Source organism: Triticum urartu, chromosome 1A (genome assembly GCF_056163025.1).
Source record: "Triticum urartu cultivar PI428250 chromosome 1A, HENAU_Tu73, whole genome shotgun sequence".
Lineage (NCBI taxonomy): Eukaryota > Viridiplantae > Streptophyta > Magnoliopsida > Poales > Poaceae > Triticum > Triticum urartu.
In genome coordinates, this window is record NC_141873.1 from 240,384,168 (window position 1) to 240,456,256 (window position 72,089).

Here is a 72,089-nt window from a genome sequence, read left to right on the forward strand (position 1 = left end):
CGATCAGGACTAGCCTTTCTTGATTCGGTTACCGTGTAGCATACATCTACAAAAAATATACTTGCCAATCTAAGTACGTAGAAAACCTAGGCCATATCCACGTACATGCACTCTTGTATATATGAATAAAGTATTCCGGCCACGTCGCTATCACACTAAATATAGTGGCTAAGCATATGTATAAATACCTTGAGCCCACAAAAATATTTTAATATTCCGGCAACGTCACAACTCAAACTGGATAATGGCCATCAGGACTAAGAAGACTTCTTCATATACCTTGATATATATCACTTGCATGCATCACGCCCATGGTCCAGTATAGCATATGATTCTTCTTACGACTTGTATCTTCACCTGCCATGAAATTTCCTGTGGCAATACTTCAACAATGCATTAACCGATCAGCTTGATAAATCTTTGATTTATTTTGGCTCATCACATACTAAGTAGCCAAATTATACCATAAACACTTTCATTGAGAGTTCCACTATGTCGTCAGCAGAAGGTTCGATCGCTAGTTCGATCATCAACAACGATGATGTTTCCGAGGAAACTTTTCTCCCTGGTCAACTTTTTGTGTTTGGCGGCTTCGCTTTGTGAGCCAATTCAATTGGTCACCTCGAACAAATCGATAGCTATGCCCCTGGTCATCAGACCAGGTTCGGAAACCTAAATTACGTCGTCGATATCCGAGGAGACTTGATCTTCGAAGGGTTCATGGCCTCGACCGCTATTCCTTGTCTTCAAGAAGGAAACCCGTCAGATCCATCATTAGGTACCGCTCAAGGACCAACTATCATCCCTGCCCTGGCTTAGATCCAGTGGAGACCACCTCATCCTAAGATGGGAGTTTGAAACCCATCGGATTCTCTCCTACTACTGAGCTCTCTGCCGGAGACCTAGAGGCGACTGTATTTTCGGCAAACCTAGAATCAAACAGGACTATCCCTATCATCGGAGAGCTGAATTCACCTCTGGACGTCAACTCCGAACTCGAGGTCTGTGTCCAGCGAGCACGGCCAGGTAGAGTCTACCAGGCCCATCTCCGCAGGCCCCCAGTTCCCCGTCTAGCCTTCGCTCCTAAACGAGGCCCTGGACTTAATGCGATCTCTCGCCATTACGGAAGTATCACCTCCGAACCACGCCTAGCATGGACTAGGGGCTAAGAGTGGGGAATTTTATGTCCCACCCAACATCCACTTAATAGCCACTATCGAAGATGACCGACATGCTAGATTACACCTCCGAAGACATTGATGGTATGGATGACGATGCCGGAGACGAACCCGGCCAGAATCCGCCTATCACCGGGCGTTGGACGACCACCTCCACATACGATGTGTACATGGTGTATACACCTAAAAAGGACGATGACGATGGCAGGAAGGATCCGATTGAGGATAAGCCCGTTGAGGCACCATCAAAACGTCGACGTCAGCGGCGCCGCTCAAAATCGCGTCGCGAAAGGGAAATCAGTACCGGCACCGGAGACAACAGCACTCCTGATGATGCCAAAGATCCCGAAGACCCCACCGAGCCTGCATCCGAGCAGGAAGAGTGGGAGGAGGGACAAGTTAACCCTGACAATCCTGTCGGGAATGAGGATTCAGAGGATAGTAACTATCTACCGGTCTCTGAGGAGGATGTCAGCCTCGGCAACGAAGACTTCATCATGCCATAGGAACCCCTCGAGCAGGAGCGCTTTAACCGACACCTAATCCCAACTGCGAGGAGCCTAAAAAAGAAACAACAATAGCTTCAAGCCGAACAGGATACGCTCAACAACAGATGGATCCAGGTCCTAGCTGCCGAGGAATACGACCTCGAGCGTCGAACAAAGAGTTATTCGAAGCCTCGGCTACTGCCACAATTCGATGACGAGGCCCTTGAGCCAATACCGTCAAGATATAATCATGCTGACGAACCAGACCGACCACCACGTGGACGAGACAAAGTGGCTGCTCATGCCGAACACCAGCCCGTGCCACCTCGCTGTCGAGGCAAAGAGGTAGCGGCTCCGGACTACACCTATGCCTTATGTCAGGACCTGGACAATAGAGCCGGTCAGACTAGATCAATCTATGGATCAAGGGGGCGTGCTCCAGTGTGAGATGATGGCCATCAAGCTTGGTGCGATAAGCATAACCTCACTCAGGCTGAAAACTGAACACAGATGTCATCTGAACTCCGCCGTGACGTTGACCGATATGGAGGCGCCGCACACCCCTTATGCTTTAACGATGAGGTAATGCAGCACCAGTTTCCAGAAGGGTTTAAACCCGTAAACATTGAAGCATACGATGGAACGACAGATCCTGCGGTATGGATTGAAGATTTCCTTCTCCATATTCACATGGCTCACGGTGACGATCTCCACACCATTAAATACCTCCCCTAAATTTAAAGGGACAAGCACGACACTGTCTAAACAGCCTCCCAGAGAACCCTATTGGGAGCTGGGAAGATTTGCAGGATGCATTTCGAGACAACTTACAAGGTACTTATGTCCGACCACCGGACGCCGATGACCTTAGTCACATAGTCCAGCAACCCGGAGAGTCAGCGTGCAAACTCTGCACCCGGTTCTTACTTAAAAAGAACTAAATCATCGACTGTCCAGACGCCGAAGCCCTAGCGGCCTTTAAACATAGCGTCCGCGACGAATGGCTTGCCCGACATCTCAGCCAAGAAAAGCCAAAGTCTATGGCCGCTCTTACCACACTCATGACCCGCTTCTGCGCGGGGGAAGATAGATGGTTAGCTCATAGAAGCAACAGTACCAGCGACCCCGACACCTCCGAAGCCAGGGACGGCAATGGACGGCCACGACGTAGAAAACACAAGCTTCGGAACAGCAACAAAGAAACCGAAGATACAACAGTCAACACCAGATTCAGCGGCTCTAAACCCAGTCAATGGAAGAACCCATTCAAAGGTAACAGGGACGGCCCATCTTGATGCGGAGCATCCTATGGACATCACCATGTCAAGAGTCCATTTGGCGAGTTACACATGCAACATCTCCTTCACATACACAAAGGCTCATAGAAGCTATTGTCGAAGCTTCACGAATGTCCAGGAGGAGTGCAAGCGCCAAGGAACAAGTACACCATCCGCAAGGGAAGCGTGTAAGAGAAGGAAGAAGAAGCATGGACAAGCTTCTGGAAAGCCCAGAACTTCTGGCCTCTGCCCGGAACTTCCGGCCCCCGGACCATCCGGCCTACCCGGAACCTCCGGCCCCCGGAGTCCAGACCAGTCCCGAGCTCGCCAACTCTCTGGATAGCCGGAGCCTAGCCGGAACCTTCCCGGAACTACCGGCCCTGCCGACGCGCAGACACTCGGGTCGAAGCCCATGTACCCTTTCGCCCCTCACTTACCCCTTCGTGGCCCTATACTATATACACTCCTCCACCTCCTCCATTCTAGGGTTAGCAAAGTGATAGCTCATTTGTATGTGAGCTTTGCTCCTACCTTCTCCTCCTGAGAGAGAGAGACTACTCCATTGGAGGCCAAGACCTCCTCGGAGAAGATCCCGAGGGATATTAAGACCCCTTTGGGGAAGGATCTATCTAGATCATCAAGCCCCCATCTCCTTTGGGTTTGGGATGAACTCTACCTTGTATCTTTCCCTTTGTTGTTCATGTACCTTGTCGATCTTGTGTGTTTGATTGTCTAGTGGATGTGTGATTAGACTTGTTCTTGAGTGTTTCCCCTTGTGATTTCTCCCCATTCTTCCCTATCTTCTTCGAGGGAATCCACTCCAATCGTGAAAGATTGGCCTACACCGGGTTAGCCCCGTATCATATGGTATCATGAGCCACGTTGATCATGATTTCGGAGCCTCCCTCTTTGTTTTCTAGCCTTGTTTTGCTTGATTTCGTCCTAAATTTAAAAATCCCCACCAAAAATAGCCCCCAATTTCTTTTTGTGATTTGTTGGTTTGGATGATGTTTTGTTGATTTTGAGCCATGGATTTGCTTTGTTACGAGTGGATCTAGCCTTCCCCATCTTTTCCCCCATTTCCATCCACAAAATCTTCCCAATTTTGACCCTGAAACTCGAGTTTTTCCGCCACCATTCTCAGATCCAGAATTTATGGTTCGTCCCGGAAGAAATTCCACAACCCCTGGAACTTCCGGACTCCCCCGGAACTTCCATCCCTCGGAACTTCCGTCCTTACCCCGGAACTTCCGGGATAAACATAAAGTTTACCCCAAAAATCCTCAGACTCCCCACACTTTTTCCGCGACCCCCGGAACTTCCGGCCACCCCTCGTAACTTCCGGAGCCCGGAACTTCCGGCCCTAGGCTCGGTACTTCCGGCCTAACCAGAGAGTTTCACCGAAATTTCAGCATCAGCCTTCTTCATTGTTTTCATCATAACTTTTCGCTCCGAACTCCGATTTGAGTGTTCTTTGGCTCATTTTGAAGCTATCGACGTGCCCGAGGACCTCACCTTGGTTTCACCACCTTTTTGACACCATCAAATGTTTGGCACTTTGGCATCTTTGCCTAGGCCTTCCACCATAGCATCCGCATAACCACCATAGCCTTCCTCAACCTAACCAATTTTTGTTCCCATTAGCATTTGAGATTGTTTGAGTTGTGACTCAAGTCTCCTAAGGTGTTTCAGATACTTAGGGACGGTTACTTATTCATCAACCCTCCACCATAACTTCCGCATAACCTTGCCCACCATACATTTCCACCACCCAAACTTAACCCAATTTTGTTTGTGTTGTGGTTTGTCTCTCCTAAGGTGTTTCGGCTACTTAGGGACGGTGACTTAAACTCCGACACCGTGTATAGTCCACTACCATAACCTCCGCATTGCGTACACCGAAACCCACCATTGCATTTCCGCAATCCCAATGAGCTTCTGAAACAACCACCGCTTTCTGCTACCACCATTTGACATTTGACATTTGAGACTTTGAGTTCGCGGTTTTTTCCGTTTTCTAAGGTGTTTCAGCTAATTAGGGATGGTTCGACATCGTGAACACTGCCACTCATCATCGCCATGAGGTCGTCATCGTAAAAAAGATGGTAACCTCGACGACACCATTGTATATTCCCCTTGCAATTGCATTGATAACCCCTAGCCCATTTTGCGCCACTTGCCTATCGAGACTAGCCATTTGAGTATTTTCTGCAATGCTACTTGTGCACATTAGTGATCGTCGATCTACACCTTCCATTGCATACATACCATATCATATTGGTATCATCTTGGTCTCATATTATCTCTTGTGTCACAAGATTGTTCCTGCATATACACAATTGCTATCTTGGTTTGTGCATTTCGCATAGTGGCTATCCAAAAATAAATAAAGAAAGAATAAGCTTTTAAGCAAAAGCGAAAGAGCAAAGAAGCTTGTAAGCAAGAGCCATAGCATCGTATCATAGTGCATCACTATATATCATATGGTATCATACTCGATCATCTTGGATCATCTTGTGCTAAAGCACCGGAACATACATACATAGCATACTTGGGATAGAAAGTTTATCCATTTTGCATCTTATAGGTTGTGCACAAGTGTCGTGTCCGCCTATTGAGCAATCGTGTTAGCGTCTCTCTTGAGTTGTGCAACACGAGCGTTTTCTGTGGACTCCACATTTTGTGCTCATTCCTTGGTTGCACGAACCCATTTATCTATCCGTGTGTGTGTTTCCGTGTGCCATTATTTGCTATTGGTCTACTTGTTGCACTTGTGAATTTGTGAATCTCTTTCAACATTATTGACTCTTGCTAACATTTTGCATCAAATTTTTTGTGCCACTATCCTCACCAAGCCACTCCATAAGCTTTACTTGATAGGTGTGAGTGAACAAGTCCAATACCAATTCCGCCATTCTTTCATTTCACATTGAGTGAAACGGGATACATTCTCAACTTTGGGAAAAGGTAACTTGGTATTGTTTATCTCATTTCCTACTCACCTCTACTTGAGTCTTGTGATGGATAGGCAAGGCATTTCACCTTCGGTCTACAACAACAACAACGAGTTTGGTGCCACGAAAAACAACTTGGACGCCAAGATGGATGCTCAAATGGGGGAGATCAAAGCCCTCATCAAGTACTACAAGCGATCATCCTCATCTTCGGGAAGAAACTCAGGAGCACATGCCTCCGAGCTACCATCTTCCGCAAGATCATATCGGCATCGACACCACCACCGACAAGAACATGAAGTTCAAGAGCTCAACACCAACTACCGCTCAATAACTTCACCATCTCCATTGGCATCTTCTCCAAACGACTTCAAGGCATCTTCGCCTACAGACATACGACATCTTCGCCAACAAGCATCTCAAGACTACGCTCAAGAGAAGCTCCCCAATCTCAAGTCCATGACTTCCATGAGCTACTACGACCTCGACACCAACCACAAGATTCATTTCTATGGGACTCAAGAACCCGAGGAGTATCTCGAGTGGGAGAACCTAATGGACGACTACCTCAAGTTACATCAAGTTCCTCCCAAAGATCAAGTCAAGTGCGCCACAATGAACTTCCACGACTATGCATCGGCATGGTGGCTTCACACACCTTTGGAAAGCTACGACATGAGTTGGCCCGAGATGAAAAGAGCTTTGCAGTGAGAGTTCGTGCCTGCAACCTACACGGAACAACTTCTACCCCAATTGGAGAACACCATCCAAGGAACCAAGTCCATCGACGAGTACTTCAAAGAGATAAAGAAAGCCTTGCGACGAGCCGGCATGGACGACCCCATTTCAATGAAGTTCCACTTCATGATGGGATTACACAACGACATCTCCAAGAATATCTTCCTCGAGAACTACAAGTCCCTCGACGACTACTACATTGGTGCTCTCAAGGCGGAACAAGAACTCATGAAGGCCAAGGCTTCTCGACTCCAAGCACACTTCTCGAATACCAAGCTCCAAGACGGGGATCATGAGGCTAGTACCACCAAGATGTCCATGTCCGATGAGCTCCAAGACGATGCTCCCAAGTTCGACTTCACCGCCATCCCACTTTCTGGCATTGATGATGCCGAGTCCTCCACGACTCTTTTTCAAGATGGTGCGGCGACGACTACGACTATGGAGACCATCAGGGACCAAGCTTTGGAGGCGAGCGACACAGTGATGAGCAAGGATGATGCTTCCATCTTAGGAGGCGAGAGTGATGATGTGCCATCTTCGGCCTTCATCCACGGCGATGGTGATGAGATGATCGAGCATAGGATTTTCCCTTCGGTCATGGAGGATAGTGATGATGTGCCATCTTTGGCCTTCATCCACGGCAACGGCGATGAGATGGTTGAGTATTTCACCTTGACCACGGCAACATATAATGACTTGAGTGACTTTTGCCACCATATTGAGAGTGAGAGTGTCTTCACTACTAGCCCCATATATGACGTGTTTCCCCAATTCCCATGTGAGGAAAGCCACAACGCCCACCACTTGAGTGAGATGCGTGACTCCACCATATGTGAGTTTGAGTACACCTATTTTGAGGGAGTGAGTGAACCACCACATAGAGAGAGTGAGGTAGTTGATAGGGCATGTGAGGCCACTTCGATTTCTAATGACTTAACCTCTACCTCTATTGTGTCTTCTCATTTGGTTCTAGGTCCCATATATGATGATGCACCGATACTCAATGTCTTCGTCCTTCCTTTGGACAAGATGATGTTCGTGGTGGAATATGATGCACCCCTACATGGTTCCATCAATATGAAGATGACCACCATTTGGTCTTTGCCACCTCACCTACACCACATGAGTGGAATGATAACGGCTGCATAGGTGAAGGTGATGCTCTTGTCCCACTAGTGGACTATCATGACATTGATTGCTTGCATGATGTTGATCCCCCTATTGCCATGATTCATGCTAGTATGATTTCCCCATGCAATGATTTACCCATTTATGATGGGTTTGATGATTTCCATGTGGAGTCTTTTAGTTGTGATGCCATGTTGCATAGGATCACTTGTGATAATTCTCCTAGTCACATCATGTTTGACAATCCGCTTGACTTGTCATATGCTATGCATGAGATCAACCATATGTCATATTTGCAATCTCATCGTAGTGACTATGCATATGCCATTAAGATTAACCCAATTTGCACTTCTGGCATAGATGACAAGCCCATGGTTATTGGCATTTGTTTTCCTTGTGATGATCTTGATATGCTCCCTTTGCATCATTTATCTCATATGCCATGCCATGACCACCTAGCTTCGGATATGCATTGTTTTGGATGTTGTCCATTTTCTCCATATGATGTTTCCAATATTGCTCATGAGGAGACCCCCATAGTTTCCTCATACATGTTAGGAGATTTTGATCCATCCCATCCATTGCATGATCCTAATACTTGTGTGCACAATATGCTTCCCATGAATAAACATGCTATTGATGTGCCATATACTTGCATTCTCAATTTGTGTCCCCATCGTGTTGTACACAATAGCTATTCTTTCATGACGGATGACATGTTCTTATAGCATGCATCAAATTTCTTTGAGCGATGGTTATCTTGTGCTAACTCTCATGTGCACATACACATCATGACGGATGATGTGTACATTTACCACACACACCATTTCTTTGGTTTGTGTCTCTTTCGTGTAGGTACCCATGAATACTTGTCAACCTCAGTGTCGGTGTCAAAACCAACCGATCTCGGGTAGGGGATCCCGAACTGTGCGTCTAAGGATCGAAGGTAACAGGAGGCAAGGGACACGATGTTTACCCAGGTTCGGGCCCTCTTGATGGAGGTAATACCCTACTTCCTGCTTGATTGACTTTGATGAGTATAGGGGTTACAAGAGTTGATCTACTCGAGATCGTAATGGCTAAACCCTAGATGTCTAGCCTGTATGATTATGATCGTCTCCACGGACTAAACCCTCCGGTTTATATAGACACTGGAGGGGCCTAGGGTTGTACAGAGTCAGTTTACAGAGAAAGGAATCTTCACATCCGAACGCCAAGCTTGCCATCCATGCAAAGGAGAGTCCCATCCGGACACGGGGGGAGGCCTTTTGTCTCATATCTTCATGGCCCATCAGTCCAGCCAAGGTCGCATAGCCCGACCATCCGAGGACCCCTCAATCCAGGACTCCCTCAGTAGCCCCCGAACTTTCCTTCAATGATGATGTAGTATCTGGCTTTATGTCTTCGGCTTTGTAATGCGGGTTCTCCATTATACTTCGGATTGACGATAGTTCGACTCCATATTAAATATCATGTTTTTTACCGTCGTCGCCCCAGCTTCCATGTGTCTGATGAATGCGAACGGTTCAGGTATCTTTTACAAATAACCCCTCGACCATGCAGGGATGGAGTCTATTTAAGGGGATTGGATCTCAGATGATAGAGGCTAAGGTGTCCCGATGTTTCGATGAGATGGTAGCTATCGTTTTCTGTGGGAGTCGACCTTGACGATCCGACTATGAACGTGCGAGACTTCGTGCCTTAGCAATCGCTAAACCAACTTCCAAGGGTTATTGACCACGCCGGAGCACGATCAACCTGACCACGAGGGTCTGTTTCCTGCGAACAAACGAAGAACAAGCAAGAAACTGAGATTGCAATCGGGATATTGCGAATATAAGATGAAAGCTTTATTGATCAAGGTGGGGTTCTGTGACGTCTTGGTCTGGTCGTTGGACACAAACGAAGTACGCGAAGTTGCAGCTATGGCGAACTTTTAATCTAAACTAAACCCAAAGTCTAAACGATGCCCTAAGGGCTGTATATATGGAGGAAGAGGGGGGAATTTCGTGGCCCTTGAGGGTGGGGTCCGAAACCAACCCTAACTCTTGTTTCCCCACACATACGGACTCTAAAAATAGCCTATACTTAAGTATTTCGAAATTACATGGGCATGGCCCATTAATAAGGTGACGCAGCACCTAGAATAGGCTATGGACGAATATTATGAAGTGGCATCTTGTATATTTCGTCCAAGGCTTCATGCACTCCTTATGGCGGCTTCAAAGTCCTGAAATCATCACTTATAACTCCATTCTTGATCCCCTTGCGCATGCCATAAACTCCATGCGTGTTCTTGCTCCAATGTTCATCCTTCTCCAAGCTAGGCCCTTCATTTGTAAGCAAAACAAATGTATCCAATTTAGGCAGCATCATAATCTCATGAACATTAGAATCATTACCAAGAAACGAAAGTACCTGGTAATTTAATTGGCGTGCGTGAGCTCTAGTAATTGGTCCAGTATATGTAACAGTAGGGGTTGTGGGTGTAACAATGGTATTGATGTCCTCATCATCCTCCCCTTCTTGAAATGAAGTCGTCCTCGACGGAAGCGCATCTTCCTCACCCAAATAAGGCTTCAAATCTGCAACGTTAAAAGTGGGACTAACCCCAAAATCTACAGGTAGCTCAAGTTTATATGCATTATCATTTATTTTCTCTACACCTTAAAAGGACCATCAGCACATGGCATTAGCTTTGATTTGCGCAGATTAGGAAATCTATCTTTACGCAAATGTAACCAAACAAGATCTCCAGGCGCAAACACAACATGTTTTCTACCCTTATCTCCGGCAAGTTTATATTTAGCATTCATACGCTCAATGTTTTCCTTAGTTAACTCATGCATTTTTAAAATCAATTCATCACGTTGTTTAGCATCAAAATTAACCTTCTCTAAAGATGGAAGAGGCAACAAATCAATAGGTGCACGAGGTAGGAAACCATACACAACTTCAAAAGGGCACATCTTAGTAGTAGAATGCAATGAACGATTATAAGCAAATTCAATATGAGGCAAGCATTCTTCCCACATTTTCTTGTTATTCTTCAAAACAGCCCTAAGCATAGTAGACAATGTTCTATTGACTACTTCAGTTTGTCCATCAGTTTGGGGGTGACAAGTAGTACTAAAAAGCAGCTTAGTCCCCAACTTAGCCCATAAACATCTCCAAAAGTGGCTAAGAAATTTAGTATCACGATCTGAAACAATAGTATTTGGCACACCATGTAAGCGAATAATTTCACGAAAGAACAATTCAGCAACATTAACAGCACCATCGCTTTTATGACATGGTATAAAGTGTGCCATTTTGGAGAACCTATCCACGACAACAAATATGCTATCCCTCCCCTTCTTTGTTCGAGGTAAACCTAAAACAAAGTCCATAGATATATCCTCCCAAGGAACACTAGGTATAGGCAAAGGCATATATAAACCATGAGGATTGAGTCGTGACTTAGCTCTTTGACATGTAGTGCAGCGAGCAACAAAACGCTCAACATCCTGTCTCATCTTTGGCCAAAAGAAATGTGTAGCAAGTATATCCTCCGTCTTCTTGACGCCAAAGTGTCCCATTAATCCTCCTCCATGCGCCTCCTGCAACAACAAAAGACGAACGGAGCTAGCTGGAATGCATAGCTTGTTAGCACGAAACACAAATCCATCGTTAAGAACGAACTTGTTCCAAGTTCTCCCTTCCTTACAATTCTGCAATACATCTTTAAATTCAGCATCATGAACATATTGATCTTTGATGGTCTCCAAACCAAATATTTTAAAGTCAAGTTGTGAAAGCATAGTATAACGACGAGACAAGGCATCAGCAATAACATTTTCTTTACCCTTCTTGTGTTTAATGACATAAGGGAAAGTCTCAATGAATTCAACCCATTTAGCATGTCTACGGTTCAGTTTTGCTTGACTTTTAATGTGTTTCAAAGATTCATGATCAGAATGTATAACAAATTCCTTGGGCCATAAATAATGTTGCCATGTTTCTAAGGTCCGAACAAGAGCATATAATTCTTTATCATAAGTAGAATAGTTCAGACTAGGCCCACTCAATTTTTCAGAAAAGTATGCAACAGGTTTTCCATCTTGTAATAACACACCTCCTAATCCAATTCCACTAGCATCACATTCAAGCTCAAAAGTCTTATTGAAATTAGGAAGTTGGAGTAAAGGAGCATGTGTCAACTTATCTTTCAATACCGTGAAGGCTTCTTCTTGTGCGGTACCCCAAACAAAAGGCACATCCTTATTTGTAAGCTCGTTGAGAGGTGCAGCAATGGTGCTGAAATCTCTCACAAAACGCCTATAGAAACCAGCGAGGCCAAGGAAACTCCTCACTTGTGTGACCGTTTTGGGCTGCGGCCAACTCTCAATAGCTTCAACCTTGGCTTTATCAACTTCAATTCCCTGTGGAGTAACAACATAGCCAAGAAAAGATACTCGGTCGGTGCAAAAGGTGCACTTTCCAAGGTTTCCAAACAAACGTGCATCACGTAGAGCAATAAAAACAGCACGTAAATGTTCCAAATGTTCCTCCAAAGATTTGCTATAAATCAATATGTCATCAAAGTAAACTACCACAAATCGTACAATGAAAGCACGTAAAACTTCGTTCATTAACCTCATGAAAGTACTAGGTGCATTAGTTAACCCAAAAGGCATGACTAACCACTCATATAATCCAAACTTAGTTTTAAATGTTGTTTTCCATTCATCTCCCAATTTCATACGAATTTGATGGTATCCACTACGCAAATCAACTTTGGAGAATATTGTAGAGCCACTCAATTCATCAAGCATATCATCTAACCTAGGAATAGGATGACGATAACGAATAGTAATATTATTAATGCCTCTACAATCAACGCACATACGTGACGTACCATCCTTTTTCGGCACTAAAATGATAGGAACGGCACAAGGACTAAGGGATTCGCGTATATAACCTTTGTCAAACAGTTCTTGTACTTGACGCATAATCTCCTTCGTCTCCTCTGGATTGGTACGGTATGGTGCACGGTTGGGTAGCGAAGCACCGGGAATTAAGTCAATTTGATGCTCAATCCCTCGAATAGGTGGTAATCCCGGTGGCACGTCTTGTGGAAAGACGTCAGCGAACTCCTGCAAAATGTTAGTGACAGCAGGGGGCAAAGAGGAAGGCACGTCCTCGAATGAAAATAATGCCTCTTTGCACACAAAAGCATAGCAAACATATTTGCTAAAATCTAGCTCATCAATATCAGATTTGGTGGCAAGTAAACATGCACTTTTCAATATAATTTCAGAAACAACAGTAGATGGTTTATTATTATGCTTCATTTGGTGCTCAAATTCTTTTGCCACAATCTGATTTTCACTCTTATTTGTCTCCTGTTTTGCTTTATTAGCTCTATTAATATCATCTTTCAAAATGGAATCAGGAGTCATAGGAAGCAAAGTAATATTTTTATCGTTATGAACAAGAGTATACTGATTGTTTCTACCATGGTGTACAGAATTTTTATCAAATTGCCATGGTCTACCAAGTAATAAGGAACATGCTTGCATGGGTACCACATCACAATCAACATAATCAGCATATGTAGAGATACTAAAATGCACACGAACAGTACGTGTTACCTTAATCTTGCCGCTGTTGTTGAACCATTGGATGTAGTAAGGATGTGGATGTGGTCTTGTGGTGAGAGATAGCTTCTCCACCATCTCCATGCTAGCCAAGTTATTGCAGCTCCCTCCATCTATGATCACACGAACAGAACGTTCCTTCACAACTCCCTTTGTATGGAACAAATTGTGCCTCTGATTTTGCTCAGCTTGTGTAACCTGCACACTCAAAACACGTTGAGCAACTAAACATTCATACCTGTCAGCATCTTCAGGAGCCATGTATTGCGTCTCATGATCAGAATCGTCTCCACCGTGTTCGTCACGTGTAATAAGAGCCAAAGTCTCCTCATCATAGTCACTAGCGGACTCATACCCACCATCCTTAGTAACAATCATCACACGCTTAGATGGGCATTCTCTCGCATAATGACCTCCACCCTTGCAACGTCGAAAAATAATATCATGTGTTTGCCCTGTTGATGCCATGGATGAAGAAGAGCTCTTTGCAGGCCCAGAAGGTGTGCTCTTGGCAGATAATGGTGATTGTGCCTGCTTTATTGTATCACGGTTGGAGGTGGCAGCCGACGGAGGCGCCGGTGTAGCAGAACATGTGGAAGTAGATGATGCACGTGGTGTCCATGATGAAGGTCGACCTGCAGAAAAGTTAGTCCGCGCCAATGCCTGTCGATCCTACACTTCACGTTCAGCTTTACAAGCAAGATGGAATAAACGAGTGATATTAGTATACTCCTTATACTCTAGAATCGTCTGAATCTCTCTATTTAATCCACCCATAAAACGTGCAAGCATAGCTTCATTCTCCTCAACAATACCACATCTAATCATGCCAGTTTGTAATTCCTGATAATATTCTTCTACAGAATTTTTTCCCTGTCTTAAGCGCTGCAATTTTTGAAGTAATTCACGTTGATAATATGGTGGAACCCAACGAGTACGCATAGCAGTTTTCAAAGCAGCCCAAGTAGCCGGAAGAGGATATAATCTACAATGCTCAGACCACCAAACACATGCAAAACTAGTGAAAGCACAAACAGCAGCAGGAACACGTCTCTCCTCGGGATATTGTAAACATGTAAATCATTGTTCAGTTTCTAACTCCCAAGTAAGATATATATCAGGAACATATCTACCCTCAAATGGTGGAGTATTCAATTTTAGTTTAGGGAGATGGTCATGATCTCGTACCTGAGCGTGAGCCCTACCATTGCCATTATTTGCATGTGGACGACCTGGTGGTTGCTGTGCTGGTGGTGGCACGTAGTTCTGATTTTGATCAACCTCATCCTCATAATCTCCCACATAATCATCCTCCTCCACATCAGCAGTAGGAGCCACAGAAGTATCAACAGCAGCACCAGCAGTTTGGCCCGACTGAAGAGGGACACGGCTCGCTCGGTGGAGGGCTGCTTCCCGACATGGAGGTAGTCGGTGTTGTTGCTGTTGTTGCAGAGGTGCGGCAATTCAGCAAACTTGTTATCGAGCTTTGTTTCAAACGTCTTCTCCATGCCATCTATCTTCTCCATGGCCTCTTCAAATCTGTTTATCACATCTTGTACCTGTCCACTCATCATTTGCTGAAACGTATCATGAAGCTCCTTGTTCATCAAGTTCTCCCAGTCAGTCTCGTCGGCTTGTGATCCTGGCATGGTTAGCAGCAATAGAAACACACAAGAATATGATCCTACAGACTACTAACAAGTGGTGGTGGTGGCGGGTGTCACAAATCCGTCAAGCAAATCTCAAATTCTTACCAGTTCTTACCCAGCAGCAGGCGGTGATCGGCAACCGTTGTAGTCAAAACTCTCAAAAGCTTGGATAGAGCGATTGCCAGGGAGAGTCAAATGCACGTCGTAGATGTATGTGGAGCTGGGAAGGCTTATAGTATGGTAGAAAAAAGGGTCAGCAATAATCAATTCAGAGATGCAAAGTTGAATAAACGCTCAACGACGGTACTGTGCTGGTCCTAGGCTAGACCGTGCTAGAGACGCGAGCCTAGAACACTAACAAAATCACGGCGCTGCACGTAAATAAGGGAAAAGCACACTCTGGAACTCTCTTTTTTTTGCTCTTTTTTTGCGCTCCTTTTTTTTGCGAAAAATCACTATAATGGTGAGTGTCTCAAAACTCTTCCCTCGTCAAACTGATAGGATGTGCACGAAATTTTTTTTCACTTTTTTTTCGGAAATCAGGGCAGCGACGACGAAAAAGTGCGACAAAAAATCACTATGATGGCACGTGGCTCAAAAGACTCAGAAAAGCCTAAAAATAGGATAGGGAAAAAAATTTGCCCGTGAAAATTTTGGCCTAAAAACTGCCCGGGGGTCTCCAGACTCTTTTCTTTTCGAGACCTACGCAGGCAAGGAAACACGACTCGGAATTTAGATTGATCTCAAGAACAAACCTAATATGAGAAGAACTCGGATTGGTGGTGGATATATGGTTACAGATTGGTGGTGGTATATGGATACAGATTGGTGGTGGTATATGGATACGGATTGGTGGTGGTATATGGATACGGATTCAGAACGGTGGCGGATAAGCAATGGTGGTAGATGGGCGATGATGATGGTGCGGCGGCGGCGTGACAACTTATGACCAGAACTCGAAACTCTAAAAGACTAGACTCTAAGACCAGCAACTTGACACGACGATGCAACCACAAATTCAACAAAGCAAAAACCCTAAAAAGATTATGCAAAGGCTCAGATTGGTTCGGATATGATGAACTAACCCTAATTTTTTTGTGTGGCTTTTTCGTGGACTGTAGGTATGAAGAACAGACTCGATCTAATCTACAAAAAACTGTAAAATCTCACCGAGCAACCTGGAAATCTGATACCACTTAATAGAGGCTAAGGTGTCCCGATGTTTCGATGAGATGGTGGCTATCGGTTTCTGTGGGAGTCGACCTTGACGATCCGACTACGAACGTGCGAGATGTCGCGCCTTAGCAATCGCTAAACCAACTTCCGAGGGTTATTGACCATGCCGGAGCACGATCAACCTGACCACGAGGGTCTGTTTCCTGCGAACAAACGAAGAAAAAGCAAGAAACTGAGATTGCAATCGGGATATTGCGAATATAAGATGAAAGCTTTATTGATCAAGGTGGGGTTCTGTGACGTCTTGGTCTGGTCGTTGGACACAAACGAAGTACGCGAAGTTGCAGCTATGGCGAACTTTTAATCTAAACAAAACCCAAAGTCTAAACGATGCCCTAAGGGCTGTATATATGGAGGAAGAGGGGGGAATTTCGTGGCCCTTGAGGGTGGGGTCCGAAACCAACCCTAACTCTTGTTTCCCCACACATACGGACTCTAAAAATAGCCTATACTTAAGTATTTCGAAATTACATGGGCCTGGCCCATTAATAAGGTGACGCAGCACCTAGAATAGCCTATGGACGAATATTATGAAGTGGCATCTTGTATATTTCGTCCAAGGCTTCATGCACTCCTTATGGCGGCTTCAAAGTCCTGAAATCATCACTTGTAACTCCGTTCTTGATCCCCTTGCGCATGCCATCAACTCCATGCGTGTTCTTGCTCCAATGTTCATCCTTCTCCAAGCTAGGCCCTTCATTTGTAAGCAAAACAAATGTATCCAATTTAGGCAGCATCATAATCTCATGAACATTAGAATCATTACCAAGAAACGAAAGTACCTGGTAATTTATTGGCGTGCGCGAGCTCTAGTAATTGGTCTAGTATATGTAACAGTAGGGGCTGTGGGTGTAACAATGGTATTGATGTCCTCATCATCAGATGCCATTCCACACCATGCGGAAATCCTTAGAACTTGCCAGAGGAAATCGTCCAAACATGGCCGGCACTCCTAGCTCCTCCTCACGCCCCTACGCCCCTCAAAAAGGCGACTGGGAAAGCTGATCGATGTCACACGCCCATCTGAATGAACTTCGGAGGCAGGGATATCTTCCTCTCACGGATCTAGTCTCCGTTCGGGCTAGGTTAACTTCCCTCAATGGCAAAGCCCTGGCGGAAAATTTCCCCAATCCTTCTAAAGAGGAGCGGGTGTGCTTCATTTCTTTCCTTCTGAGAGGCGTAGGATTCCCTATCCACCCTTTCCTCAGAGGTCTCCTGGAGTATTATGGCCTCCAACTGCACAATCTGACGCTAGGCTCCATCTTGCATATCGCGGGCTTCGTTTCTCTTTGCGAGCTGTTCCTAGGCTTTGAGGCTCATTAAGAGTTATGTCGGAAATTCTCTGCCTCAATCCCCGCTCCCAAAAGGGATCTATATTCAAGGTGGGTGGCGCCGAAGTATGGCGCATAGCCGAGACAGGATACCTGTCCGGCTCTCTGAAGAAGGCATCCGAAGAGTGGCCCTCGAAATGGTTTTATATCGAAGACATCGTTCTTCCGAACCCAATCAGGCGCGACCTTCCCGAATTCTCCAGTGCTCCTTTAAAGAAGCACGCCAGCTGGCGTAACCGAAGCCTCGAGGAAGGGGACAGTGCGGAGGTCGAGAGGTTGGAAAGCAAAATCAGAGTACTTGCCAACTCCGGGCTATTAATAATTGAGGTAATCGCAATCTCAATAACGTGATGCGTTCAACCGCTCCAATCTAGGGGTTTTCCCATGTGGCATTACAATAGGGAGGACGATGCATCTCGTTGTTTATGCAAGGGTCCGAATAACTTTGCTGCCCTGGCCACCATCTTAGCTGATCTTTTCAAAGGGGAGAAGGAAGACTTCACTCGCTTGAAATGCCGAGAAGGTTTTTCCATGTACAACCCCATCAACTGGGTAAGTTTTTGACGATTGGCTTTTCTCAATCCTTTTGCAGAGTTATGCTAGTTGGTTCTAATTCGTACGCTTCTAATAGGAATGGAGAAAGATCGTCGAGGGGATCTACAACCCCGCTCTGTAGCCAAAGGACCATAATCGGGATCTAGATCCCGGATATGAAGAAGATCCAGACATATTTATAGAGCTGAAGAAGGGAATATTTTATCAGGCGACCTACGACACCACGGAAGTGGCTATTATAGCCGATTTTCCCGGCCTTCTCCCCTCCTCCTATGTAAGTACCCAGGAGATGACTCCTCCGAAAGAGTTTTTTCGTCGTACCTCACCCGCCGCACTGTCTCATGCTCCGAAGGGCCGACGCTTGTCTCGCCAAGCTATATCGAAGGTGTCTTCTAGGAAGGCGACACCTGCGCGGGGTGAGTCCTTAAAAATAAAGGACAATAGTGATACTACCGCACCCCCGCCTTCACCAAAGAGGTATAATTCTTAATATGCACCCGGTGGACAGACCGAATTGTGACATTTTTTGTTGGGCCATCTTGCAGGAAGATCATACTGTCAGTGTCAAAACCAGCGGATCTCGGGTAGGGGGTCCCGAACTGTGCGTCTGAGGACGATGGTAACAGGAGACAAGGGACATGATGTTTACCCAGGTTCGGGCCCTCTCTTTGGAGGTAATACCCTACATCCTGCTTGATTAATATTGATGAATACAAGTATTACAAGAGTTGATCTACCTCGGGATCGTAATGGCTAAACCCTAGAGGTCTAGCTTGTATGGCTGTGATAATAAATATCTTCTCCTCCAGACTAAGTCCTCCGGTTTATATAGGAACTGGGAGGATCTAGGGTTACACAAGGTCGGTTACAAAGAAAGGAATCTACATATCCGGTAGCCAAGCTTGCCTTCCACGCCAAGGAGAGTCCCATCCGGACACAGGTGCAATCTTTGGTCTTCGTATCTTCACAGCCCATCAGTCCGGCCCATGGCTAACAGGCCGGAAGCCCGAGGACCCCTTAGTCCAGGACTCCCTCAGTAGCCCCTGAACCTGGCTTCAATGACAAGGTATTCAGCGCATAGATCTGTCTTCGGCAGTACAAGGCGGGTTCCTCCTTCTGAACTCCAAAACAGTCTTTGGATGTACCGATGTGTCCAGGCCTATAACTCACACCACACACAACCGTAGAGAGAATATAATATTTCACAAATCCAGTCTGCTGACAACTTTTTTATAACATGACATCACGTCTGCCCGGTCACTATATCGAACCGTTTTGTCCGCCATCCCATGTTTCGAGATGCGGTTTCCATTGGCACGTCTTGTCAAAGCAGAGATCGTGTCCCCTTATTGCGGGATTCTCATCAATACGGGCGTGGGTAACCCAACCGTGCCGTTTACACAGCCCTTGGGAGCAGGCGAATTTTGAGGCGTGTCGGGAGGCGTTCAATATTTACTGCCTTTATAAGGAGACAAGAATCCCTTTTCTCCACCCACGCCTTCTCTCTTCCTCTGCCCTTCCACTCTTGAGCTCCAGCACCCAAGTTCTCATCTTCTTCGTCTCGAGCAAGCACTCAACCATGTCCGGATCTGGATGTCAAGGCAAGTGGATGGCCTCCTCCATCCAGGAGGAGGACATCGCCGAGCTTCGGGCGGCCGGGTACCTGGCGAAGGGAATCGCCCACCGCCTTCCAACCCAGGGACAAATCATTCCCACACCGAAGCCCAACGAGAGGGTAGTATTCATCCCCCATTTCCTCCGCAGGTTAGGATTTCCACTGCACCCCTTTGTCCGCGGGCTGATGTTCTACTATAGGATAGACTTCCATGATCTATCCCCAAACTCCCTCGGCGTTCATCGTTGTGTGTGAGGCCTTCCTTCGCATCCAACCCCACTTTGGGTTGTGGCTCAAGGTCTTCAACATGAAGCCAAAGGTGGTGGATGGCCAACACGCGGAGTGCGGAGGCGCCATGGTTAGCAAGCTGGCCAATGTCTCCTGGTCGAAAGGCACTTTCGTGGAGACTGTAAAGGAATGGCAGAAACATTGGCTCTATATCACAAAGCCCCGCGGCACCACCTGGGCCGCAACTGCTGAATTCAACTCTGGCGCTCCCATGCAACTCACCTCCTGGGTCGAGAAGGGCCCGAACTGGTGTTCGTCAGACGAGCTGACGACGTTGCAGACGTGCATTCAAAGCATGGTGGATAGAGATATCAAACTCGTCGATATAATCCAGGTGATGCTAGTTCACTGGATTCTTCCATGCCAAAGCCGAAGCCGCCCTCTCTGGGAGTTCAATCCGAAGAAGCACCATACCCTGAAGAGGCTCTTCGAAACCACTCACGAAGATGCCTGGAGGTTGCTTTTTAAGGGCAACGAAACTCCGCCGGCCACAGACTCGGATCGTGGGCATGACATCAACCACCTCGCCAACGAGGTATATTATTCTTACTGCATCCCTTGTTATCATGGCTTCTTTAGGAGTGGACGGAGAAGGCGAAGTTGATCCAATGTCCGGCTGCGCTACCATAAGAACCAGTCATCTCGCGTTTAGCGAAGATGCTGGTGCTGGCGCCCTATAAGGCGCCAGAGAAGAAGGCCATCGAGAAGGCCAAGGGGGTCCGGAGTGGCCCCCGCCGCTGGGGCGCTTCGGACGCGACGTCCGAAGATAAGACCCGCTCCTCCGCCGCCAAATACGGCGATGATGAAGAGGAGGAGGAGAACAACCCTCCCCCTGATGAGGGAACAAAGAAGAGGGCGGCCTCGGCGAATCTGGAGGCGGAGACGTCCAAGAAAGGGAAGAGCTCCGTTGCAGATAACACCGCATGGGACGCCGACAGTAGTCCGGAGAGACGCCCCTGCACTAAGCCTCGGGCCGCATCGTAAGTGCTAAAACCCATATCCGCCCATAAACCAAGTCTTTCCTCTGTGTTATATTGATATAATCAGTTATGCTATTGCAGTCTAGCCCACGACAGTTCCCAGCGATCCTCATAATGAGGTTTGCTGGACTCAAAGGCGATGGCCAGCGATTCACCGCCGGCCGATCACTCCCCCAAGGCCAAGGACGATGCAGAGGTGCTATCCCGAAGGACTGTTCCAGGCGGGGGAGAGGATCAGGAGGCTCCAGAAGGCAAAACCCCGTCGCCAGACACCAGGGGGAGTCAATCCCCATGGAGACTGGCGAGGAGGGCTGTATTCAGTTCGGACCTCAGCCGGATTCGATTCTGGAGTCCGATGCGGCTCCAGAATCCGGCACGCAACCTCCTTCGAAGGAAGGGGGATGCCTATTCCCCCGATGACCCCTGTCCAACTAGGGGCACTGGATAATCTGCTGGAAGCGCTGCGAGGCGCTTCCATTGTGGATGAGCACCGTGTCCTTATGGGCATGGTAATTGAAAGGGTTCAATCTGCCAAGAACGGACTAACCGAAGCCTGCAGCAGCCTGTTGACAGGTTTTGAGGTAAGCGACACGAAAAGGAGAAAATCACAATATAGACAGTAGCACCTGAGACACTGCCCGGTGTTCGGAAAGAAAAAACCGGACAGAGGATCAATCTCCTATTGTAGGAAACTAACTAAATTTGTCTGAAATGTATGCACAGGCGTCGCTGCTGGGCGCGGCCTCGCAAACTGCCGAAGTCTCCGGACTGAAGCAGAAACTGGCGGAGGTCGAGGAGGAGCTGGGCCAGGTGAAGAGGCAGCTCCAGGAAAAACAAGGTAAGTAATAACCTGTTATGTATTCAAAAAAGGGAAAATGATATGTAATGACCGAAATACCATGATGTGAATAGAGGCAATGACCGAGATCGAAGCCTTGAAGGCGGCCCTGGTTGAAGCCGAGGGGAAGGCTGTCAAGGAGTAGGCCGCCCGTAAGAGGCTCAAGGCCCGGGTCAAGAATGTCCAACAGGAGCATTAGGACGCAGTGAGGAAGTGCGAGACCTTGGAGCACAATGCGTCGGCTCAAGAGGCCGAACTCGCCAAGGCTCGTAAGAGTGCGGAGACGGCACAGAGTGAAGCCCAGGGCGCCCTCCAGGAGATCCAGGAGGCCAGGAAGATCGCGGCCGGTAAGGCATTCAATATGCAAAGCAAGAATGTGAAGAGGAAATATCTTTTACTGACCCAGATTCAGAATTCTCCAGGGGCTTTTGTTGATCTGTCATGCAGTATGACTGCCGCCCCGAATTCTTCCGAGCCAAAGAAGGGAGCTCTCCGGAGAAGCTGTTCTGGTCGCAATATCTTGTGCCAGAACATTTGTTTCCCTTCAGTGATCAGCTAAAATAGTTGGTCGAGCTACACAGGGTGGCCGAACTGGCCATGAAGGATTTAATAATCCGGCTGTGGCCAGCCGAAACTATACCCAAGAGTTACTTCGGCCTCGTGAAGAGGCTGGTTGATGCCTGTCCTCGGCTTGACGTCATCAAGCGGTCCGTCTGCATTGAAGGCGCGCGTCTGGCCTTCTCCTATGTCAAGGTCTGGTGGGCGAAGATGGATGCCGTCAAGTTGGGGACCAAGGGGCCACCTGAAGGCAAGGAGCACCGCACGCCCGAGCGATACTTTGGCGATGTCTTAGAAGGGTACCGTATTGTTGCGGATCATTGTGCGAAGACACTATCTTTGAGTGAATGTATTCAAGCTCCCCCTACCTTGAATGATAAAACAAAGTGATTGCGCAATATAATGATGGTTATGTTTTTAAATTTTTACTTCCTATGCGGCTGTGTTGTATGAAATCCGAGGGTTAACTAGTCGTCGGCTTCTGCTCCCACGTAGGTAGTATGGGGGTGTTCGGGATGGAATCTAAACAATCTTAATCCAATTAGATGGTCCTTGAAGGAGTTGTTTAGCGCAATGAACCAGGAAACCAGACTATGCGGCTGTAACGCCCTCACTTAGCCATAGGAGTGCGACAATAAAAACATGGGCACAACCCCTAGTATCCGAACTAGAGTGCTATAAGCGTCTAATCGGGAAGTACCAATCCTTCGTGTAATGCGGAAGAAATCTCCAACGATTTGCAACCTCTGAATAGTTGACCGGCTCTCGCCGCATCATGACAGTCAGTTTTCGGCTTTCTCTACTGAGGTGCTCCTTTGGATAAACCAAGGCACAATCGCAGTAGTTCTCCCTTTACTTCCTTAGCCGATATAGCGGAACGTAAGGTAGCAAGCATAGGAGCCGGGCAACCCAACTATTAACCAAAGACATGATTCGGAGCCAATGCATATAATGCTAAATTCGGGGTGCCGAACTATACTTATAAAAAGTGTTCGGACTTTTGTTGCCGTAATGTGGGGTGCTATGAAGCCCCTGGCAAACATCGAGCGTACGAAAGTGTACGGGTGCTACCTGATAGGGTTATCCACAGGGGAGCTGAAAAAGAGAAAGAAAACAGAGAAGGAACAAAGGTAAAAAGCTGGAGTCCTACTGCTCAGCCGCAAACTGTTTTCATTGTAATTTAATTAGTACATCCAGGCGCATTGATACAGGTAGTGCGATAAGCAACAGGCTATTTGACATGCTGAAACCAAGGGAGAGCTGCATGTGGGTCCTGAAAAACGAGTAGAGTTATCGTTAACAGAATCACCTAAAAAGTCCCCCATATGTCTGCGTTTCTCATCGTCTTTGTTTGTTTATCCTTCAAGAGGACCGATGACCAGACCACCAGATGGTGCCTATGGGATTGAGACCTAAAAAGGAAACAGGTAAAAGTGAAAGTATGTGTGTATCTGATGTCGGTTGAGCCGTACTATGGACCACAAGCTAGCTATGCCTCCGTCGATGCCCATGGGATTTTGAGTGCATAGTTATGTACGCGCGGCACGAATGCCACCACTTGATCGGGACTGAGACGGAGGCCGGATTGCTAGTCGAGCTCCTGACGAGTCGAGCTCTCCTACTGCAGAGTAGTTTGGACCCTCTTAACGGTGTCTGTGGGCTCGGCAACCGAATTAAGGTTCTACTTGAGAAGGCCGCTCTGTACTTCTGCTGGTAAGGCAGCTGTGTGCTCTTCTGTACGGCGGGAGCGTTCCATATTTCCTTTGACCGTTATGATGCCACGTGGACCGGGCATCTTGAGCTTGAGATAAGCATAGTGTGGTACTTCGTTGAATCGAGCAAGCGCAGTTCGTTCGAGTAGTGTGTGATAGCCGCTGCGGAAGGGGACGATATCGAAGATTAGCTCCACGCTTCGGAAGTTGTCCGGAGATCCAAAGACAACCTCTAGTGTGATTGAGCTCGTACAAAGGGCCTCTACACCTGGTATGACTCCTTTGAAGGTAGTCCTGGTGGGCTTGATCCGAGATGGGTTAATGCCCATTTTTCGCACTGTATCCTGATAGAGTAGATTGAGGTTGCTACCTCCGTCCATAAGGACACGAGTCAGGTGAAACCCATCAATTATTAGGTCTAGGAACAGTGCGGCTAAGCCACCGTGACGGATACTGGTCGGATGATCCCGACGATCAAAAGTGACCGGGCATGACGACCATGGATTAAATTTTGGGGCGACTAGCTCTATCGCGTAGACGTCCCTGAGTGCACGCTTGCGCTCCCTCTTGGGGATGTGGGTAGCTTTTGGTTGGGCGCTTGAGGCCGTATTCTTATGCTACTAGGACATCGGTCCATTTATCATTGAGCAGATCTTGGTCACCTTGAAGTTGCTGCTGCTTCTTTTTCAGGCTCCTTGATGTGGCGATTAGCTGGCGCTTGAGGCGCTCCTGCTCAAGAGGTTCCTCAGGCACGATGAAGTTGTCGGTGCCGAGGCTCACCTCATCCTCGGAGAGCGGAAGATAACTTCCGTCCTCTGAGTCTTCGTGTGTGGCTTGCTTACCAGGGCTAGCCTGCCCATCTTCCCGTTCATCTTGTTCATTAGCTGTTTCAACGGGGTCTTCGTTGTCTTCGGCACCTTTTGGAGTGTGTTCTTCTCCTGTGTCGGTGTTGCTGTGTTTACTGCGGCGTGACTTAGAGCAGCGCTGCTGGCGCCGGCGCTTAGATTTTATTTCGGAAGGTTTATCCTCAGCTGGATCCTCCTTGTCATCGCCGCTGTTCTCCTTTGGTGCATCTACCATGTATACATCGCACGAGAAAGTGGCCGTCCAGCATCTGGTGAACGGCTGGTTCTGGGCCTCTTCTTCTCCAGCATCGTCGTCCATATTGTCGATGTCCTCGGAGTCGTAATCAAGTGTGTCGGTCAAATCCTCGACCATGGCTATGAAGTGGGTGGCGGGTGGGAAGCAAAATTCTCCGCCGTCAGCCCCTAGTTCGAACCGCATATAGTTCTTCTGTGAGTCCTCTGCCAAGGACAGGTTCTTTAACGAGTTTAGAAGATATCTACGGTGCTGAACTCGAAGATAGATAAACGATCAAGTTCGGCGTCCGCGGGCTCACGTGGTTCAGAACTTACGGCTGGAGACGAGTCCGGAGTTCCGGTGACAAAGATGTCATGAGAGGTTAAGTCTATGTGCGGCTCCAACACCATGGAATTTGTGGCCTCCGTGGTGGGGTTGATCCTCCCATCCTTGGATGGCGCAGTCTGCTCCGGCTCTAAGCCCAGAGCGGTTGCAAGGGCGATCTCCTGGATGCGGTCTGATGATAGATTTAGGTCATGATCATCGGGGTGACCGGGGTTGGCAGCCATGGTCTCGAATCCGGCGAAGATCAAGTCTCCACGGATGTCCGGACATAGTTCAAGCTCCCAAATCTGACCTGATGGCTAGGGGTGTAGCTATCGACCACCTCCAGGTGGCCACATGAGTTGGCCCACAGTGCGAAGCCGCCGAACACGAAGATCTGTCCGGGGAGGAAAGTTTCTCCTTGGACAGTGTCACTATCGACGATTGAAGGGGCCATCAAACCTTTCATCGACGGCACAGTGGAACTCTCAATGAAAGCACCAATGTCGATGTCAAAACCAGCGGATCTCGGGTAGGGGGTCCCGAACTATGCGTCTGAGGTCGATGGTAACAGGAAACAAGGGACACGATGTTTACCTAGGTTCGGGCCCTCTCTATGGAGGTAATACCCTACGTCCTGCTTGATTAATATTGATGAATACAAGTATTACAAGAGTTGATCTACCTCGAGATCGTAATGGCTAAACCCTAGAGGTCTAGCTTGTATGGCTATGATAATGAATATCTTCTCCTCCTGACTAAGTCCTCCGGTTTGTATAGGCACCGGGAGGATCTAGGGTTACACAAGGTCGGTTACAAAGAAATGAATCTACATATCCGGTAGCCAAGCTTGCCTTCCACGCCAAGGAGAGTCCCATCCGGACACGGGTGCAGTCTTCGGTCTTTGTATCTTCACAGCCCATCAGTCCGACCCATGGCTAACTTGGTGTACCACCAAGTAGAGATAGCCGCCAAATTTTCACAGCAGGACTGTAAACTAGATAGCCTGATAGATGGCATAGATAAGGAGTAGGCGTGTAATTTTATGTGACAATACAATTTATCGGCAAAGGTTATCTCTGGCCGAATTGTAAATGATTGTCGTGGCAGACTTTCCGCTTTCAAACTCCGAAACCCAAGGGTGGAGTATTTCCGAATACTATAACTGTGGGAAACACCAAGTATGTTCGGGAACCACGTGATCCGGTCATCATGCTTGAGCAGACAAACTATATTCGACAAGTTATGTTATATTACTGTTTAGCGTAAGAAACATCTTCTAGAAAAAATAGTTCTGTTAAGGGTTCCTCTCCCTGGGTCAGCATGCGTTTATGCTTGACTAAGCTGTGATGCGAAAAAATCACAACAGTATTTGTATTTTGGTAGTTTATATTGCTACAAAGGCAGTTCATCTTTTGTTCGCCGACCAATTATTCCCTTAAGAACGCTAGCTTTTAGCTTCACCCGTCTGAGGTACATGTCCGGATGACCCGGTTGTAACAATCGTAGAGGTGCTCCCTTTATGCCCTAGCCGAACAGGCTGGAACGTAGGGCATAAGCACAGGAGCCAGGCAACCCAGCTTGGCAAAAACTTAAGTCATAGAGGTGGATATAATGGCAAAGATAGGACGTATATGAGCAAACACCACACATATATAGGGTGAGCTTTATGCTCGAAATGATAATAAGCTTCTATTAGAGGAAGCCCCCAGTTATGGTGCGGTGTGTACATTTAAGGATGTATACCCCTCAAGTGTCGGCTTTCCCGAACACATGCTAGAAGTTGTAAGGGAAAAAGAAAAAAGGAAAAAAGGTGAAAAAAGGAGAAAAAGGTAACGAACAGTGTGTCCGGTCGCGTTCCATGGTTTTGGCTCTAAGCGATTGTCCGACGCATTGCGCAGGTGGTAGGCCCCTCCAGTGAGAACTTCATCTATAATGAAGGGACCCTCAAATTTGGGCTTGTGTTTGTCCTTTTTCTTCTCTGGTTGGTGTAGAACGAGTTCACCGACACTATAAGTCTTAGCCCGCACTTCTCTGCTTTGGTATCTTCGAGCAAGGATGTGACATCGTGCTCCTCCTCCAGGCCATCTATGTTGTCTTGCCGATCGAGCTCGGCCTCTCTCTCCTCATACATGCGCACTAGAGGTGAGTCATGAATAATATCGCAAGGCAGGACAACCTCTGCGCCGTACACCATGAAGAACGGTGTGTATCCGGTTGTGCGATTGGGTGTGGTCCGCAAACCCCAGAGTACAAAGTCGAGCTCCTCGACCCAGTGTTTATCCGACTCCTTTAAGGATCGCACTAGTCTGGGTTTGATTCCACTCATTATCAGGCCATTGGCCCATTCAACTTGACCGTTTGTTTGGGGGTGATACACGGAGGCATAATTGAGTTTAATACCTAGATAACACGCCATTTTTTCACCTCGTCGGCAGTAAAGTTAGAGCCATTATCGGTAATAATGTTGTGTGGGACACCATAACGGTGTACGACACCGGATACAAACTTTATCACCGGTCCGGCTTCAACCGTTTTAACTGGTTTGGCCTCTATCCACTTAGTGAATTTGTCTACCATAACCAGCAAATATTTTGTCTATGGCTGCCCCATTTAAGGGGTCCGACCATGTCCAGCCCCCAGACCGCGAAAGGCCAAGTAATGGGGATTGTTCGTAGCGCAGTGGGCGGCATGTGGCTTTGATTGGCGAAAAGTTGGCATCCGACACAGCATTGTACGAGGTCCTGTGCGTCTGCTCGGGCCGTAGGCCAAAAGAAACCTGTATGGAAGGCTTTACTTACAAGGGCCCGAGCCGCGGCGTGGTGGCCACCAAGACCAGCATGTATTTCAGCCAAGAGCTGTCGTCCCTCCTCTTTGGAGATACATCTTTGAAGGACTCCGGTAGTGATTTTCTTGTAGAGCTCTCCTTCATGAACCTTGTAGGCTTTCGAACGTCGAACGATGCAACGAGCCTCGTTCTGGTCCTCAGGGAGCTCCCGCCTATTTAGGTAGGCCAGGAAGGGTTTGGTCCATGGGGCGACTACCGCCATGATTGCATGGGCGGAAGGCGTTGGTTCTATGCCCGAGCCCCCGATGATGTCCGCATCGTGTTCGGCATCCGGGGGTGTGATCGGCGCCGGACTGGAATTTCCGCTCTCATCCTGCCATACCACGGATGGCTTAAAGAGCATTTCCAAGAAGGTGTTAGGCGGGACGGGGTCACGTTTAGCGCCCATTCGAGCAAGGATGTCCGCTGCTTGGTTGCTGTCTCAGGCCACGTGATGAAACTTGAGTCCCTCGAACCGAGCTGATATTTTGAGCACGACATTGCGGTAGGCTGCCATCTTTGGATCTTCTGCATCGAATTCTCTGTTTATTTGGGATATTGCGAGGTTTGAATCCCCGCGCACCTCGAGGCGTTGTATGCCCATAGAAGCAGCCATCCGGATACCATGCAGTAGTGCCTCATATTCGGCTGCGTTATTGGAGTCTGTGTACATGATTTGCAATACGTAACGGACTGTGTCCCATGTAGGGGATGTTAGGATGACACCAGCCCCCAATCTGGCTAACATTTTAGAGCCGTCGAAGTACATCACCCAGTTAGAGTATGTACCGTATTCTTTGGGGAGTTCGGCTTCTGTCCATTCGGCGATGAAGTCGGCCAACACCTGAGATTTAATAGCCTGGCGTGGTTTGTACGTTATTTCGAATGGTAGGAGCTCGATGGCCCATTTTGCAATGCGGCCAGTGCCGTCTTGATTATTTATGATATCATTGAGTGGTACCTCGGAGGCCACCGTGATCGAGCACTCTTGAAAGTAGTGTCGTAGCTTCCGAGATGCCATGAAAACCGCATATGCTATCTTTTGATAGTGCGGGTACCGGAATTTACATGGTGTGAGATCCGCCGATATGTAGTATACGGGTTTTTGGAGTGGGAATTTATGTCCCTCCTCCTCTCGTTCAACGACGAGTACTGCGCTCACCACCTAGTGAGTTGCTGATATGTATAGTAGCATGGGTTCGCCGATGTTAGGCGCGGCAAGGACTGTGTTATTCGCTAGTAGAGCTTTTATTTCTTCCAACCCGGCTGTTGCCACGTCCATCCACTCAAAGTGGTTTGTACGTCGAAGCAGACGATATAACGGCAACGCCTTCTCTCCTAATCTGGAGATAAAGCGGCTCAAGGCTGCCACGCACCCAGCTAGTTTTTGGACTTGCTTTAGGTCTGTTGGAATTGCCAACTGTGACAAGGCTCAGATTTTGGCCGGGTTTGCTGCCGGAACGATGAACCCGAGTAGCTTTCCTGCCGGAACGCTGAAAACGCATTTTTCCAGATTGAGTCATATGTCATATGTTCGAAGGTTGTCGAATGTAAGACGTAAGTCGTCCACCAATGATTCGACATGTTTAGTTTTGATTACTACATCATCTACGTATGCCTCCACCGTCTTGCCAATTTGTTTTTCCAGGCATGTTTGAATCATGCGTTGGTAGGTGGCACCGGCGTTTTTGAGTCCGAAAGGCATAGTGTTGAAGCAGAAAGGCCCGTACGGGGTACTGAATACTGTTACGGCTTGATCGGATTCCTTCATCTTAATTTGATGGTATCCATAGTATGCGTCGAGGAAACATAATGAATCATGTCCTGCGGTTGCATCAATGATCTGGTCAATGCAGGGAACACTAGTAGAAAACAGGGCTTTGGTCTAGGCCGGGTCAGCCCATTAGTCCCGGTTCAGTCCAGAACCGGGACCAATGGGGGCATTGGTCCCGGTTCGTGAGCCCAGGGGGCCGGCCGGGCCACGTGGGCCATTGGTCCCGGTTCATCTGGACCTTTTGGTCCCGGTTGGTGGGATGAACCGGGACCAATGGGCCTCGCTCCTGGCCCATAACCATTGGTCCCGGTTCGTGCCTCAAACCGGGACGAAAGATTAGACCTTTAGTCCCAGTTTGAGGCACGAACCGGGAATAATGGGGTTGAGACCTTTAGTCCTTATTCGTGCCACGAACCGGTACTAAAGGTCCCATTTTCAAACTCTACCCCCCCCCCACCCCCCCGTGGATCGCCTTTTCAGTTTTAAAAAAATAAAAGAAAATGATGGAAATGTCAAAAAAATAAAAGAAAATAAGTTTCCCATGTGATATGTGGTTTAGTTGTTGGGAAAATTTGCAAATGTGAATTTTGACTTTATTTGCAAAATCTCTCTGAAATTTGTAAAAATGGGCATAACTTTTGCATACTAACTCGGATGAAAAAGTTTTTTATATGAAAAATCATCTACTCGAAAAGTTACATCCGAATTTAACGGGAGAACCCCGTTAAACATTTTCAAAATCCTCAAAAACCTAATAGAAAAAAAGTTACGGGGCTTTTAAGATCTAGAGTGAAAAAAATCGAAAAAAATTCAAACAGTGGGCAAACTGTGGTCAAACAATGGTCAAACTAATTATTCTAGAATATTAGTGTTACTAAATAATTATTTCAGTTATTTCAATTTTGGTCAAATCTGGTCAAACTGTGGTCAAACTGTGGTCAAACAATGGTCAAACTAATTATTCAAGAAATATTAGTGTTACTAAATAATTATTGTTTTTTAAAACAATAGTTTCAAAATAAAACTATGAAATGTGTCACTTCATGCTCAAGCAAAATTCCTGAAGGTTAATAGGATTGACATCTTAGTATTGTCAGGTAAACAACAAGTGCAGACTTGGAGCGAGGGAGAATAGAACCCGGAAGTTAAGCGTGCTCAGGCTGGGGGAGTGGGAGGATGGGTGACCGTTCGGGAAGTTAGATGATTTCTAATGATGAGGGGTGATTAGACGATAAATTGAGAAGTGATGAGGGGTGGTGATTACAGACTAGAGGTTAAAATAATTCAGAAATTTGAAAATAAAAAAAATTCAAAAAAAATCATAAAATTTCCTTTAGTCCCGGTTGGTGTTACCAACCGGGACTAAAGGTGGAGCTCCACGTGGCCGCGCCCTTTAGTCCCGGTTCTGGATTGAACCAGGACTAAAGAGAGGCATTAGTACCGACCCTTTAGTCCCGGTTCCAGAACCGGGACTGAAGGCCCTTTTTCTACTAGTGGAAGTGGGAAGGGATCCTTAGCGCAGGGTTTATTGAGGTCTTTGAAATCGACACAAAGGCACCAGGATTTTTCCTTCTTTGGCACCATGACCAGGTTTGCTAGCCAATCCGGGTGTTTTATCTCTCGAAGAAACCCGGCTTCAAGTAGTTTGGCTAGCTCCTCCCCCATAGCATGTCGCTTGGGTTCGAAAAATCGCCGCAGCGTCTGCTTGACTGGCTTGAACCCCTTTATTATGTTGAGGCTATGTTCGACCAGTCTGCGTGGTATTCCTAGCATATCTGAAGGGTGCCAGGCGAAGATGTCCCAGTTCTCGCGCAGGAATGTTCTTAGAAAGGCATCGGCCGTCGGATCCAGCTGCGCTCCAATGGCTGTTGTTTTATTAGGATCCATCGGGTGGATTTGGAATTTGACTATTTTGTTTGCTAGCTTGAAAGAAGTGGATTTAGGCCTTTTACCGAGAATTACGTTGTCTCTATCGACTGTGGAGCGTAGAGCGGTGAGCTCCTTGGCCGCAAGGGCCTCGGATAGTGCCTCGAGGGCCAGGGATGCGGTTTTGTTTTCGGCGCGGTGTGCTATGTCTAGATCACTAGCGATAGTGATGACTCCGTTGGGCCCGGACATTTTGAGCTTCATCTACCCATAATGAGGTATAGCTGGAAAGCGTGTGAATGCATCTCGCTGTTGACATGGTTTTTGACCCAAAAAAGTAGAGTGCAAATACTATACCAAAAGTTAGATAAATGCAAATGGCAAAAATCCATTTAATAATGAAAGGAAACAATTTAAAAATAGTCGATCGTTCAAAGCAATGGCTGGTGAAAATAATGGTATGATATATTGCTGAATGTTGATATTACGGACATCAAAAAGGCTGGTAATTATAAAATATGATGAAAAAATCATAAAGTTTTTGTCCTAAGGAAAATATAAAGGATAGATAGCTTACGTACATATATACCGTTCACTAACGGTAGATTGCAAATGTTAACATAAAACCACGGAGTCAAAGACAAAAGCCGGTACCAGAGAAATATAACACGTACGAGTGCGGCTCCACCGAAATACCATTGTGTGTTAACTAAATAAATATCATTGATTTATTAGGTAACAATGCATACGTACAGACATGTATAAGTTGTATGTACATGAGATAGCTTGTTAAGCCACATACGTAATGGATCCCTTCTCCTGATCCATGCATAGACTTGCATGCATGTGTATTAGGCTCAATGGGTCCAAGCCTAATCATGCAAAGTAGCTGGCCGATGGGACGCTCGCGGGTTAATTACTGATTAAAAAATAAGAAAGGGAAGGAGCAGCCCCACTCCCACGATCCATCGGCACCATCTCACGATTTGGAGTGTGGGTGCGCGCGTCTAGCCGCAGCGCTGCACACCTCCGTTTCTATAAATACCAGGCCGCTTGACTGCTCTCAGGTCACTCATTTTCTTATTCACACGTCGTCGCTGCTGCTAGCTCATCATTCATCAACCACTCGATCATTCATCCGTCATAACTCACGCACATACATACGGTGCTAGCTTCGTCGCTGTCGGTCGTCCACTCACCATCGCCGCCGTCGGCCGTCCGCTCGCCGTCGCCACCGCCGGCCATCCGCTTGTCGTCGCCGCCGCCGGTCGTCCGCTCTTCGTTGTCTACACACTCATCGCCGGCCGTCCGCTCGACGTCGTCGTCGCCGACCGTCCGCTCGCCGCCGTCATCGCCGTCCATCCGCTCACCGTCATCTACATACGTCATCGGCCACACGGCTCAGCATCTGCACTGCCCACAAGCTGCTCCACACCGGCTGTGCTCGTCCGCATCATTTCCTCACACGCAACATGAGAATACATGGCTACCTCCTTGCTCCCTTCTTGATGCAGTCCTCTTGCACCATATGTCTGAAGTAGTTGGTGTTCTACGATCGCTCCATATAGCACACCTAGTTTGGTCTCATGGGGTCTAGCACCCCTTGTTGATACAAACCATGGTTAAATTATAATCATCTTGTTTTGGTCTCCTGATATCATGCATCTCATGTTGATACAATTCAAGAATAAGAATATGTTCCTTCTTGTTTTGGTCTCATGGTGATCTTACATCCCATGTTGATACAATTCAAGGTTAAAATACACACATTGGCGATCCTTCTCTTTCACCATACACCTCATATATGTTCGGTGCTACCCAAGTAGTGCTAGATTCTGTCTCATGGCGATCTTGATCCCATGCTGATACAACTCAAGATAATGCATGAGATGCCTAGTGGTCATATATCACTCCTCAATCCAATAACGATGCAAACTAAGTGCACACAATGCAACTAAAATTCTTCTTGTTTTGGTCTCATGGTGATCTTGCATCTCCATGTGGATACAAGTCAAGACCAAAAATTATGCTCATCTTGTTTTGGTCTCATGGCAATCTTGCATCCCATGTTGATTGATACGTCCATTTTGCATCATGCTTTTATATCGATATTTATTGCATTATGAGTTGTTATTACACATTATGTCACAATACTTATGCCATTCTCTCTTATTTTACAAGGTTTACATAAAGAGGGAGAATGCCGGCAGCTGGGATTCTGGGCTGGAAAAAGAGCAAATATTAGAGACCTATTCTGCACAGCTTCGAAAGTCCTGAAACTTCACGGAAGACGTTTTCAGAATATATAAAGAATACTCAGCGGAAGAAATTCACCAGGGGGCCACACCCTGCCCACGAGGGTGGGGGTGCGCCCTACCCCCCTAGGCGCGGCCCCCTACCTCGTGGGCCCCCTGGTGGCCCTCCAATGGCTATCTTCATCAACATCTTCATCAATATGCCATTGAATGCAATATGAAGTCTTTCGATGGGAAAAAAATCATAAGCCATCTTCTCGGACGAAACTCCGCCACCACGAGGCGGAACCAATCTAGGGCTCTGGCGGAGCTGTTCTGTCAGGGAAACTTCCCTCCCGGAGGGGGAAATCATCGCTATCGTCATCACGAACGCTCCTCTCATCGGGAGAGGGCAATCTCCATCAACATCTTCATCAGCACCATCTCCTCTCAAAACCCTAGTTCATCTCTTGTATCCAATTCTTGTCTCCAAGTCCGGGATTGGTGCTAGTAGGTTGCTAGTAGTGTTAATTACTCCTTGTAGTTGATGCTAGTTGGTTTATTTGGTGGAAGATCATATGTTTAGATCCTATATGCATATTAATACCCCTCTTATTATGAACATGTTTATGCTTTGTGAGTAGTTACTTTTGTTCCTGAGGACATGGGAGAAGTCTTGCTATTAGTAGTCATGTGAATTTGGTATTCGTTCGATATTTTGATGAGATGTATGTTGTCTCTCCTCTAGTGGTGTTATGTGAACATCGACTACATGACACTTCACCATTGTTTGGGCCTAGAGGACGGCATTCGGGAGTAATAAGTAGATGATGGGTTGCTAGAGTGACAGAAGCTTAAACCCTACTTTATGTGTTGCTTCGTAAGGGGCTGATTTGGATCCATATGTTCCATGCTATGGTTAGGTTTACCTTAATACTTTTGTTTTAGTTGCGGATGCTTGCAATTGAGGTTAATCATAAGTGGGATCCTTGTCCAAGTAAGGGAAGTACCCAAGCACCGGTCCACCCACATACCAAATTATCAAAGTACCGAATGCGAATCATATGAGCGTGATGAAAACTAGCTTGACGATATTCCCATGTGTTCTCGGGAGCGCTTTTCTCTATATAAGAGTTTGTCCAGGCTTTCCCTTTGCTACAAAAAGGATTGGGCCACCTTGCTGCACTTTATTTACTTTTGTTACTTGTTGCTCGTTACAAATTATCCTATCACAAAACTATTTGTTACCACTTATTTCAGTACTTGCAGAGAATACCTTGCTGGACACCGCTTATCATTTCCTTCTGCTCCTCGTTGGGTTCGACACTCTTACTTATCGAAAGGACTACGATAGATCCCCTATACTTGTGGGTCATCAAGACTCTTTTCTGGCGCCGTTGCCGGGGAGTGAAGCGCCTTTGGTAGGTGGAATTTGGTAAGGAAAAATTTATATAGTGTGCTGAAATTTACTTTCACTTGTTACTATGGAAAGTAATCCTCTAAGGGGCTTGTTCGGGGTATCTTCACCCCGACCAGTAGAGCAAAGAGTTGCTCCTGAACCTACTGAACCTACTGAAAATGAAAATGTCTGCTTTGAAATTCCTTCGGGTATGATAGAAAAACTGCTAGCTAATCCTTTTTTAGGAGATGGAACAAAGCATCCTGATGAGCATCTAATATATGTGGATGAAGTTTGTGGATTATTTAAGCTTGGAGGTGTACCCGGAGATGTAGGTAAGAAGAAGGTCTTCCCTTTATCTTTGAAGGGAGATGCATCGACATGGTATAGGCTATGTGATGATAAGAACACGGTATACCGGTCTTGATCCGAACCGTGTGGCCCGGGTCGGACCTCGGGGACCAGACGGACAAGAAATTCTAGTTAGCTTGGTGTAACACCAAGTAGAGATAGCCGCCAAATTTTCACAGCAGGACTGTAAACTAGACAGCCTAATAGATGGCATAGATAAGGAGTAGGCGTGTAATTTTATGTGACAATACAATTTATCGGCAAAGGTTATCTCTGGCCGAATTGTAAAATATTGTCGTGGCAGACTTTCCGCTTTCAAACTCCGAAACCCAAGGGTGGAGTGTTTCCGAATACTATAACTATGGGAAACACCAAGTATGTTCGGAACCATGCGATCCGGTCATAATGCTTGAACAGACAAACTGTATTCGACGAGTTATGTTATATTACTGTTTAGCGTAAGAAACATCTTCTAGAAAAAATAGTTCTGTTAAGGGTTCCTCTCCCTCGGTCAGCATGCGTTTATGCATGACTAAGCTGTGATGCGAAAAAATCACAAGAGTATTTGTATTTCGGTAGTTTATATTGCTACAAAGGCAGTTCATCTTTTGTCCGCCGACCAATTATTCCCTTAAGAATGCTAGCTTTTAGCTTCACCCGTCTGAGGTACATGTCCGGATGACCCGGTTGTAACAATTGCAGAGGTGCTTCCTTTATGCCCTAGCCGAACAGGCGGGAACGTAGGGCATAAGCACAGGAGCCAGGCAACCCAGCTTGGCAAAAACTTAAGTCATAGAGGTGGATATAATGGCAAAGACAGGACGTATATGAGAAAACACCACACATATATAGGGTGAGCTTTATGCTCGAAATGATAATAAGCTTCTATTAGAGGAAGCCCCCAGTTATTGTGGGGTGTGTACATTTAAAGATGTATACCCCTCAAGTGTCGGCTTTCCCGAACACATGCTAGAAGTTGTAAGGGAAAAAGAAAAAAGGAAAAAAAAGTGAAAAAGGAGAAAAAGGTAACGAACAGTGTGTCCGGACTTAGGCGTAGAATCTATGGAGTCTGGCCGCGTTCCATGGTTTTGGCTCTAAGTGATTGTCCAATGCGTTGCGCAGGTGGTAGGCCCCTCCAGTGAGAACTTCATCTATAATGAAGGGACCCTCAAATTTGGGCTTGTGTTTGTCCTTTTTCTTCTCTGGTAGGTGTAGCACGAGTTCACCGACACTATAAGTCTTAGCCCGCACTTCTCTGCTTTGGTATCTTCGAGCTTGTTGATGGTATAATGCGGACCGGGCCTTTGTGACATCGCGCTCCTCCTCCAGGCCATCTAAGTTGTCTTGCCGATCGATCTCGGCCTCTCTCTCCTCATACATGTGCACTAGAGGTTAGTCATGAATAATATCGCAAGGCAGGACAACCTCTGCGCCGTACACCATGAAGAACGGTGTGTATCCGGTTGTGCGATTGGGTGTGGTCCGCAACCCCCAGAGTACAAAGTCGAGCTCCTCGACCCAGTGTTTATCCGACTCCTTTAAGGATCGCACTAGTCTGGGTTTGATTCCACTCATTATCAGGCCATTGGCCCATTCAACTTGACCGTTTGTTTGGGGGTGATACACGGAGGCATAATTGAGTTTAATACCTAGATAACACGCCATTTTTTCACCTCGTCGGCAGTAAAGTTAGAGCCATTATCGGTAATAATGTTGTGTGGGACACCATAACGGTGTACGACACCGGATACAAACTTTATCACCGGTCCGGCGTCAGCCGTTTTAACTGGTTTGGCCTCTATCCACTTAGTGAATTTGTCTACCATAACCAGCAAATATTTTGTTTATGGCTGCCCCCTTTAAGGGGTCCGACCATGTCCAGCCCCCAGACCGCGAAAGGCCAAGTAATGGGGATTGTTCGTAGGGCAGCGGGCGGCATGTGGCTTTGATTGGCTAAAAGTTGGCATCCGACACAGCATTGTACGAGGTCCTGTGCGTCTGCTCGGGCCATAGGCCAAAAGAAACCTGTATGGAAGGCTTTACTTACAAGGGCCCGAGCCGCGACATGGTGGCCACCAAGACCAGCATGTATTTCAGCCAAGAGTTGTCGTCCCTCCTCTTCGGAGATACATCTTTGAAGGACTCCGGTAGTGATTTTCTTGTAGAGCTTTCCTTCATGAACCTTGTAGGCTTTCGAACGTCGAACGATGCAACGAGCCTCGTTCTGGTCCTCAGGGAGCTCCCGCCTATTAAGGTAGGCCAGGAAGGGTTTGGTCCATGGGGCGATTACCGCCATGATTGCATGGGCGGAAGGCGTTGGTTCTATGCCCAAGCCCTCAATGATGTCTGAATCGTGTTCGGCATCCGGGGGTGTGATCAGCGTCGGACTGGAATTTCCGCTCTCATCCTGCCATACCACGGATGGCTTAAAGAGCATTTCCAAGAAGGTGTTAGGCGGGACGGGGTCGCGTTTAGCGCCCATTCGAGTAAGGATGTCCGCTGCTTGGTTACTGTCTCAGGCCACGTGATGAAACTCGAGTCCCTCGAACCGAGCTGATATTTTGAGCATGACATTGCGGTAGGCTGCCATATTTGGATCTTCTGCATCGAATTCTATGTTTATTTGGGATATTGCGAGGTTTGAATCCCCGCGCACCTCAAGGCGTTGTATGCCCATAGAAGCAGCTATCCGGATACCATGCAGTAGTGCCTCATATTCGGCTGCGTTATTGGAGTCTGTGTACATGATTTGCAATACGTAACGGACTGTGTCCCATGTAGGGGATGTTAGGATGACACCAGCCCCTAATCTGGCTAACATTTTAGAGCCGTCGAAGTACATCACCCAGTTGGAGTATGTACCATATTCTTTGGGGAGTTCGGCTTCTGTCCATTCGGCGATGAAGTCGGCCAACACCTGAGATTTAATAGCCCGGCGTGGTTTGTACATTATTTCGAATGGTAGGAGCTCGATGGCCCATTTTGCAATGCGGCCAGTGCCGTCTTGATTATTTATGATATCATTGAGTGGTACCTCGGAGGCCACCGTGATCGAGCACTTTTGAAAGTAGTGTCGTAGCTTCCGAGATGCCATGAAAACCGCATATGCTATCTTTTGATAGTGCGGGTACCGGAATTTACATGGTGTGAGATCCGCCGATATGTAGTATACGGGTTTTTGGAGTGGGAATTTATGTCCCTCCTCCTCTCGTTCAACGACGAGTACTGCGCTCACCACCTAGTGAGTTGCAGATATGTATAGTAGCATGGGTTCGCCGATGTTAGGCGCGGCAAGGACTGTGTTATTTGCTAGTAGAGATTTTATTTCTTCCAACCCGGCTGTTGCCACGTCCATCCACTCAAAGTGGTTGGTACGTCGAAGCAGACGATATAACGGCAACGCCTTCTCTCCTAATCTGGAGATAAAGCGGCTCAAGGCTGCCACGCACCCAGCTAGTTTTTGGACCTGCTTTAGGTCTGTTGGAATTGCCAACTGTGACAAGGCTCAGGTTTTGGCCGGGTTTGCTTTGATTCCTCTATTGGAAACGATGAACCCAAGCAGCTTTCCTGCCGGAACGCCGATAACGCATTTTTCCGGATTGAGTCGTATGTCATATGTTCGAAGGTTGTCGAATGTAAGACGTAAGTCGTCCACCAATGATTCGACATGTTTAGTTTTGATTACTACATCATCTACGTATGCCTCCACCGTCTTGCCAATTTGTTTTTCCAGGCATGTTTGAATCATGCATTGGTAGGTGGCACCGGCGCTTTTGAGTCCGAAAGGCATAGTGTTGAAGCAGAAAGGCCCGTACGGGGTACTGAATACTGTTGCGGCTTGATCGGATTCCTTCATCTTAATTTGATGGTATCCATAGTATGCGTCGGGGAAACATAATGAATCGTGACCTGCGGTTGCATCAATGATCTGGTCAACGCATGGAAGTGGGAAGGGATCCTTAGGGCAGGCTTTATTGAGGTCTTTGAAATTGACACAAAGGCACCAGGATTTGTCCTTCTTTGGCACCATGACCAGGTTTGCTAGCCAATCCGAGTGTTTTATCTCTCGAATAAACCCGGCTTCAAGAAATTTGGCTAGCTCCTCCCCCATAGCTTGTCACTTGGGTTCGAAAAATCGCCGCAGCGTCTGCTTGACTGGCTTGAACCCCTTTATTATGTTGAGGCTATGTTCGGCCAGTCTGCATGGTATTCCTAGCATATCCGAAGGGTGCCAGGCAAAGATGTTCCAGTTCTCGCGCTGGAATGTTCTTAGAAAGGCATCGACCGTCGGATCCAGCTGCGCTCCAATGGCTGTTGTTTTATTAAGATCCATCGGGTGGACTTGGAATTTGATTATTTCGTTTGCTAGCTTGAAAGAAGTGGATTTAGGCCTTTTATCGAGAATTACATTGTCTCTATCGACTGTGGAGCGTAGAGCGGTGAGCTCCTTGGCCGTAAGGGCCTCGGATAGTGCCTCGAGGGCCAGGGATGTAGTTTTGTTTTCGGCAGGGTGTGCTATGTATAGATCACTAGCGATAGTGATGACTCCGTTGGGCCCGGACATTTTGAGCTTCATCTACCCATAATGAGGTATAGCTGGAAAGCGTGTGAATGCATCTCGCTGTTGACATGGTTTTTGACCCAAAAAAGTAGAGTGCAAATACTATACCAAAAGTTAGATAAATGCAAATGGCAAAAATCCATTTAATAATGAAAGGAAACAATTTAAAAATAGTCGATCGTTCAAAGCAATGGCTGGTGAAAATAATGGTATGATATATTGCTGAATGTTGATATTACAGACATCAAAAAGGCTGGCAATTATAAAATATGATGAAAAAATCATAAAGTTTTTGTTCTAAGGAAATTATAAAGGATAGATAGCTTCCGTACGTATATACCGTCACTGACGGTAGATTGCGAATGTTAACATAAAACCACGGAGTCAAAGACAAAAGCCGGTACCAGAGAAATATAACACGTACGAGTGCGGCTCCACCGAAATACCATTGTGTGTTAACTAAATAAATATCATTGATTCATGAGGTAACAATGCATACGTACAGACCTGTATAAGTTGTATGTGCATGAGATAGCTTGTTAAGCCACATACGTAATGGATCCCTTCTCCTGATCCATGCATAGACTTGCATGCATGTGTATTAGGCTTAATGGGCCCAAGCCTAATCATGCAAAGTAGCTGGCCGATGGGACGCTCGCGGGTTACTTACTGATTAAAAAATAAAAAAGGGAAGGAGCAGCCCCACTCCCACGATCCATCGGCACCATCTCACGATCTGGAGTGTGGGTGCGCGCGTCTAGCCGCAGCGCTGCACGCCTCCGTCCCTATAAATACTAGGCCGCTTGACTGCTCTCAGGTCGCTCATTTTCTTATCCACACGTCGTCGCTGCTGCTAGCTCATCATTCAACAACCACTCGATTATTCATCCATCCATCACTCATGCACATACATACGGTACTAGCTTCGTCGCTGTCGGTCGTCCACTCACCGTCGCCGCCGTCGGCCGTCCGCTCGTCGTCGCCACCGCCGGCCATCCGCTCGCCGTCGTCGCCGCCGGCGGTCCGCTCTTCATCGTCTACACACTCGTCGCCGGCCGTCCGCTCGACGTCATCGTCGCCGACCGTCCGCTCGCCGCCGTCGTCGCCGTCCGTCCGCTCGCCGTCATCTACATACGTCATCGGCCGCACGGCTCAGCATCTGCACCGCCCACAAGCTGCTCCACGCCGGCTATGCTCGTCCGCATCATTTCCTCACACGCAACGTGAGAATACATGGCTACCTCCTTGCTCCCTTCTTGATGCAGTCCTCTTGCACCATATGTCTGAAGTAGTTGGTGTTCTACGATCGCTCCATATAGCACACCTAGTTTGGTCTCATGGGGTCTAGCACCCCTCGTTGATACAAACCATGGTTAAATTATAATCATCTTGTTTTGGTCTCCTGAGATCATGCATCTCATGTTGATACAATTCAAGAATAAGAATATGTTCCTTCTTGTTTTGGTCTCATGGTGATCTTACATCCCATGTTGATACAATTCAAGGTTAAAATACACACATTGGCGATCCTTCTCTTTCACCATACACCTCATATATGTTCGGTGCTACCCAAGTAGTGCTTGATTCTGTCTCATGGCGATCTTGATCCCATGCTGATACAAGTCAAGATAATGCATGAGATGCCTAGTGGTCATATATCACTCTTCAATCCTATAATGATGCAAACTTAGTGCACACAATGCAACTAGAATTCTTCTTGTTTTGGTCTCATGGTGATCTTGCATCTCCATGTGGATACAAGTCAAGACCAAAAATTATGCTCATCTTGTTTTGGTCTCATGGCGATCTTGCATCCCATGTTGATTGATACGTCCATTTTGCATCATGCTTTTATATCGATATTTATTGCATTATGGGCTATTATTACACATTATGTCACAATACTTATGCTATTCTCTCTTATTTTACAAGGTTTACATAAAGAGGGAGAATGCCGGCAGCTGGGATTCTGGGCTGGAAAAGGAGCAAATATTAGAGACCTATTCTGCACAGCTCCGAAAGTCCTGAAACTTCACGGAAGATGTTTTCAGAATATATAAAAAATACTCAGTGAAAGAAATTCACCAGGGGGCCACACCCTGCACACGACGGTGGGGGCGCGCCCTACCCCCCTGGGCGCGGCCCCCTACCTCGTGGCCCCCCTAGTGGCCCTCCGGTGGCTATCTTCATCAACATCTTCATCAATATGCCATTGAATGCAATATGAAGTCTTTCGATGGGAAAAAAATCATAAGCCATCTTCTCGGTCGAAACTCCGCCGCCACGAGGCGGAACCTTGGCGGAACCAATCTAGGGCTCTAGCGGAGCTGTTCTGCCGGGGAAACTTCCCTCCCGGAGGGGGAAATCATCGCTATCGTCATCACCAACGCTCCTCTCATCGGGAGAGGGCAATCTCCATCAACATCTTCATCAGCACCATCTCCTCTCAAAACCCTAGTTCATCTCTTGTATCCAATTCTTGTCTCCAAGTCCGGGATTGGTGCTAGTAGGTTGCTAGTAGTGTTAATTACTCCTTATAGTTGATGCTAGTTGGTTTATTTGGTGGAAGATCATATGTTTAGATCCTATATGCATATTAATACCCCTCTTATTATGAACATGTTTATGCTTTGTGAGTAGTTACTTTTGTTCCTGAGGACATGGGAGAAGTCTTGCTATTAGTAGTCATGTGAATTTGGTATTCGTTCGATATTTTGATGAGATGTATGTTGTCTCTCCTCTAGTGGTGTTATGTGAACATCGACTACATGACACTTCACCATTGTTTGGGCCTAGAGGACGGCATTCGGGAGTAATAAGTAGATGATGGGTTGCTAGAGTGACAGAAGCTTAAACCCTACTTTATGCGTTGCTTCGTAAGGAGCTGATTTGGATCCATATGTTCCATGCTATGGTTAGGTTTACCTTAATACTTTTGTTGTAGTTGCGGATGCTTGCAATAGAGGTTAATCATAAGTGGGATCCTTGTCCAAGTAAGGGAAGTACCCAAGCACCGGTCCACCCACATACCAAATTATCAAAGTACCGAATGCGAATCATATGAGCGTGATGAAAACTAGCTTGACGATATTCCCATGTGTCCTCGGGAGCGCTTTTCTCTATATAAGAGTTTGTCCAGGCTTTCCCTTTGCTACAAAAAGGATTGGGCCACCTTGCTGCACTTTATTTACTTTTGTTACTTGTTGCTCATTACAAATTATCCTATCACAAAACTATTTGTTACCACTTATTTCAGTACTTGCAGAGAATACCTAGCTGGACACCGCTTATCATTTCCTTCTGCTCCTCGTTGGGTTCGACACTCTTACTTATCGAAAGGACTACGATAGATCCCCTATACTTGTGGGTCATCAAGACTCTTTTCGGGCGCCGTTGCCGGGGAGTGAAGCGCCTTTGGTAGGTGGAATTTGGTAAGGAAAAATTTATATAGTGTGCTGAAATTTGCTTTCACTTGTTACTATGGAAAGTAATCCTCTGAGGGGCTTGTTCGGGGTATCTTCACCCCGACCAGTAGAGCAAAGATTTGCTCCTGAACCTACTGAACCTACTGAAAATGAAAATGTCTGCTTTGAAATTCCTTCGGGTATGATAGAAAAACTGCTAGCTAATCTTTTTTTAGGAGATGGAACAAAGCAACCTGATGAGCATCTAATATATGTGGATGAAGTTTGTGGATTATTTAATCTTGGAGGTGTACCCAGAGATGTTGTTAAGAAGAAGGTCTTCCCTTTATCTTTGAAGGGAGATACATCAACATGGTATAGGCTATGCGATGATAAGAACATGGTATACCGGTCTTGATCCGAACCGTATGGCCCGGGTCAGACCTCGGGGACCAGACGGACAAGAAATTCTGGTTAGCTTGGTGTACCACCAAGTAGAGATAGCCGCCAAATTTTCACAGCAGGACTGTAAACTAGACAGCCTGATAGATGGCATAGATAAGGAGTAGGCGTGTAATTTTATGTGACAATACAATTTATCGGCAAAGGTTATCTCTGGCCGAATTGTAAAAGATTGTCATGGCAGACTTTCCGCTTTCAAACTCCGAAACCCAAGGGTGGAGTGTTTCCGAATACTATAACTGTGGGAAACACCAAGTATGTTCGGGAACCATGCGATCCGGTCATAATGTTTGAGCAGACAAACTGTATTTGACGAGTTATGTTATATTACTGTTTAGCGTAAGAAACATCTTCTAGAAAAAATAGTTCTGTTAAGGGTTCCTCTCCCTGGGTCAGCATGCGTTTATGCATGACTAAGCTGTGATGCGAAAAAATCACAAGAGTATTTGTATTTCGGTAGTTTATATTGCTACAAAGGCAGTTCATCTTTTGTCCGCTGACCAATTATTCCCTTAAGAACGCTAGCTTTTAGCTTCACCCGTCTGAGGTACATGTCCGGATGACCCGGTTGTAACAATTGCAGAGGTGCTCCCTTTATGCCCTAGCCGAACAGGCGGGAACGTAGGGCATAAGCACAGGAGCCAGGCAACCCAGCTTGGCAAAAACTTAAGTCATAGAGGTGGATATAATGGCAAAGACAGGACGTATATGAGAAAACACCACACATATATAGGGTGAGCTTTATGCTCGAAATGATAATAAGCTTCTATTAGAGGAAGCCCCCAGTTATTGTGGGGTGTGTACATTTAAAGATGTATACCCCTCAAGTGTCGGCTTTCCCGAACACATGCTAGAAGTTGTAAGGGAAAAAGAAAAAAGGAAAAAAAAGTGAAAAAGGAGAAAAAGGTAACGAACAGTGTGTCCGGACTTAGGCGTAGAATCTATGGAGTCTGGTCGCGTTCCATGGTTTTGGCTCTAAGTGATTGTCCAATGCGTTGCGCAGGTGGTAGGCCCCTCCAGTGAGAACTTCATCTATAATGAAGGGACCCTCAAATTTGGGCTTGTGTTTGTCCTTTTTCTTCTCTGGTAGGTGTAGCACGAGTTCACCGACACTATAAGTCTTAGCCCGCACTTCTCTGCTTTGGTATCTTCGAGCTTGTTGATGGTATAATGCGGACCGGGCCTTTGTGACATCGCGCTCCTCCTCCAGGCCATCTATGTTGTCTTGCCGATCGAGCTCGGCCTCTCTCTCCTCATACATGCGCACTAGAGGTGAGCCATGAATAATATCGCAAGGCAGGACAACCTCTGCGCCGTACACCATGAAGAACGGTGTGTATCCGGTTGTGCGATTGGGTGTGGTCCGCAACCCCCAGAGTACAAAGTCGAGCTCCTCGACCTAGTGTTTATCCGACTCCTTTAAGGATCGCACTAGTCTGGGTTTGATTCCACTCATTATCAGGCCATTGGCCCGTTCAACTTGACCGTTTGTTTGGGGGTGATACACGGAGGCATAATTGAGTTTAGTACCTAGATAACACGCCATTTTTTCACCTCGTCGGCAGTAAAGTTAGAGCCATTATCGGTAATAATGTTGTGTGGGACACCATAATGGTGTACAACACCGGATACAAACTTTATCACCGGTCCGGCTTCAGCTGTTTTAACTGGTTTGGCCTCTATCCACTTAGTGAATTTGTCTACCATAACCAGCAAATATTTTGTTTATGGCTGCCCCCTTTAAGGGGTCCGACCATGTCCAGCCCCCAGGCCGCGAAAGGCCAAGTAATGGGGATTGTTCGTAGGGAAGTGGGCGGCATGCGGCTTTGATTGGCAAAAAGTTGGCATCCGACACAGCATTGTACGAGGTCCCGTGCGTCTGCTCGGGCCGTAGGCCAAAAGAAACCTGTATGGAAGGCTTTACTTACAAGGGCCCGAGCCGCGGCGTGGTGGCCACCAAGACCAGCATGTATTTCAGCCAAGAGCTGTCGTCCCTCCTCTTCGGAGACACATCTTTGAAGGACTCCGGTAGTGATTTTCTTGTAGAGCTCTCCTTCATGAACCTTGTAGGCTTTCGAACGTCGAACGATGCAACGAGCCTCGTTCTGGTCCTCAGGGAGCTCCCGCCTATTAAGGTAGGCCAGGAAGGGTATGGTCCATGGGGCGATTACCTCCATGATTGCATGGGCGGAAGGCGTTGGTTCTATGCCCGAGCTCTAGATGATGTCCGAATCGTGTTCGGCATCCGGGGGTGTGATCGGCGCCGGACTGGAATTTCCGCTCTCATCCTGCCATACCACGGATAGCTTAAAGAGCCTTTCCAAGAAGGTGTTAGGCGGGACGGGGTCGCGTTTAGCGCCCGTTCGAGCAAGGATGTCCGCTGCTTGGTTACCGTCTCGGGCCACGTGATGAAACTCGAGTCCCTCGAACCGAGCTGATATTTTGAGCACGACATTGCGGTAGGCTGCCATCTTTGGATCTTCTGCATCGAATTCTCCTTTTATTTGGGATATTGCGAGGTTTGAATCCCCGCGCACCTCGAGGCTTTGTATGCCCATAGAAACAGCCATCCGGAGACCATGCAGTAGTGCCTCATATTCGGCTGCGTTATTGGAGTCTGTGTACATGATTTGCAATACGTAACGGACTGTGTCCCATGTAGGGGATGTTAGGATGACACCAGCCCCCAATCTGGCTAACATTTTAGAGCCGTCGAAGTACATCACCCAGTTGGAGTATGTACCGTATTCTTTGGGGAGTTCGGCTTCTGTCCATTCGGCGATGAAGTCGGCCAACACCTGAGATTTAATAGCCCGGCGTGTTTTGTACGTTATTTCGAATGGTAGGAGCTCGATGGCCCATTTTGCAATGCGGCCAGTGGCGTCTTGATTATTTATGATATCATTGAGTGGTACCTCGGAGGCCACCGTGATCGAGCACTCTTGAAAGTAGTGTCGTAGCTTTCGAGATGCCATGAAAACCGCATATGCTATCTTTTGATAGTGCGGGTACTGGAATTTACATGGTGTGAGAACCGCTGATATGTAGTATACGGGTTTTTGGAATGGGAATTTATGTCCCTCCTCCTCTCGTTCAATGACGAGTACTGCGCTCACCACCTAGTGAGTTGCAGATATGTATAGTAGCATGGGTTCGCCGATGTTAGGCGCGGCAAGGACTGTGTTATTTGCTAGTAGAGATTTTATTTCTTCCAACCCGGCTATTGCCACGTCCATCCACTCAAAGTGGTTGGTACGTCGAAGCAGACGATATAACGGTAGCGCCTTCTCTCCTAATCTGGAGATAAAGCGGCTCAAGGCTGCCAGGCACCCAGCTAGTTTTTGGACCTGCTTTAGGTCTGTTGGAATTGCCAACTGTGACAACGCTCAGATTTTGGCCAGGTTTTCTTCGATTCCTCTATTGAAACGACGAACCCGAGCAACTTTCCGGCCGAAACGCCGAAAACGCATTTTTCCGGATTGAGTCGTATGTCATATGTTCGAAGGTTGTCGAATGTAAGACGTAAGTCGTCCACTAATGATTCGACATGTTTAGTTTTGATTACTACATCATCTACGTATGCCTCCACCGTCTTGCCAATATGTTTTTCCGGGCATGTTTGAATCATGCGTTGGTAGGTGGCACCGGCGTTCTTGAGTCCAAAAGGCATAGTGTTGAAGCAGAAAGGCCCGTACGGGGTACTGAATACTGTTGCAGCTTGATCGGATTCCTTCATCTTAATTTGATGGTATCCATAGTATGCGTCGAGGAAACATAATGAATCGTTTCCTGCGGTTGCATCGATGATCTGGTCAATGCAGGGAAGTGGGAAGGGATCCTTAGGGCAGGCTTTATTGAGGTCTTTGAAATCGACACAAAGGCACCAGGATTTGTCCTTCTTTGGCACCATGACCAGGTTTGCTAGCCAATCCGGGTGTTTTATCTCTCGAATAAACCCGGCTTCAAGTAGTTTGGCTAGCTCCTCCCCCATAGCTTGTCGCTTGGGTTCGAAAAATCACCGCAGTGTTTGCTTGACTGGCTTGAACCCCTTTATTATGTTGAGGCTATGTTCGGCCAGTCTGCGTGGTATTCCTAGCATATCCGAAGGGTGCCAGGCGAAGATGTCCCAGTTCTCGCGCAGGAATGTTCTTAGAGAGGCATCGACCGTCGGATACAGCTGTGCTCCAATGGCTGTTGTTTTATTAGGATCCGTCGGGTGGACTTGGAATTTGACTATTTCGTTTGCTAGCTTGAAAGAAGTGGATTTAGGCCTTTTATCGAGAATTATGTTGTCTCTATCGACCGTGGAGCGTAGAGCGGTGAGCTCCTTGGCCGCAAGGGCCTACGATAGTGCCTCGAGGGCCTGGGATGCAGTTTTGTATTCGGCGCGGAGTGCTATGTCCAGATCACTAGCGATAGTGATGACTCCGTTGGGCCCGGGCATTTTGAGCTTCATCTACCCATAATGAGGTATAGCTGGAAAGCGTGTGAATGCATCTCGCTGTTGACATGGTTTTTGACCAAAAAAAAGTAGAGTGCAAATACTATACCAAAAGTTAGATAAATGCAAATGGCAAAAATCCATTTAATAATGAAAAGAAACAATTTAAAAATAGTCGATCGTTCAAAGCAATGGCTAGTGAAAATAATGGTATGATATATTGCTGAATGTTGATATTACGGAGATCAAACAGGATGGTAATTATAAAATATGATGAAAAAATCATAAAGTTTTTGTCCTAAGGAAAGTATAAAGGATAGATAGCTTACGTACGTATATACCGTCACCAACGGTAGATTGCGAATGTTAACATAAAACCACGGAGTCACAGACAAAAGCCGGTACCAGAGAAATATAACACGTACAAGTGCGGCTCCACCGAAATACCATTGTGTGTTAACTAAATAAATATCATTGATTCATTAGGTAACAATGCATACGTACAGACATGTATAAGTTTTATGTACATGAGATAGCTTGTTAAGCCACATACGTAATGGATCCCTTCTCCTGATCCATGCATAGACTTGCATGCATGTGTATTAGGCTCAATGGGCCCAAGCCTAATCATGCAAAGTAGCTGGCCGATGGGATGCTCGCGGGTTAATTACTGATTAAAAAATAAAAAATGGAAGGAGCAGCCCCACTCCCACGATCCATCGCCACCATCTCACGATCTGGAGTGTGGGTGCGCGCGTCTAGCCGCAGCGCTGCACGCCTCTGTCCCTATAAATACCAGGCCGCTTGACTGCTCTCAGGTCGCTCATTTTCTTATCCACACGTCGTCGCTGCTGCTAGCTCATCATTCATCAACCACTTGATCATTCATCCATCCATCACTCACGCACATACATACGGTGCTAGCTTCGTCGCCGACGGTCGTCCACTTACCGTCGCTGCCGTCGGCCGTCCGCTCACCGTTGCCACCGCCGGCCATCCGCTCGCCGTCGTCGCCGCCGGCCGTCCGCTCTCTGTCGTCTACACACTCGCCGCCGGCCGTCCGCTTGACGTCGTCGTCGCCGACCGTCCGCTCGCCGTCATCTACATACGTCATCAGCCGCACGACTCAGCATCTGCACCACCCATAAGCTGCTCCACGCCGGCTGTGCTCGTCCGCATCATTTCCTCACACGCAACGTGAGAATACATGGCTACCTCCTTGCTCCCTTCTTGATGCAGTCGTCTTGCACCATATGTCTGAAGTAGTTGGTGTTCTACGATCGCTCCATATAGCACACCTAGTTTGGTCTCATGGGGTCTAGCACCCCTCGTTGATACAAACCATGGTTAAATTATAATCATATTGTTTTGGTCTCATGAGATCATGCATCTCATGTTGATACAATTCAAGAATAAGAATATGTTCCTTCTTGTTTTGGTCTCTTGGTAATCTTACATCCCATGTTGATACAATTCAAGGTTAAAATACACACATTGGTGATCCTTCTCTTTCACCATACACCTCATATATGTTCGGTGCTACCCAAGTAGTGCTTGATTCTGTCTCATGGCGATCTTGATCCCATGCTGATACAAGTCAAGATAATGCATGAGATGCCTAGTGGTCATATATCACTCCTCAATCCTATAATGATGCAAACTAAGTGCACACAATGCAACTAGAATTCTTCTTGTTTTGGTCTCATGGTGATCTTGCATCTCCATCTGGATACAAGTCAAGACCAAAAATTATGCTCATCTTGTTTTGGTCTCATGGCGATCTTGCATCCCATGTTGATTGATACGTCCATTTTGCATCATGCTTTTATATCGATATTTATTGCATCATGGGTTGTTATTACACATTATGTCACAATACTTATGCCATTCTCTCTTATTTTACAAGGTTTACATAAAGAGGGAGAATGCCGGCAGCTGGGATTCTGGGCTGGAAAAGGAGCAAATATTAGAGACCTATTCTGCACAGCTCCGAAAGTCCTGAAACTTCATGGAAGACGTTTTCAGAATATATAAAAAATACTCAGCGGAAGAAATTCACCAGGGGGGCCACACCCTGCCCACGAGAGTGGGGGCGTGCCCTACCCCCCTGGGCGCGGCCCCTACCTCGTGGGCCCCCTGGTGGCACTCCGGTGGCTATCTTCATCAACATCTTCATCAATATGCCATTGAATGCAATATGAAGTCTTTCGATGGGAAAAAAATCATAAGCCATCTTCTCGGACGAAACTCCGCCGCCACGAGGCGGAACCTTGGCGGAACCGATCTAGGGCTCTGGCGGAGCTGTTCTGCCGGGGCAACTTCCCTCCCGGAGGGGGAAACCATCGCTATCGTCATCACCAACGCTCCTCTCATCGGGAGAGGGCAATCTCCATCAACATTTTCATCAGCATCATCTCCTCTCAAAACCCTAGTTCATCTCTTGTATCCAATTCTTGTCTCCAAGTCCGGGATTGGTGCTAGTAGGTTGCTAGTAGTGTTAATTACTCCTTGTAGTTGATGCTAGTTGGTTTATTTGGTGGAAGATCATATGTTCAGATCCTATATGCATATTAATACCCCTCTGATTATGAACATGTTTATGCTTTGTGAGTAGTTACTTTTGTTCCTGAGGACATGGGAGAAGTCTTGCTATTTGTAGTCATGTGAATTTGGTATTCGTTCGATATTTTGATGAGATGTATGTTGTCTTTCCTCTAGTGGTTTTATGTGAACGTCGACTACATGACACTTCACCATTGTTTGGGCCTAGAGGAAGGCATTGGGGATTAATAAGTAGATGATGGGTTGCTAGAGTGACAGAAGCTTAAACCCTACTTTATGCGTTGCTTCGTAAGGGGCTGATTTGGATCCATATGTTTCATGCTATGGTTAGGTTTACCTTAATACTTTTGTTGTAGTTGCGGATGCTTGCAATAGAGGTTAATCATAAGTGTGATGCTTGTCCAAGTAAGGGAAGTACCCAAGCACCGGTCCACCCACATACCAAATTATCAAATTACCGAACGCGAATCATATGAGCGTGATGAAAACTAGCTTGACGATATTCCCATGTGTCCTCGGGAGCGCTTTTCTCTATATAAGAGTTTGTCCATGCTTTCCCTTTGCTACAAAAAGGATTGGGCCACCTTGCTGCACTTTATTTACTTTTGTTACTTGTTGCTCGTTACAAATTATCCTATCACAAAACTATTTGTTACCACTTATTTCAGTACTTGCAGAGAATACCTTGCTAGACACCGCTTATTATTTCCTTCTGCTCCTCGTTGGGTTCGACACTCTTACTTATCGAAAGGACTATGATAGATCCACTATACTTGTGGGTCATCAAGACTCTTTTCTGGCGCCGTTGCTGGGGAGTGAAGCGCCTTTGGTAGGTGGAATTAGGTAAGGAAAAATTTATATAGTGTGCTGAAATTTAATTTCACTTGTTACTATGGAAAGTAATCCTCTGAGGGGCTTGTTCGTGGTATCTTCACCCCGACCAGTAGAGCACAAAGTTGCTCCTCAACCTACTGAACCTACTGAAAATGAAAATGTCTTCTTTGAAATTCCTTCGGGTATGATAGAAAAACTGCTAGCTAATCCTTTTTTAGGAGATGCATCGACATGGTATAGGCGATGCGATGATATGGGGTCTTGGAATTACAAACGATTGAAGTTGGAATTTCATCAGAAGTTTTATCCTATGCATCTTGTTCATCGTGATCGCAATTATATATATAATTTTTGGCTCGCGAAGGAGAAAGCATCGCTCATGCTTGGGGGAGGCTTAAATCAATGTTATATTCATTCCCCAATCATGAGCTCTCAAGAGAAATGATTATTCAAAAAATTTATGCTTGGCTTTCTGATAACAATCGCACCATGCTCGATACTTCTTGTGCTGGCTCTTTTATGATGAAGACTATTGAATTCAAATGGGATTTATTGGAAATAATTAAATGCAACTCTGAAGATTGGGACCTCGACAAAGTTAAGGAGTCAGGTATGACACCTAGTTTTGATTGTGTTAAATCTTTTATGGATACCAATGTTTTCCGTAAATTTAGCACTAAATATGGACTTGACTCTGAGATAGTAGCTTCTTTCTGTGAATCTTTTGCTACTTATGTTGATCTCCCCAAGGAGAAGTGGTTTAAATATCATCCTCCCATAGAAGTAAAAGTAGTTGCACCTATTAAAGTTGAAGAAAAGATTGTCACTTATAATGATCCTATTGTTCTTACTGCGTATGTTGAGAAACCACATTTCCCTATTAGGATAAAGGATGATGCTAAAGCTTCAACTATGGTTCGTAAAAGCAATATTAAAACATATACACCTCCTGAGCATGTTAAAGTTGAGCCTAATATTGCTATTGTTAAAGATCTCTTGTCTGATAATATTGATGGGCATGTTATTTATTTCTGTGATGAAACTCCTAGAATTGCTAAACCTTGTGCTAAAGATAAACCTAGACCTATGGTAGGCATGCCTGTTATTTCTGTTAAAATAGGAGATCATTGTTATCATGCCTTATGTGATATGGGTGCTAGTGCTAGTGCAATACCTCATTCCTTATGCAAAGAAATTATGCATGAGATTGCACCTGCTGAAATAGAAGATATTGATATCACAATTAAACTTGCCAATAGAGATACTGTTTCACCGATGTGAATTGTTAGAGATGTTGAAGTCTTGTGTGGGAAAACTAAATATCCTGCTAATTTTCTTGTTCTTGGCTCCCCACAAGATAGCTTTTATCCCATTATATTTGGTAGACCCTTCTTAAACACAGTTAATGCTACCATAGATTGCAAAAGGGATGTTGTTACTATCGGTTTAGATGATATGACTCATGAATTTAGTTTTTCTAAATTTAGTAGACAACACCCTGAAGAAGAATTACCTAGTAAGGATGAAATTATTGGTCTTGCTTCTATTGTCGTACCACCTAGTGATCCCTTAGAACATTATTTGCTAGACCATGAAAATGATATGTTTATGAATGAAAGAAGAGAAATAGATGAAGTATTCTTTAAAAAAGAACCTATTCTGAAAAACAATTTACCTGTTGAAATCCTAGGGGATCCTCCTCCACCCAAGGGTGATCCCGTGTTTGAGCTTAAACCATTACCTGATACTCTTAAATATGCTTATCTTGATGAGAAAAAGATATATCCTGTTATTATTAGTGCTAACCTTTCAAAGCATGAGGAAGAGAGATTATTGAAAACTCTGAAGAAGCACCGTGCTGCTATTGGGTATACTCTTGATGATCTTAAAGGCATTAGTCCCACTCTATGTCAACATAAAATAAATTTGAAAGAAGATGCTAAACTAGTTCGTGATCATCAACGACGGCTGAATCCTAAGATGAAAGAAGTGGTAAGAAAGGAAATACTAAAGCTCCTTGAGGCAGGTATAATCTATCCCGTTGCTGATAGTGAGTGGGTAAGTCCTGTCCATTGTGTCCCTAAGAAGGGAGGTATTACTGTCATTCCTAATGATAAAGATGATTCCTCAAAGAATTGTTATAGGTTATAGGATGGTAATTGATTTCTTTAAATTAAATAAGGCAACTAAACATGATCATTACCCCTTACCTTTTATCGATCAAATGCTAGAAAGATTATCCAAACATACACATTTTTGCTTTCTAGATGGATATTCTGGTTTCTCCCAAATACCTGTGTCAGCCAAAGATCAATCAAAGACTACTTTTACTTGCCCTTTTGGTACTTTTGCTTATAGGCGTATGCCTTTTGGTCTATGTAATGCACCTGCTACCTTTCAAAGATGCATGATGGCTATATTCTCTAACTTTTGCGAAAAGATTTATGAGGTTTTCATGGACAATTTCTCCGTCTATGGATCTTCTTTTGATGATTGCTTGAGCAACCTTGATCGAGTTTTGCAGAGATGTGAAGAAAGTAATCTTGTATTGAATTGGGAAAAGTGCCACTTTATGGTTAATGAAGGTATTGTCTTGGGGCACAAAGTTTCTGAAAGAGGTATTGAAGTTGATAAAGCCAAGGTTGATGCTATCGAAAAGATGCCATGTCCCAAGGACATCAAAGGTATAAGAAGTTTCCTTGGTCATGCCAGATTTTATAGGAGGTTCATTAAGGACTTCTCAAAAATTTCTCGGCATGTGACTAATTTATTACAAAAAGATATACCATTTGTTTTTGATGATGATTGTGTGGAAGCATTTGAAATACTTAAGAAAGCATTGATCTCTGCACCTATTGTTCAGCCACCTGATTGGAATTTACCCTTTGAAATTATGTGTGATGCTAGTGATTATGCTGTAGGTGTTCTTCTAGGACAAAGAGTTGATAAAAAATTAAACGTTATTCAATATGCTAGTAAAACCCTAGACAATGCTCAAAGAAATGATGCTACTACTAAAAAAGAATTCTTAGCAGTTGTATTTGCTTGTGATAAGTTCAGACCTTATATTGTTGATTCTAAAGTAACTATTCACACTGATCATGCTGTCATTAAATATCTTATGGAAAATAAAGATGCTAAACCTAGACTTATTAGATGGGTTCTCTTGCTACAAGAATTTGATTTGCATATTGTTGATAGAAAGGGAGCTGAGAACCCCGTTGCACACAACTTGTCTAGGTTAGAAAATGTGCTTGATGACCCACTTCCTATTAATGATAGCTTTCCTGATGAGCAACTAAATGTCATAAATGCTTCTCATACTGCTCCATGGTATGCTGATTATGCTAATTACATTGTTGCTAAGTTTATACCACCTAGTTTCACATACCAGCAAAAGAAAAAGTTCTTCTATGATTTGAGACATTACTTTTGGGATGAACCGCATCTTTATAAAGGAGTAGATGGTGTTATTAGACGTTGTGTACCTGAGCATGAACAGGAACAGATCCTATGCAAGTGTCACTCCGAAGCTTATGGAGGACACCATGTTGGAGATAGAACTGCACATAAGGTATTGCAATCTGGTTTTTATTGGCCTACTCTCTTCAAGGATGCCCGTAAGTTTGTCTTGTGATGAATGTCAAAGAATTGGTAATATTAGTAGACGTCAATAAATGCCTATGAACTATTCACTCGTTATTGAACCATTTGATGTTTGGGGCTTTGACTATATGGGACCCTTTCCTTCCTCTAATGGATATACACATATTTTAGTTGATGTTGATTATGTTACTAAGTGGGTAGAAGCTATTCCAACTAGTAGTGCTGATCATAACACTTCTATTAAAATGCTTAAAGAAGTTATTTTTCCAAGATTTGGAGTCCCTAGATATTTAATGACTGATGGTGGTTCACATTTTATTCATGGTGCTTTCCATAAAATGCTAGCTAAATATGATGTTAATCATAGAATTGCATCTCCTTATCATCCTCAGTCTAGTGGTCAAGTAGAATTGAGTAATAGAGAGCTCAAATTAATTTTTCAAAATACTGTTAATAGATCTAGAAAAATTGGTCCAAGAAACTTGATGATGCATTATGGGCCTATAGAACTGCATATAAAAATCCTATGGGTATGTCACCGTATAAAATGGTTTATGGAAAAGCATGTCACTTACCTCTCGAACTAGAACACAAAGCATATTAGGCTATTAAAGAACTCAATTATGATTTCAAACTTGCCGGTGAGAAGAGGTTATTTGATATTAGCTCACTTGATGAATGGAGAACCCAAGCCTATGACAATGCCAAGTTGTTTAAAGAAAACGTTAAAAGATGGCATGACAAAAGAATACAAAAGCGTGAGTTTAATGTAGGTGATTATGTACTGCTATACAACTCTCGTTTAAGATTTTTTGCAGGAAAACTTCTCTCTAAATGGGAAGGTCCTTACGTTATCGAGGAGGTCTATCATTCCAGTGCCATAAAAATCAACAACTTCGAAGGCACAAATCCGAAGGTGGTGAACTGTCAAAGAATCAAACATTATATCTCAGGTAATCCCATAAATGTTGAAACCAATATTATTGAAACCGTAACCCCGGAGGAATACATAAGCGACACTTTCCGGAACGTTTCAGACTCCGAAAAGGAATAGGTTTGTGGTACAGTAAGTAAACCGACTCCAAAATAGTTTTTAAGGCAATATTTCTCCGTTTCGGAATATTTAGAAAATGGGAAGAATAAGTAGTAGCCCAGGAAGGACACGAGGGCTCCACGAGGGTGGAGGGTGCGCCCTACCCTCTTGGGCACGCCCCCTACCTCGTAGGCACCTCGTGTGCTCTCCAGACTCTGTTTTCGTACACGACACATATTTTGGTCGGTAAAAATTCATTATATCATCTCTCGGAGGTTTTGACTCCCTTATCACGCAAAAATCCCCTGTTTTTGTTTCGAGCTATTTTTCTGACAGATCCAGGTCATCATGTCATCTTCAAGCGCCCCCAAGGACCAGTTCTTCGAGAAGGTCATCAACCCCTACCTCGTAGAAGTGCTGCAACACCCTCAAACCATTGAGATGCGTGAGGGGTTGTTGCACATCCGCGATGCTGAGGGACCAAGGAAGACCGGAAGCACGGAGGCAAGGCTTGAGGCATTGGAGCAAGAAGTTTTCAAGTGTCAGGAGATGGTGGAGCGTGCACTCGATTCCAATCACATCATGATCACGGAGTTCACCAACAACCATAAGCTAGACGTCAAGGACATTGGGGAGGCGATCTTCAAACTTCATGAGAAAAACAGGAACCTCCAAGCCCAGATCTATGACCTGCAAAATCAAAACTGTGAGTATGAATATAGATTGAAGAGGATGAGTTTGGCTGCAGATTTGAGGTTCCAGGAGACTTGGTCATCCTTCTATGATGGTGAGCCTATGCCTTGGAAGAAGGACGACAAGCCTACGCCATCAAAAAAATCATCACCGTCTCCACCAACAAAGAAGAATTGAGTATCTGGTATGGGCACTCCCCTTGGCAACTGCCAAGCTTGGGGGAGTGCACTGGTATCGTATCACCATCACTTTTATCTTTACCATTTTTCTAAGTTCGGTCCTTTTGGTAATATCTTGATCTAGTAGAATAAAAGTTCTTAGTATGATCTAGTCGTGAGCTTTGCTTTATAATTCTTCTATGTAATCGAGTCCGTGAGCTATATAATAAAGATTAGTGTTGAGTCAAGGACTTGATTATTTTGCCATGATCTTAAGTGAATAAAAGAAAAGAGAAAGAAATAAAAAGAAACAAAGAGATCATGTGAGTCTTATGGAGAGTAATGAGCTCACATAGAAACAGTATGATGAATAAAAGTTGTTGAGGGTTGACAAACATAGTTTTGTTCATCGCTGCAATTAATAGGAAGTAATAAAGAAAAAGAGGTCTTCACATATAGATATACTATCTTGGACATCTTTTATGATTGTGAGCACTCATTAAAATATGACATGCTAAAAGAGTTGACATTGGACAAGGAAGACAACATAATGGGTTATCTTTTCTTACATCTGAGATAAATTATATTGTCATGGATCATCCAACATGGTTGAGCTTGCCTTTCCCCCTCGCGCTAGCCAAATTCATCGCACCAAGTAGAGATAATACTTGTGCTTCCAAATACCCTTAAACCAGTTTTGCCATCAGAGTCCACTATACCTACCTATGGATTGAGTAAGATCCTCTAAGTAAGTTGTCATCGGTGCAAGCAATAAAAATTGCTCTCTAAATATGTATGACTTATTAGTGTGGGAGAAATAAGATTTATACGATCGTGTGATATGGAACAAATAAAAGCGACAAACTGCATAATAAAGGACCATATTACAAGTGGCAATATAAAGTGACGTTCTTTCGCATTAAGATTTTGTGCATCCAACTATAAAAGCGCATGACAACCTCTGCTTCCCTCTGCGAAGGGCTTATCTTTTACTTTTATCTCCTACATTGCATAAGAGTCATGGTGATCTTCACCCTTCCTTTTTACATTTTATCCTTTGGCAAGCACAGTATGTTGGAAAGATCCTGGTATATATGGCTAATTGGATTTGAGTTTTCATGAACTATTACTGTTGACATTACCCTTGAGGTAAAACGTTGGGAGGCAAAACTATAAGCCCCTATCTTTCTCTGTGTTCGATTAAAACTCCATACCCATAAGTATTGCGTGAGTGTCAGCAATTGTGAAAGATTATATGATAGTTGAGTATGTGGACTTGCTGAAAAGCTCTTATATATTGACTCTTTCCTATGTTATGATAAATTGCAATTGCTCCAATGACTGAGATTATAGTTTGTTAGTTTTCAATGGAGTTTACGACTCATACTTGAAATTGTGATTGAATTATTACTCTAGCATAAGAAATCATATGACAAGAATTATATAAGTTGCTGTTCTAAGAATGATCATGATGCCCTCATGTCCGTATTTTATTTTTATCGACACCTCTATCCCTAAACATGTGGACATATTTTCCGATTTCGGCTTTTCGCTTGAGGACAAGCGAGGTCTAAGCTTGGGGGAGTTGATAAGTCCATTTTGCATCATGCTTTTATATCGATATATATTGCATTATGGGCTGTTATTACAAATTATGTCACAATAATTATGCCATTCTCTCTTATTTTACAAGGTTTACAAAAAGAGGGAGAATGCCGGCAGCTGGGTGATAGAGGCAAAGGTGTCCCGATGTTTCGATGAGATGGTGGCTATCATTTTCTGTGGGAGTCGACCTTGACGATCCGACTACGAACGTGCGAGACGTCGCGCCTTAGCAATCGCTAAACCAACTTCCGAGGGGTTATTGACCACGCCGGAGCACGATCAACCTGACCACGAGGGCCTGTTTCCTGCGAGCAAACGAAGAACAAGCAAGAAACTGAGATTGCAATCTGGATATTGCAAATATAAGATGAAAGCTTTATTGATCAAGGTGGGGTTCTGTGACGTCTTGGTCTGGTCGTTGGACACAAACGAAGTACGAGAAGTTGCAGCTATGGCGAACTTTTAATCTAAACAAAACCCAAAGTCTAAACGACGCCCTAAGGGTTGTATATATGGATGAAGAGAGGGGAATTTCGTGGCCCTTGAGGGTGGGGTCCGAAACCAACCCTAACTCTTGTTTCCCCACACATACGGACTCTAAAAATAGCCTATACTTAAGTATTTCGAAATTACATGGGCCTGGCCCATAAATAAGGTGACGCGGCACCTAGAATAGCCTATGGACGAATATTATGAAGTGGCATCTTGTATATTTCGTCCATGGCTTCATGCACTCCTTATGGCGGCTTCAAAGTCCTGAAATCATCACTTGTAACTCCGTTCTTGATCCCCTTGCGCATGCCATCAACTCCATGCGTGTTCTTGCTCCAATGTTCATCCTTCTCCAAGCTAGGCCCTTCATTTGAAAGCAAAACAAATGTATCTAATTTAGGCAGCATCATAATCTCATGAACATTAGAATCATTACCAAGAAACGAAAGTACCTGGTAATTTAATTGGCGTGCGCGAGCTCTAGTAATTGGTCCAGTATATGTAACAGTAGGGGCTGTGGGTGTAACAATGGTATTGATGTCCTCATCATCCTCCCCTTCTTGAAATGAAGTCGTCCTCGACGGAAGCTCATCTTCCTCACCCAAATAAGGCTTCAAATCTGCAATGTTAAAAGTGGGACTAACCCCAAAATCTGCAGGTAGCTCAAGTTTATATGCATTATCATTTATTTTCTCTAAAACCTTAAAAGTACCATCAGCACGTGGCATTAGATTTGATTTGCGCAGATTAGGAAATCTATCTTTACGCAAATGTAACCAAACAAGATCTCCAGGTGCAAACACAACATGTTTTCTACCCTTATCTCCAGCAAGTTTATATTTAGCATTCATACGCTCAATGTTTTCCTTAGTTAACTCATGCATTTTTAAAATCAATTCAGAACGTTCTTTAGCATCAAAATTAACCTTCTCCAAAGATGGAAGAGGCAACAAATCAATAGGTGCACGAGGTAGGAAACCATACACAATTTCAAAAGGGCACATCTTAGTAGTAGAATGCAATGAACGATTATAAGCAAATTCAATATGAGGCAAGCATTCTTCCCACATTTTCTTGTTATTCTTCAAAACAGCCCTAAGAATAGTAGACAATGTTCTATTGACTACTTCAGTTTGTCCATCAGTTTGGGGGTGACAAGTAGTACTAAAAAGCAGCTTAGTCCCCAACTTAGCCCATAAACATCTCCAAAAGTGGCTAAGAAATTTAGTATCACGATCTGAAACAATAGTATTTGGCACACCATGTAAGCGAATAATTTCACGAAAGAACAAATCAGCAACATTAACAGCATCATCGCTTTTATGACATGGTATAAAGTGTGCCATTTTCGAGAACCTATCCACAACAACAAATATGCTATCCCTCCCCTTCTTTGTTCTAGGTAAACCTAAAACAAAGTCCATAGATATATCCTCCCAAGGAACACTAGGTACAGGCAAAGGCATATATAAACCATGAGGATTGAGTCGTGACTTAGCTCTTTGACATGTAGTGCAGCGAGCAACAAAACGCTCAACATCCCGTCTCATCTTTGGCCAAAAGAAATGTGTAGCAAGTATATCCTCCGTCTTCTTGACGCCAAAGTGTCCCATTAATCCTCCTCCATGCGTCTCCTGCAACAACAAAAGATGAACGGAGCTAGCTGGAATGCATAGCTTGTTAGCACGAAACACAAATCCATCATTAAGAACGAACTTGTTCCAAGTTCTCCCTTCCTTACAATTCTGCAATACATCTTTAAATTCAGCATCATTAACATATTGATCCTTGATGGTCTCCAAACCAAATATTTTAAAGTCAAGTTGTGAAAGCATAGTATAACGACGAGACAAGGCATCAGCAATAACATTTTCTTTACCCTTCTTGTGTTTAATCACATAAGGGAAAGTCTCAATGAATTCAACCCATTTAGCATGTCGACGGTTCAGTTTTGCTTGACTTTTAATGTGTTTCAAAGATTCATGATCAGAATGTATAACAAATTCCTTGGGCCATAAATAATGTTGCCATGTTTCTAAGGTCCGAACAAGAGCATATAATTCTTTATCATAAGTAGAATAGTTCAGACTAGGCCCACTCAATTTTTCAGAAAAGTATGCAACAGGTTTTCCATCTTGTAATAACACACCTCCTAATCCAATTCCACTAGCATCACATTCAAGCTCAAAAGTCTTATTGAAATTAGGAAGTTGGAGTAAAGGAGCATGTGTCAACTTATCTTTCAATACCGTGAAGGCTTCTTCCTGTGCGGTACCCCAAACAAAAGGTACATCCTTCTTTGTAAGCTCGTTGAGAGGTGCAGCAATGGTGCTGAAATCTCTCACAAAACGCCTATAGAAACCAGCGAGGCCAAGGAAACTCCTCACTTGTGTGACCGTTTTGGGCTGCGGCCAACTCTCAATAGCTTCAATCTTGGCTTTATCAACTTCAATTCCCTGTGGAGTAACAACATAGCCAAGAAAAGATACTCGGTCGGTGCAAAAGGTGCACTTTCCAACGTTACCAAACAAACGTGCATCACGTAGAGCAATAAAAACAGCACGTAAATGTTCCAAATGTTCCTCCAAAGATTTGCTATAAATCAATATGTCATCAAAGTAAACTACCACAAATCGTCCAATGAAAGCACGTAAAACTTCGTTCATTAACCTCATGAAAGTACTCGGTGCATTAGTTAACCCAAAAGGCATGACTAACCACTCATATAATCCAAACTTAATTTTAAATGTTGTTTTCCATTCATCTCCCAATTTCATACGAATTTGATGGTAACCACTACGCAAATCAACTTTGGAGAATATTGTAGAGCCACTCAATTCATCAAGCATATCATCTAGCCTAGGAATAGGATGACGATAACGAATAGTAATATTATTAATGCCTCTACAATCAACGCACATACGCGACGTACCATCCTTTTTCGGCACTAAAATGATAGGAACAGCACAAGGACTAAGGGATTCGCGTATATAACCTTTGTCGAGCAGTTCTTGTACTTGACGCATAATCTCCTTCGTCTCCTCTAGATTGGTATGGTATGGTGCACGGTTGGGTAATGATGCACCGGGAATTAAGTCATTTTGATGCTCAATCCCGCGAATAGGTGGTAATCCCGGTGGCACGTCTTGTGGAAAGACGTCGGTGAACTCCTGCAAAATGTTAGTGACAGCAGGAGGCAAAGAGGAAGGCACGTCCTCGAATGAAAATAATGCCTATTTGCACACAAAAGCATAGCAAACAGATTTGCTAAAATCGAGATCATCAATATCAGATTTGGTGGCAAGTAAACATGCACTTTTCAATTTAATTTCAGAAGCAACACTAGATTGTTTATTATTATTAGGCTGCATTTGTTGCTCAAATTATTTTGCCACAATCTGATTTTCACTCTTAGTTTTCTCCTGTTTTGCTTTATTAGCTCTATTAATATCATCTTTCAAAATGGAATCAGGAGTCATAGGAAGCAAAGTAATATTTTTATCCTTATGAACAAGAGTATACTGATTGTTTCTACCATGGTGAATAGAATTTTTATCAAATTGCCATGGTCTACCAAGTAATAAGGAACATGCTTGCATAGGTACCACATCACAATCAACATAATCAACATATGTAGAGATACTAAAATGCACACGAACAGTACGTGTTACCTTAACCTTGCCGCTGTTGTTGAACCATTGGATGTAGTAAGGATGTGGATGTGGTCTTGTGGTGAGAGATAGATTCTCCACCATCTCGATGCTAGCCAAGTTGTTGCAACTCCCTCCATCTATGATCACGCGAACAGAACGTTCCTTCACAACTCCCTTTGTATGGAACAAATTATGCCTCTGATTTTGCTCAGCTTGTGTAACCTGCACACTCAAAACACGTTGAGCAACTAAACATTCATACCTGTCAGCATCTTCAGGAGCCATGTATTGCGTCTCATGATCAGAATCGTCTCCACCGTGTTCGTCACGTGTAATAAGAGCCAAAGTCTCCTCATCATAGTCACTAGCGGACTCATACCCACCATCCTCAGTAACAATCATCACACGCTTAGATGGGCATTCTCTCGCATAATGACCTCCACCCTTGCAACATCGACAAATAATATCATGTGTTTGCCCTGTTGATGCCATGGATGAAGAAGAGCTCTTTGCAGGCCCAGAAGGTGTGCTCTTGGCAGATAGTGGTGATTGTGCCTGCTTTATTGTATCACGGTGTGTTTGCCCTGTTGATGCCATGGATGAAGAAGAGCTCTTTGCAGGCCCAGAAGGTGTGCTCTTGGCAGATAGTGGTGATTGTGCCTGCTTTATTGTATCACGGTTGGAGGTGGCAGCCGACGGAGGCGCCGGTGTAGCAGAACGTGTGGAAGTAGATGATGCACGTGGTGTCCATGAAGAAGGTCGACCTGCAGAAAAGTTAGTCCGCGCCAATGCCTGTCGATCCTGCACTTCACGTTCAGCTTTACAAGCAAGATGGAATAAACGAGTGATATTAGTATACTCCTTATACTCTAGAATCGTCTGAATCTCTCTATTTAATCCACCCATAAAACGTGCAAGCATAGCTTCATTCTCCTCAACAATACCACATCTAATCATGCCAGTTTGTCATTCCTGATAATATTCTTCTACAGAATTTTTTCCCTGTCTTAAGCGTTGCAATTTTTGAAGTAATTCACATTGATAATATGGTGGAACCCAACGAGTACGCATAGCAGTTTTCAAAGCAGCCCAAGTAGCAGGAATGGGATATAATCTACAATGCTCAGACCACCAAACACATGCAAAACTAGTGAATGCACAAACAGCAGCAGGAACACGTCTCTCCTCGGGATATTGTAAACATGTAAATCGTTGTTCAGTTTCTAACTCCCAAGATATATATCAGGAACATATCTACCCTCAAATGGTGGAATATTCAATTTTAGTTTAGGGAGATGGTCATGATCTCGTACCTGAGGGTGAGCCCTACCATTGCCATTATTTGCATGTGGATGACCTGATGGTTGCTGTGCTGGTGGTGGCACGTAGTTCTGATTTTGATCAACCTCATCCTCGTAATCGCCAGCAAAATCATCCTCCTCTGCATCAGCAGCAGGAGCCACAGAGGTAGCAACAGCAGCACCAACAGTTTGGCCAGGTGCAAGAGGGAGACGGCTCGCTCGGCGGAGGGCTGTTTCACGATGTGTAGGTAGTCGTCGTTGTTGTTGTTGTAGAGGTGCGTTAGGTGCAGCCGGTGGTGGTGGTGGAAGACGCGCGAGCAATTCATTAAACCTGTTATCGAGCTTTGTTTCGAACGTCTTCTCCATGTCATCTATCTTCTCCATGGCCTCTTCAAATCTGTTTAGCACATCCTGCACCTGTCCATTCATCATTTGCTGAAATTTATCATGCAACTCCTGATTCGTCATGTTCTCCCAGTCAGTCTCGTCGGCTTGTGATCCTGCCATGGTTAGCAACAATAGAAAACACACAAGAATATGATCCTACAGAATACTAACAAGAGGTGGTGGTGGCGGGTGTCACAAATCTGTCAAGCAAATCTCAAATTCTTACCAGTTCTTACCCAGCAGCAGGCGGTGATCGGCAATCGTTGTAGTCAAAACTCTCAAAAGCTTGGATAGAGCGATTGCCAGGGAGAGTCAAATGCACGACGTAGAGGTATGTGGAGCTGGGAAGGCTTATAGTATGGTAGCAAAAAGGGTCAGCAATAATCAATTCAGAGATGCAAAGTTGAATAAACGCTCAACGACGGTACTGTGCTAGTCCTAGGCTAGACCGTGCTAGAGACGCGAGCCTAGAACACTAACAAAATCACGGCGCTGCACGTAAATAAGGGAAAAGCACACTCTGGAACTTTTTTTTTCGCTTTTTTTTTGCGCTCCTCTTTTTTTTGCGAAAAATTACTATAATGGCGAGTGTCTCAAAACTCTTCCCTCGTCAAACTGATAGGATGGGCACGAAATTTTTTTTCACTTTTTTTTCGGAAATCAGGGCAGCGACGACGAAAAAGTGCGACAAAAAATCACTATGATGGCACGTGGCTCAAAAGACTCAGAAAAACCTAAAAATAGGATAGGGAAAAAATATTTTTGCCCATGAAAATTTTGGCCTAAAAACTGCCCGGGGGTCTCCAGACTCTTTTTTTTTTTCGAGACCTACGCAGGCAAGGAAACACGAATCGGAATTGAGATTGATCTCAAGAACAAACCTAATATGAGAAGAACTCGGATTGGTGGTGGATATATGGTTACAGATTGGTGGTGGTATATGGATACAGATTGGTGGTGGTATATGGATACGGATTGGTGGTGGTATATGGATACGGATTCAGAACGGTGGCGGATAAGCAATGGTGGTAGATGGGCGATGATGATGGTGCGGCGGCGGCGTGACAACTTATGACCAGAACTCGAAACTCTAAAAGACTAGACTCTAAGACCAGCAACTTGACACGACGATGCAACCACAAATTCAACAAAGCAAAAACCCTAAAAAGATTATGCAAAGGCTCAGATTGGTTCGGATATGATGAACTAACCCTAAATTTTTTTTGTGGCTTTTTCGTGGACTGTAGGTATGAAGAACAGACTCGATCTAATCTACGAAAAACTGTAAAAATCTCACCGAGCAACCTGGAAATCTGATACCACTTGATAGAGGCAAAGGTGTCCCGATGTTTCGATGAGATGGTGGCTATCGTTTTCTGTGGGAGTCGACCTTGACGATCCGACTACGAACGTGCGAGACGTCGCGCCTTAGCAATCGCTAAACCAACTTCCGAGGGGTTATTGACCACGCCGGAGCACGATCAACCTGACCACGAGGGCCTGTTTCCTGCGAGCAAACGAAGAACAAGCAAGAAACTGAGATTGCAATCTGGATATTGCGAATATAAGATGAAAGCTTTATTGATCAAGGTGGGGTTCTGTGACGTCTTGGTCTGGTCATTGGACACAAACGAAGTACGAGAAGTTGCAGCTATGGCGAACTTTTAATCTAAACAAAACCCAAAGTCTAAACGACGCCCTAAGGGCTGTATATATGGAGGAAGAGAGGGGAATTTCGTGGCCCTTGAGGGTGGGGTCCGAAACCAACCCTAACTCTTGTTTCCCCACACATACAGACTCTAAAAATAGCCTATACTTAAGTATTTCGAAATTACATGGGCCTGGCCCATTAATAAGGTGACGCAGCACCTAGAATAGCCTATGGACGAATATTATGAAGTGGCATCTTGTATATTTCGTCCATGGCTTCATGCACTCCTTATGGCGGCTTCAAAGTCCTGAAATCATCACTTGTAACTCCGTTCTTGATCCCCTTGCGCATGCCATCAACTCCATGCGTGTTCTTGCTCCAATGTTCATCCTTCTCCAAGCTAGGCCCTTCATTTGAAAGCAAAACAAATGTATCCAATTTAGGCAGCATCATAATCTCATGAACATTAGAATCATTACCAAGAAACGAAAGTACCTGGTAATTTAATTGGCGTGCGCGAGCTCTAGTAATTGGTCCAGTATATGTAACAATAGGGGCTGTGGGTGTAACAATGGTATTGATGTCCTCATCACTGGGATTCTGGGCTGGAAAAGGAGCAAATATTAGAGACCTATTCTGCACAGCTCCAAAAGTCCTGAAACTTACGGAGGACGTTTTCAGAATATATAAAAAATACTTAGTGGAAGAAATTCACCAGGTGGGCCACACCCTGCCCACACGGGTGGGGGCGCGCCCCCTACCTCGTGGGCCCCCTGGGGGCCCTCCGGTGGCCATCTTCTGCTATATGCAGTCTTTCGATGGGAAAAAAATCATAAGCCATCTTCTCGGACAAAACTCCACCGCCATGAGGCGGAACCTTGGCGGAACCAATCTAGGGCTCTAGCGGAGCTGTTCTGCCGGGGAAACTTCCCTCCCGGAGGGGGAAATCATCGCTATTGTCATCACCAACGCTCCTCTCATCGGGAGAGGGCAATCTCCATCAACATCTTCATCAGCACCATCTCCTCTCAAAACCCTAGTTCATCTCTTGTATCCTATTCTTGTCTGCAAGTCCGGGATTGGTGCTAGTAGGTTGCTAGTAGTGTTAATTACTCCTTGTAGTTGATGCTAGTTGGTTTATTTGGTGGAAGATCATATGTTCAGATCCTATATGCATATTAATACCCCTCCGATTATGAACATGTTTATGCTTTGTGAGTAGTTACTTTTGTTCCTGAGGACATGGGAGAAGTCTTGCTATTAGTAGTCATGTGAATTTGGTATTCGTTCGATATTTTGATGAGATGTATGTTGTCTCTCCTCTAGTGGTGTTATGTGAACGTCGACTACATGACACTTCACCATTGTTTGGGCCTAGAGGAAGGCATTGGGGAGTAATAAGTAGATGATGGGTTGCTAGAGTGACAGAAGCTTAAACCCTAGTTTATGCGTTGCTTCATAAGGGGCTGATTTGGATCCATATGTTTCATGCTATGGTTAGGTTTACCTTAATACTTTTGTTGTAGTTGCGGATGCTTGCAATAGAGGTTAATCATAAGTGGGATGCTTGTCCAAGTAAGGGCAGTACCCAAGCACCGGTCCACCCACATAGCAAATTATCAAAGTACCGAACATGAATCATATGAGGGTGATGAAAACTAGATTGACAATATTCCCATGTGTCCTCAGGAGCGCTTTTCTCTATATAAGAGTTCGTCCAGGCTTGTCCTTTGCTACAAAAAGGATTGGGCCACCTTGCTGCACTTTATTTACTTTTGTTACTTGTTGCTCGTTACAAATTATCCTATCACAAAACTATCTGTTACCACTTATTTCAGTACTTGCAGAGAATACCTTGCTGGAAACCGCTTATCATTTCCTTCTGCTCCTCGTTGGGTTCGACACTCTTACTTATTGAAAGGACTACGATAGATCCCCTATACTTTTGGGTCATCATTGATACAATTCAAGAATAAAAATATGTCCATCTTGATTTGGTCTCATGGTGATCTTGCATCCCATGTTGTTACAAATCAAGGATCGAAATGAAAATAAAGCTCATATTGATTTGGTTTCATAAAGTCCTATTTTGTTATAGACCCTAAATGCATCAGTATAGGGTGTAATTTTGGTGCATGTGGCTATATGTTCATTAGTCTCAAGAAGTAGCATCATATGCTCAAATTTTGTACTAGTGAAAACCCATGTGAAACAAAGCCATGCACAGATGATAACTAAATATAAATGACTTTTGCTCTCCATAGTTTAGGTTCATATATCGACTTTGAGAATTGTCATATACTTCATCATGTCCATGCAAAATATAAACTGATATATACTTCTGTTTGATTACACTACGAGCATACAGTTTGTGCTACGTTGGTGATAATACAAGCAAGAAGAAATCAACATACTTCACTTGGTTATGCTACAAATGGGCACAATGTTGCTACATGATGTTAGTACTAATACAAGTGAAGTGAAACTTTGTAAAAATATTCTCATGCACTTGAACTCCAAACTCATTTGACTAGATTCGCTTAGTCGCATGTCCATATATGATATGTTTGATACTAGGAAAACTTGTATTTAGGCATGACCCATATGTCATAATATAATGTCTCATACGGATTAAAATTGAACCATGCATTCCTTTTATATAAATGCATGCATCTAGAAAATTAGAAAAGTAACTAGGGTCATAGCCTATGTTACTCGCACTAAACATAATATAGTGCGATCAAATATTTTACTAGATTCACTTAGTCGCATGCCCATATATGATATCTTTGAGACTAGCAAAACTAGTATTTAAGCATAACCCATATGTCATAAAAGAATCCCTCGTACAGATTAAAATTAAATCATGCATCCCTTTCATATAGGTGAATGCATCCACAAAACTAAATGATAATTAGGGCAATATCCCATGTCACTTGCACTAAACATAACATAGTGCGATTGAATATGTGATCACCAAATTTTATATAGCCCCGCATATGATGGCTCGGTGCAACGCTATATACGTTGCTATAAAGTAAATCAAATATTCCGCCATTTCAGGCATGCACATAGAAACCACATGCGTGTCAAAATTAACTCATAAAAAGAGTTATGCCCCATATTGCACATACGCACGTTAGCCCGGCCAGTTAACCATTAAATGGATCTTCATATGACTAAAAAGACAACCACTACATATTTGTGATGGTTAATGAGCTAGGCATGAATGTGATGTATGAATGAACATTGTCAAATCATGAATGTTATGCAACACATATGTTAGCATAGACGAGGTTCAAGGCTCCCCGAGTACGCCGACGTCGATGACAGCGAGGAGGATTTTTTATTTCTACATTTTGCAGTTTTCTTTAATTCTACATTTTGTAGTACTCATGTGTTGTGATGCTATGTAATAGATATGTTGGAATTCTTAATTAGGGGTTTTCTCTACGAAGATGTAATTAACAGATCTTTTATGTACATGTAAGAGTTCTGGAAATAAAGTACATGTAATGTTTGATTCTACTTTTATTTTATGCATTTAAATTTCACTCTGTATGAATGACATGGACGCGTATTTTCACGCCCGCCATTTTCCGTCATAAGATTCTGGCAAACCCGGTGGGACATATTTCTCCCCTCATCTTTGAATTCCAACATAGGATTGCAACATATGAATTTATAAAAGTACATGATGTTTATAAAAATTCTGTACGATAAATATACTCACAGAAATCTAATATAAAGTTTTTCTTTACTCGAAGGTATGGAAGGTCAAGTGCCACAGTCAGTCACGCTCTGCATTGGAGAAATTTGGCTTGATGTGGCAGTTGGTCCATGTGCGACTTCAAAAAATCAGCATCTAGATAATATGACTGCATCACCAACTGAACATGACCAGGGAATGGACGTCTGCTCTCCGCTCATGTTTTGGGGAAGTATGAGGGTAGACGAAGAAGGAAAAGGGAAGACAATGGACAAAGTCCAATATGAGCAACCTATGAATGGGGGCAATACCATGATTATATTTCCTTCCTCATCGTTTCTGCATGGAAGGACGTCAAAGCTTCAGAATAAAGTTCAAGTTGATGCTTCAGAGCCTATTCTTTCGCTGGCCAATAAATACATTGGAGAATGCTCTGAGACGGTTCTCAAGTTTCCCCTTGAATGCAAGAAAAAGCACCCCAATCCCATGGCTATGAAACATGCCATGTGAACCCAACATCATCATTGTCAAGTCCCTTGTCGTCATCAACACCCGTTGCATATGATTCCTCCCAGAGTTCGTTGGAGTCGGTGTGCCATCAATCTTAGCAAAGAAATGTTCGCCATGTCAACCTTCACAATATTAAGGTTGGCAAAGTCCGTATCCAATTCCCCAAGAGTGTGGACAACAATCATCGAGATCGCCTTTTTCATATCAGCAAGGGTAGTATAAGAATTCATACTACGGTGACTAGGAACCCTTCAATAGTTGTTTCCTTCATCAGGTTCATCTGGAAAAAGTATCTTAATCATGCCAAGTGGCATGTTGTGGCCCTGACTGTGAATGCACTAGATATGTCCACAACAAAGAGCGTAAAAAGCTTCCACTTGAGCAACAAGTTGCTCTCTCTAATCAAGAGCCACAACATGCTTCTGTCTTGCAGCTTTGTGTGGGCAAGCATCGCCTAATTTACCAGCTATACGAGGCTCATGCCAGGAGTTCTATCCCTCCACTTCTTCGGAGCTTCCTTGACAATGACACAGTTGAATTTGCGGGTACCTCCATTGGCAATGACATCACAAAAATCAAGTTCTATAACTTGGGTATCAGAAAACCCATCGATGTGCAGGGACTAGGTATCAAGGTTCATAATCAAAAGGTTGGCAACTTGGCTTCATTGGAGAAGCTAGCAAAGAAGGTTGCAAACATAAGTCTGAACAAGAACAAAAGCATCATTGTCAATCAGTGGGAGAACTGCAACCTGGATCATGACCAGATCAAGTATGCAAGTGTGACGCCCCAAGACCGGAGCTTCAGATGCCTTCCATGTTTCCGAGTGTTGTCGGGTGATTTGTTTTGGTTCGTTGCATCTTTTGCATTGCATCATGTCATCATGCCATAATTTTCTCAAAACCAACTAAAAAATCACCTAAATAAATGGCATGGATCTTTGGTCCATTTAAACCGAGGGAATTCACATGGTGATTCTCTTTATAACGTATCCTCCTGATATTA

The 72,089-nt window shown here is 44.9% G+C and overlaps 2 long non-coding RNA genes across 2 annotated transcripts; both read left to right on the plus strand.

Annotated features, from left to right (window-relative positions):
* Positions 1-41,405: 41,405 nt before the first annotated feature.
* Positions 41,406-43,293, plus strand: LOC147990703 (uncharacterized). Its single transcript, XR_015600272.1, has 2 exons — positions 41,406-41,806; positions 42,516-43,293. It is a non-coding gene; the product is annotated as an uncharacterized LOC147990703 (long non-coding RNA).
* A 6,429-nt stretch (positions 43,294-49,722) lies between these two features.
* Positions 49,723-51,484, plus strand: LOC147990704 (uncharacterized). The gene is made up of 2 exons (XR_015609291.1): positions 49,723-50,087; positions 50,797-51,484. It is a non-coding gene; the product is annotated as an uncharacterized LOC147990704 (long non-coding RNA).
* The last annotated feature ends 20,605 nt before the right edge of the window (positions 51,485-72,089 follow it).